Below are 56031 nucleotides of genomic sequence, written 5' to 3' on the forward strand. Positions count from 1 at the left end.
GTGAGATTTGGGTTGTTTCTTCCTTCCTTTCACTCACGTGTTTGCATATTTGCCTTCCTGTTTCCTGTGACATTTAAAAATGGGAAAGCCCCCTTTGTAGCTTGACATTTTGAATTTTAAAGGATTATCCGGAGGACAGGGGAGAGAGACTTATGTCAAAGCCTTGAATGCTGCTTCGCATGGACATATGTGATGATTTGTAAGTGTGAAATAACCACTGCAGATCAAACGCCACAAAGTTAGCGCATTTCCTAAAAAAAGCCCCCAATACACTGCAGTGAAGACTATTCACATCTTGGAGGTGTTGTGTGCTCTGTTCTTAATGTTGTATTTAATTTGCTTTGATTGTATGCTTTCGTTTCAGATTTACTTTGGGTGACATCGAATGGTATTGGGTGACATCGAATGGTATTTCAGCTTGCACAGTAGAACTTTCCCTTCTTCCCCCTTGTAGTCCACCAAGGTGGGGAGAGCCTTTGAAGCAAATTTGGGGGTTGTGTGAGAGGCTTGGGGGAGGGAAGTATTGTCATGTTCATTTGCACAACACTGGATATCATGCATTGCTTTTTACTGTACATTGCCCAGAGATCTTTGTTTTATAGGGTGGCATATAAATGCTGAAAACAATGCGTTTGATGCTTATGCTATAGCAGTGCTCCAAATTAGTTGGCTCTGTTATGGAATTCATATCAGAATTGTAAATCCAGGGCTATAGCAAGGTGCATATCTGTCTTGTAGCGTGTACCTTCTTTTCCAAGATGCTGCAGCTACCTGCTTCCCTCCTTCCTCCTTTCTGTAACAGCTGCTGCAGTTAGTGTCTTTTTCAGTATTATAGGTTTATTATGCTAAATTTGTTTTCTAAACTGATGGAAAACCCAGTTCTTAAGTTGTGATTCTATTGCACATGCAAGGAGGTACATCATATCTTCATATAGTTACCTGTTTTGATAGAGGAAGTTTGTTTTAGGCTTGCTAGCCCACCCACTCTTAGCAATCTCTGTTGAGGATAGGACTGTTAAATTATCAAATCAATTCAGATTATTATTAAATTCACAGACCAATAATAGTTGGTGCAAATAGCCTCAGTGGCCAGAAGTGCCTTTTACCAGCTGTACCTGGTGTGATAGCTATGATCATTCCTGGACCCAGAGAACTTGACCACAGTAGTTCAGGCGACTTCAATATTGTATTACTGTGGAGTTTCTCTTGTGCTTGGCCTGGAAACCGTAGTTAGTGCAAAATGCTGCAGCACAGTTTCTGACAGGAACGGCACCTCTGCTCGCAGATCTGCACTGGTTGCAGATTTGTTACCAGGCCAAGTCCAAGGTATAAAAAGACCTTAACTGCTGCTGTTACTGGTGCCACAAAATACTTGCTCAGCAACTGAAAAATATTCAGTCTTTTAGTGTGGCAGCACCTACACTTTGGAATGCTCAACATCAGGTAGAAACCTTCGCTCTACTCTTTGTTTATGCAGGACTATCCAGACATGTATATGCTGACATACTTTTAATTTTTTTGGGTTAATCTTAATTATTTTAAAATGCTTCATTGTTTCAGCTGTTTATTGATACTTTGGGTATTTCTTATAAAGAGTTTAGAAGTTTTCCTACAACAAAGTGTATATAAATTTTATTTTAAAAAATACACAATGAAAATAATGATCGTCACAGAGGAGCCAAAGAGTTCCTTACCATCTGTTTCCTAATCTGTGTTCAAAGTTTAAAATTGAACTTTTCGTTGGCATAGGAGGGTGATCCCTTAAACAGAAAGATGGCTTTGTAGGTATTCCAGGCTGTGTTCTTAATAAAAGGAAAAGTCAGCTTCTAAGGCCTCCTTTATACAAATTACAATATAAAAGGACATAACCCATGGATTCTACCTTTCTAGTTCCACATTGACATTCATTAGGTGCAATTGTATTAAATCAGCTGGATAGAAAAACAGAGGGTAGACCAGTAAGACAAATAAGCGTAAAGGAAAGAAAGGCACCTACTGATGTCCCAACTTTGAAACTGAATCCAGATTACAAGAAAAAGAAAAGTCTTAAAAGGATCACTACTTACTCAATCACTACCAATAGTATAGAGCAGGGGTCGGCAACCCGCGGCTCCAGAGCCACATGTGGCTCTTTTACACCTTTGCCGCGGCTTCGGGGCAGATACTAGCGAGGGGAAGAGGCGCATTGTGCACCCCGACACTCCCCACTGTGGCGGGCGCTGTACTGGCTGTGACGTCGCATGGGTGCGTGCGTTAGTCACGCACTGTCCCAACGTCACCTTCCCGCCCGCCCGCTACATTGTAAGGGGCATGTACGCTGGTCACTGCATTGAAAGGGGGCATGTACGCTGGTCACTGTTTTGAAGGGGAGTGAAGAACACACACACAAAAAAGGTAACTTGTTAATTTAACGTTTATTTCTATGAGGAGGAGTAATTCTGAGGGGGTCAAACAAAGAAATAATAAAAAAGTGACAAAAAAGTTATTTTTATAATGACGAGTTTTGCGGCTCCCAGTTTTTTTTCTTCGGAAATGGGTCCAAGTGGCTCTTTTTGTCTTAAAGGTTGCAGACCCCTGGTATAGAGAGAGAGAAGTCTGGATTTCAGGGAGGAATTGTTTGCTGCATATTCTTGTTCTGAGTGCTTTGCTATCATACATAAAGAGCAATGTGAGAGACAGTGCTGTTCGACAGTGGAATTTGCTGCCAAGGAGTGTGGTGGAGTCTCCTTCTTTGGAGGTCTTTAAGCAGAGGCTTGACAACCATATGTCAGGAGTGCTCTGATGGTGTTTCCTGCTTGGCAGGGGGTTGAACTCGATGGCCCTTGTGGTCTCTTCCAACTCTGATTCTATGATTCTACTTTAAATTAGAATTAGTTCCCTCTTCGCCTTTCTTTTTTTATTAACTTGACTCCTTTGAGGGGCAAAGCCAAACACAGAAAAACTACTTTCTAAGAACCTGGTTAGAATAAGTATTAATTTGCAGAATTTTGCCACTTTTCTTTGATAATGAGTGTTTTGAAGTGTTGGGTCCTTCCTGTGAAGTCCTTTTGGTTTAGCAATATTGGCAGTTAACATTTCAAAATTATCTTATTTTGCTTTTGGATAAGGAAAACTGGCTGGTTTATCATACTTTACACATTAGTTTTTCGATTAACTATTTTATTTGATCCAAGCATCATAAAATTATATAAAAAACTCTTGAGTATATTCAGATTGTGTTCCATATGGCTGGGGTGAAACTTCTGGATTAAAATTAAAGGAAAGAAGTAGAGAACCACCGGAGCATGATTTCTGTTCTCATCCTGAAGCAAAGTTCTTAACCCGAGGTACTATTTCTGGGTTAGCCGAGTCTGTAACCTGAAGCGTATGTAACCCGAGGTACCACTGTATTTGGATCCACATGTATATCCAATTTACCTTCAGATTCTTTAAAGTGCGAGAAGGCATTCAGGGTACAGAATTGATGGTCCTCCAGATGTTGCTGGACTGTAACTTCCATTATCTCTGACCACTGGCCAAGGGCTGATGAAAGTTGGAGGACAAAAACATACGCAAGACCACAGATTCCTGACCTGTGAAGGAACAGCCCCCCTTACAAGTTAAAGGGTGGCTGGAAGAGGGAAAGTTGGACTATGAACTCAACTGCTCCTTCATGAGACTCTGGGTGGCATCACTAATATGCGTACATGCTTCTGCACTGCTCTGTCGTAAGTGTTCCCCACAATCCTAGAGCTGTGTGTGTGTGTGTGTGTGTGCGCGCGCGCGCCCTTGATCTCTGCCAGGTGGAGGCATCTTTGGGTAGTCAAGGCTTTTCCCCCTGTGCCCCTTTCATCCCTCAGGTATTTGTATGCATATTCACCACTTCACATTTTGGCACCTAGTACGGTGTTTCCCAGGTGGCACTGTGGGTTAAACCACAGAGCCTAGGACTTGCCGATCAGAAGGTTGGCGGTTCGAATCCCCGTGACAGGGTGAGCTCCTGTTGTTCGGTCCCAGCTCCTGCCGACCTAGCAGTTCTAAAGCACGTCAAAGTGCAAGTAGATAAATAGGTACCACTCCGGCGGGAAGGTAAACAGCGTTTCCGTGCGCTGCTCTGGTTCGCCAGAAGCAGCTTAGTCATGCTGGCCACATGACGCAGAAGCTGTACGCCGGCTCCCTCAGCCAATAAAGTGAGATGAGCGCCGCAACCCCAGAGTCGGCCACGACTGGATCCAATGGTCAGGGGTCCCTTTACTTTTACCTTTTACAGTGTTTCCCAAACTTGGGTCGTCATCTGTTTTTGGACTACAACTCCCATCATTCCTAGTTAACAGGAACAGTGGTCAGGGATGATGGGAATTGTAGTCCAAAAAAAACAACGACAGAGACCTAAGTTTGGGAAGCACTGATCTAGTGCATCTGCATGTAGGAGACACCAGTAGAAGGAGGGATTTTAATAGGCTTTCTTGTCATCTGAAGAACAGAAAAGCCTACAGAATAATTATCCCATTTTCTCAGCTACACTTGAGAAGGAATTGGCTAACAGCCAGCCATATTTGCATAAAAAAGCCAAATGTGTTGCCACAAATTCAACTTCTATATCATTGGAGACCAAAGTACCAGATAGTGCAAGCTTAGATTATTAAAATTATTTTTTAACTAAAGGATTGGAAGACAGGAGGTGACTTGATTGCTATGTTTCAAAAGAAGTATCATTGTATTTAACTATAAGAGGAAAAGAAAACCAAACACGTGTATAAAAAAATTACCTTTCTACCATTTTGTGCTAAGTCCTGATTAGAACAAAAATACTTGGGTTGGTCCTTTTTCTTATTCTTCCAATTGTAATACTTGGCAAGTATCATTAAATATAGGGACACATCTGACCCATATAAGCATCTATCCATAACAAATGTGGAGTGTGCCATAATTGGAAAGCCTCCCCGTTCCCTTTGTTGGAAGCTAAAATGTATCTGGATACTTTTACAGAATAGATAAGCTTAGGGCTGAGACTTCAGCTTTTTAGGAGGACATATGACCACCCTCTTGACAAATGGGGCACAAACACAAGATACTGGCTCAGCGCCCAATGCTGAGTCTTTAACCCTTCAGCAGCAGTATTTATGCCAACTGCTTTATTAGCACAGTGTGCCATAGGATTGGCCGAACACTTTAAAAACAATTCCCAATTCCAAAAATCACACAGAAATAAAAAAGGAGCTAAGAACATGCAATTATCTCGTCATGATGAAGGTACATAAACATTTCTGTTCCCATCATTAGCCCATTCTGCATCACTTGTGTTGTTTTGTGCTTGTCTGATGTGTCAAAGTACTGTGATGAGGACCCTTTCTACACTAGCAGTACCTTTGGTCTTTGAACAGCTAAAAATTGGCTGATGGTGCTGCATGTTTTTAAAGCATGATATATATACTGGCGCACAAGGTCCTGGATGTTTTTGGGTCCCAAGTGCTCAGAACCTCCCTCAAGAAGCCCTACCAACCCGACCCTGGTGAGGACCTGCCCTTTGGCAGCCTGGCAAGAAAACGTGCGCGCGACCTCATTTGCCTACGGCCCTACGAGGATGTTCAACGCAACTTAACGAGCCAAGTGCCCGCCGCGGCTTCGGCGGCGCTTGTTCCCAGGCAGGCGCGCGCGCGCGCGCTCATCGGGTAGGAAGGAGCCTGACTGAAGGGGAGCAGGACCTGCCATTTCCAGAGGCGGGCAGGGGGGTCGGGCCGCAGCCGCGGCTCTCCGGCAGGCCCTGCCCACCGTGTGGAGACAGGCCCGCTCTTTCCCCGCCCCCTGCCAGCAAGGGCTCGGTTCCCTTGGTAGCGACCGCAGTAGCGGCGGGAATAACGGGCAGAGCCTGAGGCACCTCCAGGATGTCGCGGCCGCCTCGGCGCGCCGTGCAGCTGGCGCCGAGCTCTCTGGCCCTGGTGTTGCGCCGCCTGCAGCAGCACGAGGAGGAGGGAGAAGCGCCGGCGCCGGCGGCTGCTTCCCCGGGCGAGCCCGAGGCGGAGAGCTGCGGCGACGAGGCGAGCGGCGCGGCCGTCTTCCAGGCGTTCCGGCGCGCCAACGCCGCCTGCTACTGGAACGGCGGGCTGGCTCGCGCCGTGTCGCGGGTGTGGCTGCAGGGCTGGCTGCGGGGCGGCGTGCTCTTGCTGCAGGGCCCCGCCGCCCCGCTGCAGCTCCTCCGCGACGCCTGGCTTCGTAGGGCGCTGCGCCCGCCCAAGGGCTTCCTCATCAGGGCTGTGGGTAAGCGAGCGAGCGAGCGAGCGCGCAAAGCAAGCAGGTTGGCCAAGCCAGGGGCGCAGCTTCACCAGATCACCTGCGCAGCTGGGGCTCCGAAAAGAAGCCAGCGCGCGTGCCCAGCTCCGTCAGATTCTCTCTTGGTTCCTCCCTTTACCTTGCGGGTCCGATCCTGGCTCCGTTCCTTTCTCTGCCGGATTCAACCAGAACCGACTCCTGGACTCTTTATTTGCCAGGTTTTGCTTTAAGCTGATTCTGGGCCCTTCAGGTTTTTTATTTGTTTAAGGATGCTCTGAGTCCTAAAGCACGTGTGATAGTAAGGAAGTGCGTCTTGAGCACATGCTGAGTGTTTTTCTCCAGCTCCAGACTCATGTACAGCTAGTTTTCTCGTCTCAGGGTTTCTGATGCTAGACCAACATACCCAAGCTAAGGAGTTTGGATCTGCCCAGGGCTTGGTTGAGAGACTGCTTATGTTCCAGCTACATGTGGGGTTGTATACCTCACTGCTGTTTAGGTTTTGCTTGTTCAGTAGGCTTCCACTTCTGTGATGGAATGTTCCTCTGGAGCAGATTCTGAGGGTGTGCATGCAGAGAAAAGAGAAGTCCCATTGCAAGAGTGGGACCCCATGCACAGTGTTGGATACGACCCTTATAAAAATGAGTGATAAGCATTAGGGGTTGTTTTAAAAAGCCTGGTAGTGCCTTCTGCATGTGTAATGAACAATTAATGTGTGAAGAGTGAACACAGACCTTATATAACATTTAGGAATGCAACATCAAGGGACGCTGGCTGGAACTGATGAACCTGATACAGCTACCAGGTGGAATTTGCTCTACATGGGGACTATCCCTATGTGATGCACTGTGGAATACTTTCTCTGGTACTAAAAACTCGCTCTCTTGTGTATGTTTGTGGTAGTGTAGACTGAATGGCCCTAATGAGGCACTGCATGTTAACGGTTCACTATGTAAATTATTTTAAAGCAGCCTCCAAGCATACACCTGGGGTCTGCATGCATTCAGAAAAGGTTGCTTCCTTTCTCTCTCTTTCAGCCCCTTCGTTCCATAATTCCAAACTCCTGTCGTTCTGTGTGGTGGGAAGCCCTTGACTACTGTAACTCTGGCAAAGAAATATAGGGCAAGAAGTAAGCTGTTAGAGGACCAAGGTTTTATTAAATAAAGAAACCAGTGGAAAGGAGCACCTGGACTAGGCATTTCTTCTTAGGCTTAAGTGATCTGAAGCAAAAAAAAAAAAAAAAAAAAAAACCCAAACCAAACGAAAATCCTCCAATGTTTCCTGTCAGCTGGGGGTGCCATTTTGACTGTAATCTCTTCATTGCCTAATACCTAATGGGTTCCTTAACTCACAGAAAGAACCTTGCGCTCATGCTATTGTGTGTAGGGAGATGGAGGGTGGGGAGAGGGTAAACAAGGATTTGTCACACACTGTAGGCGCTCCGAAGGTTAATCTGTTCCTTTCTTGCTGTCTCTGTGGAGCTAGGGAGAGCATACTGCTTTTTAATTGAAAAAGAGGAAGGGTCTTTTATTTCAGAGAGAAATATGCTCCTCCGGGGGCACTCATGTGCCCTCTTGATAAACAGCTAACTTCTTTAAAGAAAAGGGGGGGGGGGGGAAAGCATTCAAACAGGATGAAAATATTCTTGTTTTAACCACTGAGATGTTAGCAATCTTTTGCCTCGCCTCAGTAAAAGAATTTTTTTAAGACTTCCTACATAAACTTAGACACTTAAATATTTATATTTGTGTGGTTTCGCTTTGGTGAATATTAATCTCCCTTGGCCCTGCAAAATGGGGAGCTTGTATGAGTTTGGTGACACCTGTGTGCATAGTAAACCCAGTATTGTAGAGAAAACATTACTGTTGCCTTAAATGTAGCAATATTCTGCCATACTCTCTGGTGTGGTACTCTTGGTGCCATATTAAGTAAAGCCAACATATAAAGGAAATGGTTACAAATGCAAGAATTCTATAAACATTGTTGTAAGTTTTCACTTAACAGCTATCTCCTTGATCCTGCAATTGGATCCATATGGGAGACTCTGGTGCCCATACAGAGTCCTGCTGAAGTTAACCGCCAAGTAATACAATTCCTTCAGTGTTAGCTGTTCAGGAATTTCTTGCAAGTGGTCTCATATTCAAGTGCTGAAAATCCATTGAGAAGATGACTGCACAGCATCCTTTGTTTTAAAAAAACTTTCCCAATTAAAGTAGCTGAAAGTTAGTATTTCCAGGTTTCTTGCCTAATTCTACAACTCTGTTTATCTTAAGTTTGTTAATGTAGAATGAATGAGTTTCAAGAACTGTACTGGTGATGCTCTTATGTGACTTCTTATGTCCAGATGAAACAGGATGAGGCAAAAGTGCCTTGATTATTTGAGAGTTATTCTCCTTCTTACTTCCTTGCTTCAGCCTCTGATTACCATCTTAATAAGGCTGAGGTTGATATTGGTAGAATCTCTGGCTAATCATATCTGTAGGGGTTTCCTAATATTGTACTAACATCACAAACATTCTTAAGAAAAATGCCAAATATTAAGTGATTCACATTTATCATTCTATGCAACAAGTATGTAAGAATGGCCAGTTCTTGAGTCAGACTAGAAGGTGGCAAGGTCAGTGGGCAGAATTTAGTTTGTTGTTGAACCCCTATATATAGAATGATGAGGTGAGACAACTTAAAGCACAACAGAGGCACCTATACTTTTCCACTACAAGGCTTCATTTTTAAATGAACAATCTCCTTAAGAGTTACACTGATTTCTTCCCCATGTCACTTGAGAAAGATTTACCTATCTTCTTGCCTGTGTGCTGGAATATTTTCTCTTTTTCTTTATCTGTTACATGCAAGAAACAGCTACCCTTTTACCCTTTGTGGTGTTTGTCATTAGTTGATAGGTATTTTATTGCAAGGGACGCGGGTGGCGCTGTAGGTTAAACCACAGAGCCTAGGACTTACCGATCAGAAGGTCGGCAGTTCGAATCCCCGTGACGGGGTCAGCTCCCGTTGCTTGGTTCCTGCTCCTGCCAACCTAGCAGTTCTAAAGCACGTCAAAGTGCAAGTAGATAAATAGGTACCGCTCCGGCGAGAAGGTAAACAGCGTTTCCGTGCGCTGCTCTGTTCGCCAGAAGCAGCTTCGTCATGCTGGCCACATGACCCGGAAGCTGTACGCCGGCTCCCTCGGCCAATAAAGCAACATGAGCATCGCAGCCCCAGAGTCGGTCACGACTGGACCTAATGGTCAGGGGTCCCTTTACCTTTTATTTTATTGCAACACCAGTATTTTCACACATGCATGTCCATAACAAATTACAGTTGGATTATAGCAGGGGTAGGCAACCTAAGGCCCATGGGCCGGAAGTGGCCCATGGAGGCTGTTTAACCGGCTCACGAGCCACCCCCAAACCGAGCCGCCTGCTCAGCAAGTCCCCGCGCGCTGCGCTAAACCAGCACAATGTGGGGACTCTCTTCCACGGCTCCAGATTTTTGGCATCTTGGCATGCATAGAAGCGATTTCTAGCGCCATGGACATGCGCAGATGTGATTTCTGGCGTCATGCCGCACCGGTCTGGTCCATGGAGGATCTCCGCGGGAGTGATCCGGCCCATGCCCAGTAAGCCTTGCCGACCCCTAGATTACATTACTTTACTGAGGCTTCCCTTAACAAAGCACAGAGAAGGGTGCTTTGGAGTTTGGATTACTGATTATCTTGGATCACTTTTGACATGGTAATGTGGCCGTCCGTAGAGTGGTCTTAGAAAAAGGTAACAGATGTGTTATGCACAGCAGTTAATCATTAAGCAATATCCTAGTTTTATGTCAATTTACAGGCTTGTTTGAGCCTGTGGATCTGAGGTGTATACATATTACAACAAACTACCTCAGCTTATAAAGTGGTAATTATTAACACTCGCACAGCAAAAATTGGAACAATAACTTTCTACAGAAGTGAAAGCTGAGAGCTGTTTATCCAGTGAGAGTCCTTTCAGGGCCCTTCCTGACGATAGTGTGCCCCTCTCCCTGTTTTATTCTTCATAGCCCCATCTTGGTCCAGTGCCAGTGGCACGATAGCCAGCACCTGCGTAATGTACTGGGAGTGTAGCTTTGCACAGAAGGATAATATTTCTACTTCTCCCTCCCTTTTAAAAGGAGAAGATATGAAGTTCTGCACTAGAAAGGCAGAGTGCATAGCTTCCAGAAAGTTAAGGAAAAAGAAACCATAAGGACCTCAAAATTGCAGAGCCCTGCAGTGTTAGAAACTCAGATAGATAAGCTAATTGCCAAATGACACCTTAAACCTGGGTTATTGTTTAGGCACCATTCCCCCAATAATGCTGCTGCTGCTGCTGCTGCTTCTTAAAACATCAAATAAAACAATACAGAATAAAACAAATTCAAGCTTCAAGGAAAATATTTCAGATCCTTCTCTAAGTGACATGTTGCTTTCGCCATGTTTATTTACTACGTAATTTATATAGCTGCCCCATAGCAAGTGTGGTGTAGTGGTTAGAGTACTGGACTAGGACCTGGGAGATCAGGGTTCAAATCCCCACTCAGTCATTAAGCTCTCTGAGTGACCTTGGGCCAATCACAGCCTATTAAGATACCTCACAGAGTCGTTGTAGGGATTAACTGAGAAGTGGGGGTGAGCCATGTACTCTTTGGAGAAAAAGTGGGATATAAATGCTATAAATAAGCTCTTCTGCTAACCTGCTTAAGAAAGCTGGAGTGGCCAGGCATATGGAGATGTCAACCTGGCATCCAGAGATCTCCACATGGTTGCAATTGGACCCGCAGCAGTCGCAAAACGTGCCTGGCTCCTGGTGCCTGGCTTATTTCTAATACTGCTTTGTTTTTTATGTTTTGTGGGCCATGGCGATATCCACAGAGTTCTCCTGTGCAAGCCTCATTATGATGCTCTTGCGGCATTCCTGTCTACAAGAATAGGATTTGTGCAGGACATTCTGCCGCTGTCCAGGCAAGCCAAGCCAAGGTGCTTTCCTCACACTTTTAATTTTACAACAGTTGAAAATATTGTGCTTTCAAAGCTCAGGACTAACATTAGAGCTACATACCAAGCTACACAGGACAGACTCCTTTGGCCCAGTAAGCCATCTCCTACTCTTACATCTGTTCCTTTGTGTTTTCCCACTCCCTGTGATGTCTTTCATTCCTGCCTCATTCCATAAAAACATCCAGTTGCCTGTTGAACACGTTCCTGTGACTTGCCCTTGTGGCTTTTACCTTATAACGTGTTCCATATGTTTGCTGGGCTTTGAGTGAAATGGTTTCAATTTAAACCTGTGGTTCCTTTCACTAACCACCCCCACCCCAAATATATCCTTAAGGGCAAGAACAAGGCCTATGTTATATAGGAGCTTCAGGAACACAATCGTTTGCCGCTGACTTTTGTGCCTCATATTTTGATTGCTGAGCCCAAATAATCCTTCCTTCCTTCCTCGTTTTAGCTATTGCTTGGTATCGTGTTCTAGGTATTCCTGCATATCCTCTGGAGTACTTTGGTTTTAGGTTTCTTCAAAAATCAATGGCCCCTTTCTGTTGCTGACACAGTAATTTAAGAGATATCAGTCCTGTGAGATGGCTTGTGCTTCATTTTCCTATTCTGCTACGCTTTCTTAGTCCTATTCAGAATTAGGACTGGTTCATATGATCACTAACCACACACACAGTTCCTTTGCCTTGCCCAGGACAATTTACTTGTGCCAAACTGAGGGCTCCAGCAGAGCCACAGAACAATGTGCCTAAGCATACTCTGTGTGTGTGTGGTGGAGCTCTCATAAAATATTTGACATGGAACGACAGAAATAGGGGTCCCCACAGAAAAGCAACCAGTAATGTGCTTAGTGGTTAAATAAGCCAGCCGTCTTTTGATACAACCTTAGTGGCACCAGATAACCTTTTTTGAGTTGAGGGGAAAACAGTGAGTTATGTGGCATGGCATCTCTCATTCTCCTTTGTTGGAATGAAAGTACAGCAGTAATTAGGGAGGCCCAAGTGCAACTCTCCACTTGGCCATGAAGCTCACTGGGTGACCACGGGCCATTCATCACCTCTCAGGGTAGCCTTTCTTACAGGGTTGCTATGAGGATAAAATGGTAATGGGGGGGGGGAGGAAACCGTGTGTGCCATTTCCAGCTTCTTGGAGGAGAGGAATATAAATTAAGAAATAAATTAGCCAAAAAAGAGAGAAAGATTGTGCAACACACTGTTTCCTGCAGTACAGGCTTCCCCCCACTTATGTGGGGGTTATGTTCTGGGCCCCTGCATGCATAAGTGAAAATTGTGCAAGTGGGGGAGCATCTTCTAAACATAATTCCTCTAAACATAATTTAAATGCCCTCTCTGCATTTAAATCCAGCTTCCCTTTTTGACAGCAGCCCATTGTGTTGCACTAAACTTTTGAGGGTCCCCCAACTTTCAGTTTGTTTTGGGGGTGCACGAGAACCAAGGTTGGGAGGGGTGCCAGAAGGTACTTTATCCCATAACACTTTAGATCCTAGCCACTATTTGTGGGGAATATTTATATGTTCATGAACCAGTTCTTTGTCCTTCTGTTAAAGGAACTGAGAAAATTTTCACCTGGTTAAGAATTAACCACCTTTTAATTGTCTGGTCTTGAAATTAAACCTTTATCTACAGAGGATAATAATTAAAAGGCAGAAAATTAACAGATGTCAATTAGTGACCCTGTAATTAGTCCTGGGTTTAGGTTATTGATGATAGATGATGTTTGTGGTACGTTATGCTTAACAGTGAAATTGGTGCTATATGCCACAAAGGCTTGTTGTTAGTAAACAACTGTAATGCTGTCTTGGTTTGGTTTCAAAGTTGAGAACAGGTTTAGAAACAGCCCCCTCCCTGGTCCAAGTAGCACTGGCAGTGATTGATTCAATTTCAGTGCCAGTTTTTAAATATTTATCTTTCATAATTTCTGTTTGAAATAGGATTTTGCCAGTGGCCACCTTTTAAATTTTATGGCATTTTCTGCAATAGTTAAAAAACCCCACCATAAAACAAGTAATGGGGGGGGGGTAACGAGGGGGGTTAAGAAAGAAGTAACGTATTTTTTTGCTCTATAAGACTCACTTTTTCCCTCCTAAAAAGTAAGGAGAAATGTGTGTGCGTCTTATGGAGTGAATGCAGGCTGCGCAGCTATCCCAGAAGCCAGAACAGCAAGAGGGATTGCTGCTTTCACTGCGTAGCTATCCCTCTTGCTGTTCTGGCTTCTGAGATTCAGAATATTTTTTTTTATTGTTTTCTGTTTTCCTCTTGCTGTTCTGGCTTCTGAGATTCAGAATATTTTTTTTATTGTTTTCCTCCTCCAAAAACTGGGTGCGTCTTGTGGTCTGGTGCGTCTTATAGAGCGAAAAATACAGTAATTGATAATGAGGGAAAGCGACAGCTTTGGTACTGGGAAATTAAAATGTGTATCATCATTTTGAATATTTGGGCAGCATGTGCAGTCAGGAGCATTACATTGGGATGTTAAAATGCAAGGGAAATGTGTGTTTTGTTAGCAGCACACCTGAGCTTTGCTTAAATGCCGAAATATTCATGAAACTTGTTCTAGCCACTTGTTCTGTGGGACGTGTCGTCCACCAATGCCACATGGGCTTAATGAGGAATGGCAAATGAGCAGACGGTTGTGTGTTTTTCTGCTGCTTGGATTCCTTCCATGACTGCCTGCCTTTCATCCGTGTTTTGAACCCACCTGGCAAACGAGCATAGGTTTGAAAACTCATGGCCCATTAATGCTGGACTTAAGAAGTCCTGTTTTGTTTTGAAAATCATTCATAATCATTTCATGCATTCGTACGTTTTAATGATACTCTTATGAAAAACATCGTCTGAAATCCACAGAATATCCTTGTAATGGATCAAATAGTTGCTGAAACAGTCTTTCAAATACTTTTGCTAATGCTGGTAGCTTCTGCCTCATTAAAAGGCTAGCCAGGGAAGGCCCGCAAGCAGGTCAAAATGAAAACAACCAACCCTGTTTGTTCGCACCATGTGGAACTTAAGAGGTATACTACATCGTAACATACTGTTTAAGCTCCTGAATCGATCTGAGCCTTCTCTTTATGCTGTTGGCAAGAACAACATCCTGTGACAATTAACAGAGCAGAGAGTTTGTTTTAAATCTGTGCTTCTTGGTTTGGAATAAAACAAAACTAACCAGTTTTGGCCACAGAGAGAGGTGGCCAGGGGATGGGGGAATGGGGATGAAAGCCATGGTATTTAAAAAGTAGGTGGGGGTTGGTTGGTTGGAAATTAACTTTGAGATGGAATTGGCATCAGTCATTATTCACCTATTTAAATCCTGAGTTAATCCTATACTCCTGTTAATGGAGGATAAGGTTTTATTTGATCCATTTGACTGGTGAGGCAAGAGAAAGCCAGTCACCTAATAAATCGCCTATCACTGCCAGACAGATCTGTGAATACTCTCATTGCACCTTTTCTCTCTCTCCCTTTTAATTAGCAGATGAGTTAATAAAGGACTAAATGTGTGTTGCAATCTGCAGCACGATGACAAGCCATCATATGTTGATGTAATCTAAAAATGGGGAATTAAGCATAAATACATTCAGGCAAGCAATTGAACAGTGGTCAAGGTAGTTGTTTAACTGAGCAGAGATGCCCAAGTACAGTTATACCTCGGGATGAATACACTTCAGCTTAAATATTTTCGGGTTGCGCTCCGCGGCGACCTGGAAGTAACAAAGCACATTACGTCCGGGTTTCGCTGCTCACGCATGCACAAACGCTCAAAATGATGGCATGCATGGAAGCGGCGAAATGTGGCACGCGCAGATGCCCAGTCGCGTCCTACGCTCGCTTCAGGATGCGAATGGGGCTCTGGAATGGATCCCGTTCGCATCCAGAGGTACCACTGTAATCAATTAAGCTTCGTTCTCATACTTCTTTTATCACAACTTTAATAACCAAAATGATTGCAAAAGCATCCTTATCTAATACATGGTGCTTTATAAGTCATCAAAACCAGTTACATCATGGTACAGTAGAAGGTTTTGGTTATTTTAATTTACTTGGATGATCTGGTGCCATTAAAAAAAAATATTAATTAACAAGCTTTATATACCACTTAATCATGAAAACTAAGCGGTTTACATGAAAATGAAGTCAAACTTAACTTATGTAGCAGCTAACCAAACACTGCAGCAGTGAAGAGAGTAGAGTGGGAAGGAAGCTCATAAGCAGGAATTTTGGGGTTTGCCATTTATCCTAAGCAAATGGACTCTACAAAGTTGAAGTCCAAGGCAGCAGTTAAGCAGTAGAATAAGGGACAGGCAGAGCAGGAAGGAGGGCAAGGTTGCAGTGAATCGATCCAGCAAGTTGCTGCAGGAAAGTCCTAACAGTGATCACCAATGAAATGCCCAAGACCTAAACTGGCCTGGAAGAATTTACAGCTTCATTTAAAACTCCTAGCCAATTGGGAGACTTGGAGCTTCTATTTAATATGATTCCTCATTCGTGAAGCTCTTTGAGTTACAAATTCAAAAGAAGACTTGCTACATTATTAAAATACTAATTAAATGTGGCCCAAATCCAAAGAAAGCTTAATATACAATTGAAATCAGGAGGACCTGTTACTTGCTGCTATTATATGTCCCATTAAGTTCAATGGGACCTCATAGTGTGACTTTCTTTGGATTTGAGTGCAATGCAAAACATTGTGTTAGAAGAACTGGGGCAGTGGAAGAACTAGAGGCAAACGGGCAGAGGTCTTGTGTAGAATGGAGCATTTTTGGAAGAAAGGAGGACATTGTAAAGTTTGTGCTCCATACTAATCTTCAGTCGTAACCCCCACCCCAGGAAGCTGGTCATGTAAGGAATAAATTATTAATTCTGATGTCCAGATATAAATAAATAAATAGAAGCACCACCTCCTCACAAAGATACAATGCACAAAACGCAATTTCACAAAGTTATACAAATGTCTGCAGCCAATCTAAAAACAAGAAAGAGGAAGCTACACATTACAGAGCCGTCCTTTCCCTAAGCTTCAAAGCTTGCCGAAGAGTGTTAGGGTAGGGCAGAAATGCCTCTCCACTGGTGGAAAGGAGCTTTGCCCAGGAGGGCAAGGGACATCTACTACACCCACGAAAAGCTCCTCTGGCATTGCCTGCAGTAGCTAACATGAGGGCCTGAAATGACATTCTGTGGGCTGGAATAAAGGAATCTCTTCATTCCTCCAAGAGGCTTCAGGCCTGGGCTCATCAACTACACCACATTGACGCTGTCATAGTCAATTCTCCCTCACTGCTTTCAGTGGGGTAGACGGCTTTACAAAATATGGATTATCTGGGCCAAAAAAATAAATACACCCCCTCACAACATGTCTTGCTTTGTAATTGGTTGACAATCTACCACTTCACTCCCACCACCACGTATTTATTATATATTTATTTTATTTGCCACTTTCTACCCAAGTCAAGAGTGATTTGCAGCAGTCGAATTAACACAAATACGGTTCATACAAGTACAAAAGTTAAGATCAATAGCGGCACACTAAAAGTGACCATTCACTAAAATCATCCTGCCCTTTTAACAGGGAGTGCTCCACCTTTCAGCTTATAATGTCAAGTTGCCACTGATGGTTCCAGTTACCATCTGGCCGGAGCTTATATTTATCTAAGCATTTATTGTTTTGCAGTGGTCCAAATGACATAATTAGCAAACCGTTCTGTTATGTGACTTGGGAATCTCACCACCACATTGCAAAACTTGTTAGAATTCGCCTTTAATTTCTAATGGCTAGGGCTATATTTATTCCTCACACATACAATCTAGCTGTGGCTCTCTGGTAGTGTCAGCTTGCTTCCTTTTCTTTTTCGAGAAAAGTTGCTTTTCTCATTACCACTCAGTGCATAAGGGAGGTGCTCCGAAAGGATCTCTTAAAATTGGGTAAATGGGTTTTAAATTGGAAAATATGACTCAATTAAAAGTGATGTACCTGGGACAAGAAATCCTAACTTCACTTATGCATTAATAGAGTCTGGACTGGTAGTTCCTGGCCAGGAAAGAGATGTTGGAGTCGTGATAGCTCAGGCTTCCTCAGCTTTGGCCCTCCAGATAGTTTTGGCCTACAACTCCCATGATCCCTAGCTAGGAGGACCAGTGGTCAGGGATGATCGGAATTGTAGTCTCAAAACATCTGGAGGGTTGAGGAAGCCTGTGATAACTGAATGAAAATGACCTATTTATCTTTGTGCTGCTGATGAAAACTGATTTAGGCTGCACACTTACCTGGAAGTAAGCCTTATTTAAAACAATGGTATTTACTCCTGAGAAGACGTGTATACTGTTTGCTGGGCGCAAACACAGCAGCTGCTTTTTGGAGGAGGATAATTTAGTGCAAGGGAAGCGAACAAACAAAAACCTTTATAAATAAATAAATAAATAAATAAATAAATTCACACACACCACCTCTGTGGCTGCTATAAAGTAAAAAAACAAATTGTTGTGAGATGCAGTTCTAGATCTTCCAAGTCTCCTGTAATTTACTCCTAAGCATAATCAGTATTGTGAACTACCAAGTATGTTCAGCTTTAATAACCTTAAAGTTGAGCTCTAGTGTATAGCAGATCTGTTGACCGTAACAGATTTGCGCCGACTCACTCTACATCTGAATCAGAACGTTGAAGGGAAGACAGAAATGTGCTACCTGCCCAGTGAAGGCACCATTAATCCAGCAACACTCAAGTTACAAGGACAGAACAAAACATCTTTTTATGTTGGTGAAGCGTATCTGGAGACTTTTTCTTCCCTATGTTTTGTTATCTGACTCTTGTATTGCAGATGACTTTCCCACATTGAGTTTCGGTATATGCTCTGAAAATGCGTTCTCAGATTTCGCATGTGTAAACAATTATCTGTGTTTGAGTAGACTGGTAAAATCATTTGAGGGTCAATAATACATGAATTTTTGGCAGGTTGCCTAGGCTGGAGTTTGTGAAGTTCTTTTTTAAAAAAGTTACTTTGCTCACTGTAGAAGTTGAGCTGTATTTTTGCAATCAATGGGGCTTGCATTTGCTGTACCTGATGGGTGCCAGGTTCCTTTGTTCTGGGCCAAAACAAATATTTTTGTTAAGCTTTAAATATATTGTTATGAGAAGTGCCATGCCAGGAGGTGTGTTTCATTTCTGCCACCACAGATTGGTAAGCACTATATTCCTGTTGGTAACCAACCAATAATTGCTAGGTGCATGGGTTTCTGGTGCCAGGTCAACATATTTATAGGATTGTTGAAGCAGAGATATGACTTTATGTTCACATTTGTACAGACACCAAACTAGATGTGTGGATACACCAGTGAGTGGAATACTTTCTAAGTAAAGATGGTACTTCTGAAAGCTGATGGCACAGACTTGTGCAAACAGAAGTCCTCCTGCAGTGCTTCTGCTGATGGAACTTGTTAGTGCATCCTGCTCAAAGTCTTTGCAATCCAAAATAGCTATGGATATGAACAGTGACCCCAACTGTTGTGAAGTGTGTGTTTATCCCCTATATGATTCATTTGTGTAGATTAACCTTTATAAACAGATGGATAATCTTGATCTTTCAAGATGCCCTTTCATGATGGGTCCTGCTGTGTTTGTTAAGCTGAAAAATATGAGGGCTTGAGCAATGTGTTAACAACAGCCCGAGAGAAGCATCATTGGGAAGAAATTATGCCACCACACATGCTGATGCTGGTCTACCTTTTGTTTGAAACCTTGGCTTTTCCTGGAAAACTAACTTTGTAATACTGTCAAAGATACAAAATAGCCATTTTAAGGTGTGCTCTGCAAGAAAATGTGAAACCAGCTTTTCCATTTACAGTAACTAGCACCAATGTTATACTATTCACAGTGTTTTTTTTCTTGAATTCCCGTTCCACACAAAGCAAGCTGACACTGATTTATACACCTGCTGGTAGTAGCTTAGCAACGTCATAGAGGAAATTCTTAGGAACTTCTCTAAACACATTCTGTTAAACAGAACCATTGCCAGTTGTAAAACAGAGGTCAAGAAGTGTTTAACAACTTCTTCAAAAGGGACTGTTGTTTATTTTGTTGACTTAAAGAGAAAATAATCCTAAAGAGGCCTTTTCTTGCCCTAGCTGTAACACAAGACAGCTGTTTTGAGTAGGCTACATTTGATTTAAACCTCAATTATATTGCATTACTCATTGAATTGCATAAATGTCTTGGGAAGAGTCCTGTAACACCTTCTAAAATGTTTAAACAGACTGAGTGTTTCACATAGTTCCAAGGAAAACTTAGTGTTTTCACTTCATATGGTATGTATTTGGGAGGAAAACCTGAGAACTTATGTGATAGTCTAAGCATCCGAAGACACATATCTGCCTGCAGCATCTGCTTAACATGCTTCAAGATGTTTGTTTTTGAGCTACTAATTGCTAAAATGGCTTTTATTTCTTTAGAACTATGATCATTTATCCATCATGCTGAAGCTAAAAGAAGCCAACATTTTGAAAGGGCATTAGGGGGAAAAAAAGAAATACTGTATTCCAAAGTAGAAAGGAAGTTCATTTCTTCCCCCCCACACCCCTTTCTATTCCTTTTAGGAGATGTATCTCCAGTGCACATGAATCCCATTTCACAGTCCCAGTTCGTTCCTTTGGCAGAAGTCTTGTGTTGTGCTATATCTGATATGAATGCAGCTCAAATTACCGTTACACAGGAAACCTTACTGGATCAGCTGGGGAAACATTACCCAGGTAATCTGTTAAATCATGGGTTGTTGACACTTCACATAAACATTGGACTCAAGGGGGTTTGCAGCTAGCAGAGTGAAAGAATGCATGCTGTCTGGGACCAGGAAAGCAATTAGAATTCCCTTTGTAAATCAGCAGATGAAAAACAAAACACAGGATCTAAGTGTTCTAACTCACACTGCATTACAAATCCGGGCTGCCAGCTTGCAGTCATCAAAATTCATGGGGGTTGAGGGGAATTAGATATCAGGAGCATAAAGATGGTTGTGTGAAAAGAATGTGGGCAAAGAATATACCAGATGAGCAAACCTACATCCAAAAACTTTTAAGTAGTCTTTAGTGTGTGTATTTTTTTAAAAAAAAGATCCCTCATTAGGCAGCACCCAGGTGCCTAATAATATAATATCCAACTTTCCTTCACACTTGAGCACAGGAATGAGAAGCCTGCGTCCCTCCATACTTTGTTGAATTTCATCTCCTATCAGCTGCAGCCAGCACAGCCAATGGTCAGAGATGGGAGCTGTAGTTTAACAACATCTGGGGGGCCACAGGTTGTGTTCCCCTACCCCAGCTTAGCATGAGTGAGAAACAGAACCCAGGATGAAGCAGTGCAGATATGAGATGGGTTGATTCTCAGCGGCTGAAACCCCTAGAGATGGAGCAGATCCACACACCTCTTTTTTCTTCCCCCTCATCAGAATGAATGGCAGCCATTCTGTGTGGCAAAAGTAGCATGCTGGAGACAGCTGTAAATATCGGCACTGAATGGCCTGGCCCTTGTACACTTTGTGTCTGCAGCGTGGAGAGCATGCAGGAACCTCCACGCAGGAGACTCCTGTGTCAGTCTTCCTTCCATGTATGTCCCACTCATCATAACTGCAGGCAGTTTGCTGATTTACAAATAAATGGATGTTATGAGGCTTCACCATTACAAATCACTCTTTGCTGAACTGGAGCGGTAAACTTGCCTTTTGCTTAGTCTAATTGAGGGAAATGAAGTTGTGGGAGGTGGCTCATATTAAAACAATGAGTTTAGCTACATCTGTGCAGAATGTGCCTTTCCCTCCTGGACTGTGGCAGAAATCAGAACCTGACTGCACTTCCATTTTTGGGCCCAAGCACTTTTCTTGGTTGCAAATATATTGGCAAATTGCCAATTCTGCACTTCACTTTGCTTTGTTGTACTGCCCATACTCTTGAGTCAAAATTCACTACTAATCTGAAGGGAATTGTAGGATGTCAATGCCGAGTAAGCCCCCTTTGCCCTACCAAGCGTGTTTGCTTCTTAACTCTAAAAATGGCTCAGTAATTTGTGTGGTGGGGTTTCACTAGCCATCCTGGGGACTCCAATGAGCCTGTAAGGATTGATGACGGATTTTGTCTGCAGGTCACGCATTTGAAAAACCTTCAGTTTGGAAGCATTCTAAATGAGTATTTTATTGTTCATGTTTTAAAGCAACCCCTTTAGTGTGTATTTGCTGCCCCCTCTTGTCCAACCGGGAGAAGGCATATTGCCTTTAGCATTAAAGGAAGACAATTGTTCCATATAAAAGTCTATGGTGCATCCATATAAATAAGTTAAAGTCAGAAATCAGTTAGCTGTAAGCAATTAAAATCAGAAATCTGTTAGCTGTAAGCAATCCCCCCCCCTTTTCCATTTGGAAAAAGATTGGGGCTGCAGTTGTATGTGCACTTACTGAGGAACAAGTCCCATGAAACACAACAGTAATTTAGTCTGTGAAAGCACACACAGGAGCAGGCTATAACAGTGGTTTACGGCATAAATTTGTTCTGACCCAGAAATGTGGTAAGATAATTTTTTTATTATTATTCACTATGCCACAGAAATGACTAATATTATGCTATCATCCCTTTTATTCTAGGTATTGCAACTCCCACACATGATATTCTATATAGTACACTTGGGATGCTAATTAAAGAACGGAAGATATATCACACTGGGGAAGGATATTTCATAGTGACCCCAAATACATATTTTATCTGTAATAATGCTATGAAAAACAACAAGAGGGTCCTTTTGGAAGATAATTGCCCTCAAGAGCCTTCTGTTACATACCTTGTAAGCGTGGAAGATGCTGCAGAACTTCTACAAAATAATTTCCCTATTGCATCCCATTGCAGATCCTGCCATTGTTTCCCTGGGCAGAGTGCAGTCAATGAGCAACATGTCAGCCCTCAGCCTAATGGGAAAAGTCAAAAAGGGTCTTGTGAATCCAGATTTTCAGTTCAGAATCAGGCCACCAATACACTTGTTGAGAACCGTTCTTGTGGAGCTGCTCACTATATGCAGTCAGGGAAAGAGAAGGAGAAGATTAAGAAGTTTGGTCTTAGCCTTTTCTGGCGCAACACTTCCAAGAAAGAAAAACCAAAAAAAGTGCACACTTCATTTTCCGCCCAGTTTCCTCCTGAAGAATGGCCAGTCAGGGATGAAGATAATTTGGATAATATCCCACGTGATGTTGAACATGAAATTATCAAACGCATTAACCCTGTGCTGACTGTGGACAACTTAACCAAGCACACTGCACTGATGCAGAAAATAGAGGAGCAGAAAAAATATATCAGTAAAGGAACCTCTACAGAAGTGTTGACAATGAAGCACAAACATCTTCCCAAAGGGTTCACTCAGAAAAAACAAAATAAAGCTGCAAAGCATCGCAGGAAACTGCAGTCCAACAAAGAAAAGCACGTTAATAAGTCATCAAGGGAGTTTAAAAGTGATGACCAAATACCAGCTAATAGCAAACTGGAAAACTGTATTGAACATCCATCATATTGTATTACAAATGAAACTATAGTTTGCAATCAGCAGTTGTGTGAGGATGCAAGCAACGTTGAATCTCACTTTATATACAAAAAAGAAGTTACTAATCCATTTAAAGATATTTCTTGTAAAGGGAATAGGTCAGCGAAAGGACATAGGAGTCAGAAAAACTATGATGTAAAGTTTGGAGCTCCAAGATCAGAGAAGAATTTCCCACAGTCCTGGTCTCTGGATTCCTCAAGAACTGTGGACTGTAAAGCTAAGCAGTCAGCCAGCATCAAATGTGACGCTGAAGACGACAAAATGAAACAGTTAAATTACCTACAATGCAAGGTTTTACAAAAAGAAGTCAAATATAGTTGTCTGGAGGAAAGTGCAGCTTGCAAAGGTAATTTGCATAGAAGGGCAACCCCAAAAAGTATGGAGATGCAGGCAGTGTCTAACACTGCATTTGTGGATGAAGCAGTAGTGGAGAAAATGCATCCTCAGAACTCCAGTCAAACTCACCAGTGTGATCAAACTGGCTTGCTGGGTCAAACAGCACACCAACTAACTGATACCCATCTTCCCAGTGAGGGAGATGCTCAACAATTTAAACAATCTGAAAATATTGTTGCTCACAGACAAAATGATAATTTAAAGAGTGAGTGTACCAACATGAACAAATGGCTTGAGTCTGTTAACCCACAAAATGAAAAATTCACTTATGATAAACCAACTCCGTATCAAGAATTGGATGATGGTAACACTTGTAGTTCTCTATATCATGGTGATGAAGAGCAACATGATGTGGATTTGTCCAAGCTGCAATCCAGCCAACTCCCATATAATTATTCAGATACAGGGAAGTGGAACAGCATAGAAGAAGAACAACTGAGCTCAACTGTGTTGGGAAATGGAAGTGTTAATTCTGACTTCTCAAGGTACAGAATTGATACAGATGGGGTTGGTCCCTGTGAGTGTGAAGAAAATGAATTCCTTGGTTTTTCTAGATCTAAGGATAGCTTAAAAGAATATCAGAAGATGAGCCTAGAAGGAGGAAGTTGTGTGTGCCACCAGCTATCTCAGTTTGCCTACAAAAGCAATGAAGAGCGAGAGGATGTTTATGAACATGGGCAGACACCTGATACTGCTGAACCCTGTTTGTTTGATTTCTATGATGTACATGAGGCAGAGACCAGAGTTTGGCAGAAGTCAGTACATGAAGTGGGTGGAAAATTAGCATCCTTGATGCTGCCACCAAAAGGCTGGGAAATTAAGACAAATGATACGAGAAAGCAACAGTTGTTGGATAAAACTGATGCTGCAGTTCTAGATCAGTGTGTCCAGTATGAGCAAAACCACTTGGAAGGGACGGGAAACCACAGCATAACAGGAGACAGCGGGATAGATTCTCCAAGGTAAGAACAACTGTTACAAGTGACTTTCTTAAACACAAAGAATGTTAATGGTATTTCTTGTACACATATGTGAATCGTACTTTAAGGGATTTTTTAACAGGGCTTTCAGCTGTGCACTGGAAAAATGCAGATTGCCTATTGGCATAGATAACTCTCAACTCTGTTCACATGGGCCTTTCAGGATCTTACAAGGCTGGGAAAGCACAGTCCTATAATGAAACATGGCATTTTCCTTGTCCTTGAATGCAAGGAGTCCTCATGAATGCTTGGATAACTTTGCCCACTTAAACAAACTTTAAAATGCAATGCTGTAATTGTCACATGTGTATAAATGGTCAAATCATGTATACCACTACTAAATTCTGAATGGCAAAGGTAGGCCATTATATTCAGTCAATCCTGATGTAAGGGACCTTACTACATGCCCAAGTGTCTGCAGGGATAGCAGGTGGCAGTACAGAGTACTCTTACTGCAGCACAGCAGGTGGAAGAAGTCCTCTTCTCAGTACTGTCACTGTACACTTGCTTCTGTTGCTCAGGAACAGCACCGATAAAGGAAAGCGGAAATCGGGTACTGCAGGAAGGCAAGAAAAGGCCAGGCAAGATATCCCAGTAAGTGGGTCTGGGCAAACTGTTGAGTTAAATGATGTATACTATCCTTCACCAACCTGGTGCCCTCCATATGTTTTTGGCCGTGGCTGATGAGAGTTGTAGTCCAAAACATCAGGAGGGCATCAGGTTGGTGAAGGATGATGTATAAGGAACACTTGCTGGCTGCATCATATTATGACTCCATATTCCTTACCCTTCAATTGAAATAAATACTATAATTTCCATAATATTCTTGAGCTGATTCAAAATAAAAATGACTTTTTTGTACTTGTGTGCCACCCAGTATTTCTTTTAGTAATTTATGTAGAAATAAGTCACTCTGAATGTTTGAATGTGGAAAAATAGGTTTCTTATTTAATTTTCTGTTTTACAAAATAATAATTTTTAGAACACAAAGTCTGGCATCTGCGAATTCTGCCATCTTAGATGGACTGAAGAAAAGACGAAGTTTTCTCATGAACTTGGAAGGCATAGAGAAGACTATACATAATGGAAAGACTCTGACACGAAGCTCCTTGCTTCAGTTGACTCCAGTCATGAACGTTTAATTTTTCTTATCAGGTTTTGATAATTCCTTTGTAAATATGTTAATATATTTACTGTAAATTCTTTGAACTGTCATATACATTAAAGTAGGTAAGATCATTATATTCTCGTAATATGATGTATTAAAACTTTGTAATAAGCATTTTTTCCAGTGACTTTTTCTAATGTTTTATTTCTAGTAATAAATTATATTGCAGAATTGATGATCTCAAGTTGCACTTCATTCCGATTGTCTCCACAAACCATTTAGGATGCCAACTTGTTCCAAGAGTCCCATGACTGTGCTAGATCAGTCCAAGCAATGATCCTAAGGGTATTTACTGATGCACCTCAAACCAGGAATTAGTGCGCACGCACGCATGCACACACCCTTAGCTGTGCAGTGATTCCAGTGAATTTGGTGGTCAGGATAGACGTCCCATCTTCACATAACACAAGTTTATTTCAATTTGCTGCCACAAGGAGATGATGGCCACTGGCTCAGATGCGTTTTAAAGGGAATTAGGCAAATTCACAGGGTACAAATCTAGCTGATTTTAGCCATAACAGTTAACTAGAATATCTGTGTTCAGAGACAGTGTATCTGAATACCAGCTGCTGAGGACATACAATACAGAAGAGAGCTGTTGCCTGATTGGTTACTGTGGGAAGCAGTAGGATGCTGCACTAGATTTGTCTCTTGAGAAATTCTTAAGATTCTTAAGGTATCATTAGAATAAGGTCAACTTAGGAAATACATGATCGTAAAAAAAGAGCCAACTCCAAGGGGCGGAGGGGTCTTCGCCCCCCAAATATAATATTTGAGAGGACCAGGCCCCCTCCAAAGTTGATGGGCATTGCCATTTAAAGTGTGTGTGTGTGTGTGTGTGTGTGTGTGTACGCGCCTCATCCCGTGATTCAATTATGCGGGGCAGGGCTTACCTGGGCCCTCCATATTTTATTCAAGTTGGCCCCCCTGCTCTGGGCATATGCAGAGTGCAAATTCTTCAGCGAAGCGGGGGGGGGCGTTTCCTTACCAAAACCCTACTCATTTTAAAGTTTTGACTTTCGGCTACTTTAAAGCGTGGGAAGTGGGGTGGCGGTGGTGGCTGCAGCACATAATCGAGAAGTGGGGGGAGGGGTGCCAGCCCAGTTTGATTCAGCCAAGTTGCCACATATCTCTCTTCTTTTCACCGCTGGGATTTACTGCTCGGCCTCCGGCAGCAGCGACAGGACTCGGTGCTGAACGGTACGGAAACCTTTCGTCTTCACCCCCGAGGCCGCCCTCTCGCCTGCCACCTAGTGCGGCGGCGAAAGGCAGAGCCAACGCGGAGAAAGACGGCGATGACTCACCGAGGGGGGGAGTGTCCGTTTACCGCGCTTCACCTCAGGGGAGGCGGAGCAGCGGGAGCTGCTAGCCGGGGACAGTCGTACTCGCCGCCTGGGAATGGGCTGCCTCGGCCGCTGCCTCACGCAGCACTGCGCCCGCTCACCGGCCCTGCAGGCTTTGGGCCTCGTCCGCTCCCGGGCTTTGCCCTCCTCCCGCGCCACCAGCGACCGCTCGGCTTCCTCAGCCCCGGGCCTCCCCACGCTTCGCTCCCTCTGTTGGCAGGGCTGGGCCTGGCCAAGAGCCGCCTCCCGCAGCCAAGCGCCGCCTCGCTTCCTCGTCAGCAGCGCCGCCGGGGCGGGGCTCTTTCCTTTTACCCCGGCGTCGGCCTGGAGCAGCCGCTTGTGCCACCACCTCAGCGGAGAAGAGTCCCAGGAAATGCCCGCAGCCCCCCGGCCAGACTACGAGAGCGAGGACGAGATGGAGCCCCGCACCCCGATGGACGCCGAGGCCGCCCTGGAGGGCAGCGGCAAGAAGCGCAAGGTATCCGGGGAGAGGGAGAAGGGGAGAAGGCGCCGCGCCGGGCCGGGCCGGCTGGGCCTCGTGGCCGCAAGTGGAGAGAGGCGAGCCGGGCCCGGGAGGAGGAGGAGCCAAAGGCGGCTTCTCTTCCTCAGCCGCGGCCCTCGGCGGCCGCGTAGTCGAATTCTCGCTTCTCGGAAGCGCAAGGGCGCGTGGGGCGAGCCGCTGCCACGCGGCTGCCTTTAACAACGTGGGCCTCGCCAGTCTTGCTTCGCTCCTCCAACTCCCCCCCCCCCCACGCCGAAATTATTTATTTTTTTAAAAAAAAAACAAGCACTCCTAATCTTATTTATTTATTTTTTTTAAAAGGGGAAGTGCTTCTTCACGCAGCGCATAGTTTGTAACTGCGCGACTCGCGCTCTCAGGAGGCAGTGAGGATGGCCGCCAACTTGGATGGCTTTCTGAGAGGATTATGCAACGGGGAGGATATAGCTATCCATGGCTACTGGGCACGGTGGCCAAGCTCGGCCTCCCCAGTTGGAGGCAGCGGCGTTTCTGAAGGCCGGTTGCTGGAAACCACGGGAGGAGAGAGCGCCCTTGTGCTCCTGCTCTGTTCCCTGGTTTCCCGCGGGTGTTTGCTTGGCCACTATGAGAGCAGGATGCTGGACTAGATGGGCCATTGGCCTGATCCAGCAGGCTCTTTATGCTCTTAGTTACTTGCGTGTAATTCGAAAGATGCATGGTTGAGCTGCATTGCAGTGTAAGCAGTACGTTATTATTATTGTTCATTAAGTTTGTTATTCACTTTATCTTGCCAAACAAGCAAACAAACCCCCCCACATAAATACATTAAAGCCAGGGTGAGGGTTACATAATAGAAAATCCCATCTACTTCTAAAAGGCAACAGAAGTACAGTAAGCCTCACTGAGGTCAGTGGGACTTTACATGAGGATGTAATTGCATAAAAACACAATGAACTTCATAGCTTCAAATAATATAGGGAAAAATGTGTTTTTCCATGCCGGGGAGGGGTAGATATGTCTGCGCATATTAATTTGAGGTTGTTTGTTTATTGTAGAAGGATAAAAAAGATAAATCTAAAAAGCATAAAATGAAAATTAAAGAAACACCAACAGAGGAGAACGAACTGTCTGATACAGAATTGGAACCACCCAAACCAAAGAAAAGTAAGAAAAAGAAAGAAGTTTTTGATGACATTGAAGTCATAATTGCGGAACACAATACAACATCCTCCGCCACTAATGGGGTTGGCAACTCAAAAAAGCAGGGTAATACTGAAGAATCAAATACGGAATGTGAGAGTGACCAAGATCAGGTGAGATGATACCTTCAGACCTTTAATTTTGTATACTTAATTTCAATGGAATTTCAGTGCAGAAGTTGGGAAAGGTAAGTGTACTAACCCATGTACTGAGGCAAGGTTTAGTCATAATTCCTTTTCCAAGCACAATTCAAAGTGTTGATAATTTTTGAGTCCTAACATGGTTTGGGACTTGGATACATGAAGGAATTCCTTTCTGTGTTTCCATGCCCGGGGGCTTAGGTTATCTGTTATCTTTGTGCCATCGCTACCTGAAATGTAGATTGCAATGAGAAAAAGTACCTCCTTGGTGTGACACCCTGTTAATCTTTTTGTCACCAGATGAAGACTTTTTAAACTTCTCCCAGACTATTTAGGTTCCAAGTTTCAACTGTTTCAATTACTTATATCAATTGCTGGTTTTAATTGTGATGTTTCATTTTTTGTTATTGTAAAGACTTTATGGTGGTGTTTTGTTGTGGGTCACCCTGGGAAACAACATTTATTTAAGATACTGCCTGAAGGGAAGTATAGATGAAATAATAGTAATTAAAAGTAGAATGTACCTCATATTTTCATTTCCCAGTCTAGTCCACACATCTGTTTTCCAGCATTGGAAAGTTCTGTCCAAATATTCCATACATTGGAGATGCAAGGGCATTTTATTAACCTTGGGACTTCAAAGTGCACAGACCCAAGGGTTTGGGTAAACAGGCTGAAGGTGTCCATTTTCTGAGTTCAGTTTGAGGATAAGGGGCCTTCTTCTTGTAGATGCTATGGCAAAAAATACTCTAACATTGGGGCGGCTAACTCCTAAATTGACTGAAACTACAGTAAAACACCACAGTAGGAAAAACAGCAGTAACCTCAAGATGAGTAGCACCAGACTCATTTAAAAACAGCTCATCTGATGTTTAAAAGGTTGACAATGAAAAGACATAAGAGTTAGTGTTTGGGTAGCATCGCTAGCAAAAGTCCCACAATTGAGGTGATGCAGTCAAAATGTCTATGGTTGCTTTAGAAGGTGGGGTACCTAGAAGAAAGTCTCTGTAACACAGAACACTGCTGCCAATCCATGTAAATACTGAGATAGATAGACCAGTGGTCTGATTCTCAATGATGTACCGTATTTTTCGCTCTATAAGATGCACCAGACCACAAGATGCACCTAGTTTTTGGAGGAGGAAAACAAGAAAAAAAATATTCTGAATCTCAGAAGCCAGAACAGCAAGAGGGATCGCTGTGCAGTGAAAGCAGCAATCCCTCTTGCTGTTCTGGCTTCTGGGATAGCTGCGCAGCCTGCATTTGCTCCATAAGACGCACACACATTTCCCCTTACTTTTTAGGAGGGAAAAAGTGAGTCTTATAGAGCAAAAAATACGGTAAATAAAGTTTGGAGGCTACCGGACTTTGTATGAGGAACTTAAAATAATTTCTTTTATGAATTGTTACTTGGTTCCTGTTCAAGTATGTAGTGCCGTGTCTGAGCCACATCATCAGTGTTTTTCCCTTGTTTAGCTGTAGTGTTGATAAATTAGGTCTGTTGACAATGCACTTTCAATATAATAGGCTTGCTGTAAGTGTTTTGTACTGAGGTTTCTGTTCTTTTCTTGTTCATCTATACTACAAGTTTATGAGAGCCTTATGTACAGGATATCTTTGTATCTCTTGCCTTCCATTCCTTATTTCCCCCCAAGATGTTTGAATCTGTGAAAACATTTACCAGATATATTAAACACTTGTTTTTGTTTTCCTTTCGGCACATCTAGCACTTTTTGGAATATTTTAAATTGATTTTGTATAACTAATCTTTTGCATTAAAAAAATCCCAACAGGAATTGACTGAAGAGCAAAAGGAAGGAGACTTTTCCAACTTTAATCTCTCTAAAGCAACAATTGACCTTCTCAAAGGTGTGTTCTTTAAATGTTTACAGTCTGAATCAGAACACTCCTCCTCTTCCCCCCCTCCCTGCCCATTTTCATCTTGCTCTCACCAGGACTGGTTATTTGATTATGTCTTAGAACAGTGGCTGAGCAATAGTAGATTAGATTCCATGTAAGTACAGAATGATGCACATTGGAACAATAGTCAAAATTTACAAATACATTCTAATTTGGCTGGAACACCAAGGAGAGAGATCTCAGAATCATAGCTGAAAACAGCTTGGTATACAGTGACAATGAAAAAAAAAAAGCATATTTGATACTGAGAATAGAAAATAAAATGGGAATGAAAATTTCAATATAATAACCAAACTGTTTGTCTGAAATGCCAGTTATAGTAATTCCATGTGTTTTTCTTAAGAAAGAAGTTGACTTAATGCATAAAAACCTTTCACACCTTTTTGCGGTGGCTATGCAGTGGTAAAGCCTCACAAACTCTAGCACAAATAAATGATATATATACAATTGTAATGTCGTTTAATTCTGGAAACCTTAACACACCTGATGAAAATGACAAATCAGACAGCTTCTAAACATTTTAGACCAATTTTTAGATCATAATGATTCTCTCCAAACTACAGCTCCACCTGAGAATTACCAAACTCTTCTAAATTAAGTGATTAGATTACAGTTTTGTAATATTTCTTGTATACTTCTCTGTGTGGTTCTTCCCCACCCTGATCATTGTTGCTTCTTTCTATCTTTTAAGTATTTGAAAATATTTTAAAATTCTGTTTGGAATTCTTTACATGATTAAATTTTTTGTATGAGAATTTATCAGTGTTAATTCTTGAGCATCCAGTGCAAGTTGACTGACTAGATTCAGTTAAGAAAAAAAGAGAACATTTCTTACACGACTCAAAATACATGATATTCATTTCTTAAATTACAAATTTATATAACTTTGAAGAGAGGTTAGACAGATTCATAGGTGGCCATCAGCTACAATAATTAAATGCAGCTTCCATTTTAAAGAGGCAATAAACCCGATTACTAAATAATAAAGATAAACAAAGCAGTCATCACATTTGTGTATAGCAAAAGCATCTGGCTAGGTAACTGCTATTAGACAGAATGCTTGACTAGTAGTACCTTGATCTACATTGGAAATGTAATTAGCAACATATTCAATGAAGCTTCACATCTGTTTCCTCCAATATTTAATTACTCTCATGCTATGAATTAGGTTCTTTTCGTATAAGCAATTGTCAACTGTTGAATAATGATGATTTTACATCTTTCTATATAAAAGCCTTAACTGTATTCTTCCACAGCCCGTGGAGTTACCTACCTGTTTCCAGTTCAAGTAAAGACTTACAAGCATATTTCTGATGGCAAAGATGTAATAGCCCAAGCTCGGACTGGAACTGGGAAAACCTTCTCTTTTGCCATTCCTTTAATTGAAAAACTTCAGGGAGATCCCCAGGAAAGAAAAAGAGGCCGCACACCAAAGGTGAGTGAAACTGATTTATGCTTCTTCCCCCTCCCCTGCTGCAGCCCCCAAATTCCCCCAGATGTGCTCCACAAAGTTGGGAGACCCTCCAGAGAAGATTGGGCAGGTAGGAGGAGGAGATTTTCACCTATGCAACTCTGAATATCTCCCACCGTGTGTATAATAGTGTATGTTCAGGTAAAAATAAACTTGCAAAAATTCTGAAGATTTAAATAAAAGGATATTTCAGCCCATAGTTTTACAACACTCAAATAACACTAACTGCATTTCAACAAAATGTTTAGGTTTTGGTCCTCACTCCAACCAGAGAGTTGGCAATGCAAGTAGCCAGAGACTTCAAAGATGTCACAAGGAAACTCACTGTGGCTTGCTTCTATGGAGGAACAGCATACAATGGACAACGTAAGAAATCACAACAGTGGGTTTTTTTGCAGTAGTAGCACTTTAAAAAAAGAAAGAAAGAAGGTTATCTGTGTGATTGAGGAGAAAACACCATTAAAATGTGAAGAAATAGTGTTACCTTTAGATTAGGCTCTATTACTGCTTGTTACATAAATGTTAGCATTGGTGGTGTGTTATTAGGTGCTAAAGACACATTCACTCTATATCCCTGCTTTTAAAAAGTACTTTTTTAAAAAGCTGAAGTGGTACTGGTCCCCCTTTCAAACAAAATAGAACACAACAGTCTGAAGTACAGTCAAACCTCGGCTCCCAAACACCGAAAATCCAGAAGTAAGTGTTCTGGTTTTCGAACGTCTTTTGGAAGCTGAATGTCCGATGCCAATCAGAAGCTGTGCCTTGGTTTTCGAATGGTTTCGAGAGTCGAACGTGCTGCCGAAACTGATTACGTTCGACAACCAAGGTTTGACTGTACTTCACTGTTTCATTTTTCTTGTGTTCAGAGGTGTGTGGTGAAACCTGAAAGTTACCTATAGGAAATCAGTGTTGCTTAATAGCTAGGAAGGGATATAAAAAACTGAAGAAAATAATTACAGCTCCGTCCTATGTATTTTTACTTAGGTGGAACTGACTTCCACTGTATTCAGTGCAGCTCATTCTAAGGTTAAATAAGCATAGGATGGCTGCCTTAGATTATATCTTAAAGCAAAGGGATTAACGGAAGCACTGCCAAATGTCCAAATGTATATTAAAGTTACACATTTTGGAGAGTAGCATGCATGAAGGTTTGGGGCTCTACCAAAGTAGTTTCTGCAAACTTTAGAACATTGTCGTAGATATGATCATGTGTCACAGGAAACCGTTTTTTAGAAATGTGCTGCAGAGCTGTTTCATCTTCACATGGCATTTCGTCACAATTCGTGAAACTAATTCTTCAGCAATTTAATACATAATCAACATTAACTTTCCTTCTCAGTTGATCTTATGCGTAATGGCATTGACATCCTGGTTGGGACTCCAGGTCGAATTAAAGACCATCTTCAAAATAACAAATTGGACATTTCCAATCTAAAGCATGTTGTCCTGGATGAAGTTGACCAGATGTTGGACATGGGATTTGCGGAACAAGTAGAGGAAATTTTAGCATATGCTTATAAGAAAGGTAACTACTTCATCTGTTCACCTGTCATGTCAAGCCATAGAGCTCTTTTGTATCCGGATCTGTTTGCTCAGCAGACACTGTGCTGTCCACCTTAGTCTCTCACCTGAATTGAAAGTACTGTGGAGGATTAGTCAATCTGTAGTGGAGGATTAAATTTGAAAGCAGTTTAGTCTTACTCTCTTTCAGTGTCAGAGGACTTTAAATATAATTTGAGCCCAGTGCATAATATAGCATATAAATGAAAAAAAATGAGCTATATGTACATTGGGTTAAAATTATTATGATACTTTAGTTTTAGATTTAAAAGGTATTTTTAAATACCCAGTGTCACACATTGCTTCTAAAGGGAATGATGCTCTAAAAAGGTATGGTATGGGGTTGTGTTCTTAATGGCATTTCAATTATTATTTTAATTGGAGCTTATTAAAACTAGAACAGGAAAATGCTCACAAGTAAAGCATGAAACACTGGATATACAAAACATGTGCATTCATTTGGGTTTTTATTTTATACTCTACATCTGCTTCTGTTGAATAGTAATACCTTGAGTGCACATGTTGAGAATTGATCAGGAAGTAAGAGTGCACAAATGTTAATGTAATTTCATCTCTTATTCTGAGTGGCGCTTTTCCTTTATTATGGATATGATGATTATAGATTTTCCTGTATTTTTAATGGTGGAAATTAGTTTAATTGCTTTAACTTTGTATGACACAATATTTGTTTTGTGTTAAAGATTCTGAAGACAATCCTCAGACATTACTCTTTTCTGCAACTTGCCCACATTGGGTTTATGATGTAGCAAAGAAATACATGAAATCTAGATATGAGCAAATTGATCTTATTGGAAAGAAGACTCAAAAGACTGCAATGAATGTAGAAGTAAGTAATTTCTTCTAGTGAAACAAGATTAAATTTGTGTGTACCAAGTGTAATTCTTTTTTTAAAAAAGCAAGCAAACTCACAGTAAAGATAATTGGGTTGGATCCAAAGTTGGTTATACTTTGGTCAAACTGAAATCAATTGCATTTAAATCATAACTTATGGCCCACTCCTAGGCATGTCAACTTAGAAGCAAGTCCTGTTGAATTCACTGGGGCTTACTCCCAGGTAAACAGGGCTAAGATTCCAGCCTAACTTGTACCATTGATTTCAGTGGGAGGAATGTTCAACTAATTTAGCCTTTAGTCATAGCTTCTTTTCTTGCTAACCAGCATTAATTTCATTTTCTGACAGCATTTGGCTATTGAATGTCATTGGTCCCAGAGAGCTGCAGTCATTGGAGACGTTATTCAAGTCTACAGTGGTAGTCATGGACGTACCATCATATTTTGTGAGACCAAAAAAGAAGCAACTGAACTGGCCCTGAATGCCTCAATAAAACAGGTGCAATGACCCTCATTTCTGTAAAGGATTGCTACAAATTCAACTTAGCTTGAACTGTGGGAAAGGATGTCTTGCTTGCTCTTAGGTGCCTTGCTGAAGTGGATGCCATTTTGGCAGTCTCACAGTGCAAGTATCCTGTTTTCTGCATGAATGTATTTGTGCAGCTATGGATATTTTGGACATCACACTTTTCATGAAAAGGGGGAAAAATAGAAAATGAGCATGTCAGAATTCAGGGAAAATATTATTTTGCATCCAAGATCTGTCAGAGCTCATTTAAATTGCTTTTGGGGTGGGAAGGAAACTGATCCTTGTCATTTCTGCCAATAATCTCCCATTAACTCTGTTTTATGTACTTAGGATGCACAGTCTTTACATGGTGATATTCCACAAAAGCAGAGAGAAGTTACACTGAAAGGCTTTCGCAATGGATCATTTGGAGTTCTGGTTGCAACCAATGTAGCTGCCCGAGGTTTAGATATCCCAGAGGTTGATCTGGTAATACAAAGTTCACCACCAAAGGTAAATTACTAGTTCCTAGTGGAAAGGAGAGAACCCCCTTTAATTGTATGTTCATGTTGCAGGCCAGAGGTAGCTTACTTAAAGTGACACACAACATTGGATGCCACATGTAGTGTTTTGTGCAATCTGTCTTTCATTTTGCATAGCTAAACACTCTTGCATGTCAGTAAATGTGAATGTTTGGCTTCTCTGTAGCTTTTTCGTAAGATTAATATAAGCATTTCCCACGACTTTTCATTTGTGAAGGATGTAGAGTCCTATATTCATCGTTCTGGGCGCACAGGTCGAGCTGGCCGAACTGGGATGTGCATCTGTTTCTATCAGCGCAAGGAAGATTATCAGCTGAGACAAGTAGAACAAAAAGCGGTAATTATCTTCTTCCACCATTTTTGTGTCATTTATATGTTGTATATCTAAGCCATTGGCATGTGTCTCCAAGGGTGGCTTTTCACTTGAATAATGTACATACTCTTACTCTTATCTTCAGGGGATTACATTTAAACGCGTGGGTGTTCCTACAGCAACGGACATTATTAAGGCTTCCAGTAAAGATGCTCTCAGGTACTTCATTCTTTGTTTATATTTTGAACTTAATGCAGTGTCGAGCGCATGTCACGAGTTTCCATTAACCATATCTGTCCAAGATCAGATCAGGATATTGACTTAATGAAGACAGATTACAGATTCTGCTTCACAGCCTTCTATTTTAGCTCACAAGAACAGTAGCACTGTTGCACATTTTTGTTTCTTAGCAGCATGATAATCAGCACTTTTGTCAGCTGTGGAGAGTATGTATGTGGGTGTGTACTGATTTGATCTGAATATGTCAGGGAAAACTAAGAAACAAATTACTGGAGGCATACGGGGAAGTTTGGGTAATAATCTAGGGGTTGCATCCAGCTGGTCTTCCCCCTCTCTGTTCTCCATGCTGCTCAAAAAGCTGATGCAGAGGGGTTTTTTGGGGGGGGGGGACTTGCCTGAACAACATGGGGAGGGGGAAATGATTTATCTACCCACTTCTGTTGTAGTCCAGCATATACTGTTGAGTGGAGCTCCTTTAGCCTCTGAATAAACTTTTTGTAGAAGTCAAAGTGGGAAGAGGAGAAGATTATGGAAGTCACCTTCTGTCAGCCATTGGATACAACCCTAGAATTCCAAAGCTGCAATCCTGTACATGTTCTGAAGTAAGCCCAGAAATAGTGGGGTTTGCTCTCCAGTGTGTATTCAGGATTGCAGCCTTGTTTAAGCTTCAGTATCTCCTGTGTTATAAAATGTACACTTCTCATTTCAGCAGTTTACATGACACTGACTAATATTTTGCTCAGATCTTTGGATTCCGTTCCTCCATCTGCCATTGACCACTTCAGACAGGCAGCTGAACGGCTGATAGAGGAAAAGGGGGCAGTGGAAGCTCTGGCTGCCGCACTGGCTCATATTTCTGGAGCTACTGCCATTGAACAGCGTTCTTTGCTCAACTCGGATGCGGTAAATATGGCATGCAGTTGCATAACATTTATATAGTCTAAGATCTATTTTAAGGATAATCCTAGTCAAACTTTCCTGAAAGGACTCTCCATTATTTGGGTGAGAACACAGTGAAACTGCTGCACCCAAAAGGTCACACACACCCCTCCTGACATACTGAATGTACCAATACATTTTCTTTTTGACAAAGGCCTAGCCAGTGTGGTATAATGGGTAGAGTGTAGGACTGGGACCTGGGAGGTTTCAAGTCCCCACTGGGCCATACAGTTCACTCAGTGACGTTGGGTGAGTCACTGCCTTTCAGCCTAGCCTACCTCACAGGGTTGTTGTGGGGATTAAATGGGAGAAGACCACACACGCCACCTTGAACTTGGAGAAAAAGGTGGGATATAAATGCAACAAACTAAGTAAATGAACGAATAATATGTGAGCCATAATTAAGTGATCGTGCATGGGTCCTATAATTCCTTCTTTGGCAGGGGATCTTTTCCTCCCACCACCAAGGATAAAACACACACATTCATAGACATTGAATTTTGTGATGGCAACAATATTAACTACTGTTAAGGTTATCCAGGATTCTCTTTTAACTGGAATTTGAATGCTGCTTATATCTGCACGGGCCCTAATTGTATGACTGGCCTCCCAATGAGGATGTATTAAGGATATTAAATATAGATTGGTTTTATAAAAGCTAAACAGTCTATTTGGAAGTTTCACTGAATTATTGTGGAACCCTTTTTGGACCCTATGTTGTTTTTATTAATAATCAAATTCTTATACCTCACCCTTCATCTGTGGATCTTAGGGCGGTTCACAGCATAGAAATACAAGATAAAAACACAAAACACATAATAAAAACAAGAAACAAAACAATAACCCCAACCCCCTCTCAAAAACACAATATATAGGATGTCAGTCAGCCAAAAGCCTGGTTGAATGGGAATGTTTTCACCTGGAGCCTAAAGTTGTATAATGAAGGTGCCAGGGGAATCTCCTCAGGGAAAGCATTTCAGTATAAAGGCCCTGTCACGCATCACCTCCTACCAGACAGCCCCCGTTGACAACATTAGCAACAAGGCCTCGCCTGATTGTAAGGTCCAAATATGGTTGATACTGGGGAAGGTACTCTATTAGATACTTGGGCCCCAAGCCACTTGGGGCTTTATATAGGTTAGTACTCTACTAACACCTTGAATTTGGCCTGGTAGTTCACTGACAGCCAGTGTGGTGCTTTCAGGATTGGTAGCACATATTCTTATCAGGCTGCACCACTTACAACCTAGCAGCCATTAGTTGTAATGTAAAGACCTTTATTAAAAACTCTTAACAATTAACCGGTTATATCCCTCTGCTGTTACTGTAAATGTCAATTGCTGTTTGCTTTTTTAAAGGGTTTTGTGACCATGATTCTTCAGTGTTCAGTAGAAATGCACACCATTGGCTATGCTTGGCGAGGTCTGAAAGAACAGCTGGGTGAGGACATTGACAGCAAAGTGTCCCGAATGCGCTTTCTTAAGGGGAAGACGGTAAGAAATATTGACCTAGACATTTTGTAGGTATTTGCTAGTTGAGCATTTTATAGTATTTGTTTTTCCTCATCTGTTCTGATAACATGCAAAGCACAGGTTTTGCACTTGAAAACCAAAATGGTATTGGTGAAATAATATGAGGATGAATTTTATAATTAGAGTTAGCGTTGTCGTAGGATAGAACATAATACGTTGGAAATATGCAGAGTTGAATCATCACATTTATGTGGCCGTAAGTCCTAGCTCTCTAACATTGTAAATAGAATATTAATTATGTACTCTTGAATTACTATGAATAAGGATTACAGAGCATGTTGTAACGTTCATAAAATGTTTGGAAGTAAGGGTTATTTGATTTGCTTTATAAGTGACGGAATAAAATACAAGCACTTCTTTGTGTAGACGTCATACTTTTGCAGGAAATTTTTCAAGTACTGTACAGTTATTACTTCTGGTTAATGTTAATGGCTGACAAATCCTTTCATCCTTCTCCATTTGACTTGTGTTTAGTTATTAAAAAAACAGCCATCTGTGTTTTTCCTCATCACACTATAGTAGGCTTTTCTGGTTCTTAAAGCTGGTCTGTAAAATACTTGGCCTTCGCCAGTACCTGAACTATTCACTTAGATGCTGCTCTATAATTTTTTTTGTACAAATCAAATGCCGGCACTTTGTCAGGCACTTACTGTTGCATCTTAATATGTGAACTAATAAGGTTGCCTTCTTCAAAGTGTTGCAGATTTCTTTGTTTAATGCCTGACGATCAGTGTCTCTCTTGTATTCAGGGTGTGTGCTTTGATATTCCTGTGGCTGAATTAAATAAAGTACAGGTGAGAAATTGCTACTTAATGGATTTTAAAGTTTTTTCCACTTTATTATTAATACATAAATGAAGAAATATGACCTGCTATCATTATAAAAACATTAAATTGGAAATGTTGCATTTTAGGAAGGAAAAAATTGGTTTAAGAAATTTAATCAAGGGGTGAAATGGAACCTGATAGTTTCTACTCTTCTTTATCATTACATACTTCTCATCCGATATTCCATTCCATTCAGAGCAACACCATTACATGGTTAAAACATGCATTTTATCAGATTATGTCCAATAACTAGAGGCAGTGTAATTAACTTTTCAATGGCATTTATAACATCCCTGGCCTGGTCTTGCTTGCTAGGGATGATGGGAGTTGTAGTTCAAAAGCAGCTGGAAGCCCAAGTTTGGGAAACTGATCTAAACACTAGTTAAAGTAAGAAACATGGCTTCTTTTTTTACAGAAATGCTCACTTTTGGAAGTTTTGAAACTTTCCTTTAATCAACTTTTGTTGGTCATTGTATGGAAGAAACATAAAAGAGGAAATAACAGGTTACCTTGAGGTGTCAAGAGGCAATATAAAATACTTTTCTTAACTTACTTTGATGCCTGGGGGGGGGGGATCTTCCATGTAGCTCAGAAAACTATCCCTTTATTTTATGTGATGTTTGCAAATACTGGTTTGTAAATTCAGTGCTGATTGTAGAGATAACAAAAAAATTGTTTTTTATTAGCAAACATGGCAAGATACAAGACGCTGGCAACTTTCTGTGGCAACGGAATTGCCCGAGCTTGAAGAATCACGTGACAGTGGCCGAAGTGGTGGCTCGGATTTCAGGAATGGAAGGCGAGGTGGCGGCCCCAACAGGCATGACAGATTCAGAAACAGGGGCCAAAAAAGAAGCCATAGCCGGGCTTTTTGATCATTTGTTAATATGTCATACACAACTGGGACTAAATCACTTGTTTTATCATAAGTAAAGTTGGTTACACTTTCCTATGTGCTTTTTATTGCTTTCTTAGATATGTCTCATTCATACTATTCTGGCGGCATAACTCACTTGTTGGGGTAGGGAAACTGGAGTGAATCGTTCTAGTTTTGAATGTTACTAGGTAATTTTGCAATAAGGACTTGGGTCCAGAGTTTGCTTAATTCCCCCTGAAAAAAATTGCTCTGGGGGGGGGGTGTTAGAGGATCCTCTGGAACAATATGTGGCTCTAGGGGACTGAACAGGGAGTGGGGAATTTGACAAACGTTGCCTCCTTCTCTCCTCTCCCCCATTCCACTAGCTAGATTTCACCACTCGATTAAAAAGCTGTGGACAGAAGGCACCATTGTTGTTTGCAGAATGCAAAGTCTGGATCCAACCCAAGGGCTGCTATGCCATCCCTTTGTGCTAGTTAGTGTGAGTGAATGGTGGTGTAGGATCAGGAGCCAGCTGTACTAAATGCGGTGGTGCTCAACCCCAATCTTCTACATTTTTCTTAAGGCCATAATCATGATCACTTTGCTTGGCTGCTGATAGATGGCACCACAACCTACAGCTTTCTGAGAGCTGTCAGGCCATTGTAGTAGCCTTGGAGGGAGGTGGTAGTGGGTGGTCCAGGCAAGCTTTGGATAAAGTTACAACTAGCCAGGGCAGCTGCTCATCAGCTGTCCTGCTCCGCTGCCCGCTTTACCCACTATGTTGTTTCAGCTTTGGTGGCAGAAGGCAAAGAGGTGGGAAGTGACAAGAGAGCGGTACGGTTGCTAGGGAGCTATCCTATCATGAGTGTTCTTCCACATCTCACCTGAGCCGTTGTCTTCTGCTTGCAGAAGGTCTCAACTCAGTGGTGTGGGAGACTTGGTGAGGCCTAGAGGGATGTGGGAGCTTTGTGGGGAAGAGGTGGGGTTGGTGCGCCTTGGCACTGTTTTGTACCTCTTGACATGGGGTGGGGAGCAGGAGGATAGACTAAAGAACATTGAAGCTATCGGCCTGGAGCAGGCTTGGGAATCTCCGTTTGATATTTCAGATCAAGATGTGTTAGTGGGACAATCACATTTCAGCTATGTGACATTGCAATTATGTCATGTGATGAGCTGGTGGGTTGCCCTGCCCATATGTCAAAGGAGGCCCACAGGTTGGAGCCAAACAGGTTCCCCACTCCTGGTCTAATGGGTAAGTGTGGGGGGTTGGTGAGGGGAAGGGTTGCTGTGGGTGACGGTTGTAGGTGGGTTTGGCAAGCAGCACAAGCTGCAGTGGACACCTAGTGTTGAGAGTGGGAGAGATAGGCTGCAATGCCCACCCCACCCTGCCTCAGAGCCAATCACATTATCACAACCCTGTGAATCTGAAATAGCACTGAAAATGTGACCCAACAGGCCACAAAGGACAGGTTTATATCACTAAACTCCAGAACAAGCTATTAGCTGCACATTTTTTTAAGAAGAATATAATTTATTATTTATACCCTGCTCATTTGGCTGGGTTTCCCCAGCCACTCTGGGTGTGGGTGGTTTTTAATGTTTGGTTTTAGACTGTTGTAACCCATTTTGGGACCTGCTGGTGAAGGGTAGATAATAAAATTACAACAGTACACATTAATAATATGCAACTACTATTATGTACTGCTTTTTTGCCCAAAGCCCTCTAAAAGCATGAAAATGCATCCTACAGAGGAGCATAAAGGGAAGTGCCATTGATCAGTAAATAAAACAACACAAGATTGCAAAATCACAACATTCGAGTGTGAAAAAAATCTTTCCCAAGTTAATTGACCGGTCTGGTAAATATTTTATATTTAAATATTAAACCATGGGGATTCTCCTGGATTCGGTCCCCTCTCCGAGGGTTTTGTGTTCCAAGTTAGGAACCACTGTAAATCTCTGGGCTATGAAAAATCTTTAGATCCGGTATTCAACCAAAGACGACAGAGTGTGGTGACACTCTTAAGGACACTTCAAACAACAGTCGTGGCTCCCCCCCCCCCCCCCCGCAAATTATCCTTCCAAAGCGTTAGCGTGTAGCGTGCCAGGAGTTACTGGGAGACCCCTATTCTCCCTCACGGAGATAACCACAAAACTGCGCTTGAGCCCAATTTCTTCTGCAGTCGCGGTCTTTTCGCGCGCGTGGCCTTTGGCACCCACCGCGGCCTCTGCTCCCTTCTCTCCGTCCCTCGGCCGCCTGTGACGTCACCCGCTCCCCGCGCCTCCATTTTAACTGAGGGAACGAGGTTGACGCGCATGCGGACTACCCTTCGGGAGGGTTCTGGGCGGGCATAAAGCCAACTGATCGGGAGAGAGAGAGCGAGTGGAGGAGGCGAGAGACGAGCGAGGAAAGCGCAGCAGCCCGTTCAGTGGGAAGATGGCGACCCCCGCCGAGTGGGCCTCGCTGTGCGAGAAGTTCCGCAGCGCCGTCAACCTCTCCTACGTGGAGTCCAAGAAAGACCCGGAGACGGAGCCGTACCGCTCCAAGTACAGCGCCCGGGAGCTGCTGGAAGGCATCAAGCAGCAGCTGGGCTCCGAGGAGGCGGAAGGCAGCCCGGGAGGCGCCGGCAGAGGCGCGGCCGGGGCCGACGAGCAGGAGCGGCAGCGCGCCGTGGCGCTGGCCGCCGTGGAGTACGAGCTCGGGGTGAACCACACGGACACGCAGGAGTACTCGGCCGGCGAGGAGCACCTGGTGAAGTGCGCGCAGCTGCTGGAGCCTCACCGCCTCTCCCGGGAGTGCGTCTCCCTCTACATCCAGGCCCAGGTGGGGCAAGGAAGGAAGGGGTCGTCGGTCGCTCCCCCTCCCGCAATAGCTCACCCCAAAAGGGGGCTCAGACCCACAACTGCGATGAGCGGTGGATAAGAAACAGGGTGCATGAACGTGTGCCCCCCCCCCAGCACACGCGCGCCAAACCTCTTTGCGTCGCTCGCGCTTGCGGTGTTTGGGATACTGCAGGTTCCTAAACCACAGAGTGCCGCATACTTGCCGGGGCATTTAAACATCAGCCCGGGCACGTGGCGCAGTGTGTACATTCATCGCCCACCCATCTTAACAGCAAAGGTTTTCTTGGGCCGGGGCAGTCACCGTTTGTCCTGGGAGATGGCATCATTTGGAAGTCAGAAATCAACTGGGGAGAATGAGCTTTCCTGACCTGTGCAATTTTCCTTACGGGAATGGCTGTGTTTTTAGTTTTGTTAGCCTAATCGATTCTGCGGCATCTCTCCTCATTATGAAATCTAGTCGATGCATAATAGGCATCTAAGACGAATAATATGCTGGCTTGGATCCAAAGTCGGATCTAATGGCTAGCGGAAGAGAGCAGGCAACGTTTGCTGGTTCTCTCATCCTCCTTCACCTCTTCCCACACTTCCGGTGTTCCTCCATATTAGAAGGGGGGGGGAGGAAAGGGGAAATCAGCAAAAAATATTCTTTCCTTCTCTCCTTTTCTTTGAACAGAGATTTTTGTCAGTAACTTAACTCACAGGATCTCAAGATCCAAGTTATTTGATTTGGCACTTTGGAACTCTTGTTGAAGTACTGGATGATGCCTCCAAAAGATGTGTGGAATGTTACATAACAAACATTAACTGTCCACACTTTTAAAATCCATCAATGAATGAAGTTGTTTCCTCCCCATTCTTCTCATTGTTTTGCCTTTTTGTAAGGATAACCTTTGAACTGTTACCCATTCTATAGAAGTATTGTTGAAACTGCATATCAGTGTTGTAAATCCAGAAGGCTTTCTGTGTTTTGTTGCTGCTGCAGCCATGTGTCTGTTCTTCTTGTTTTAGTGCAAGGGGATGGCATGTGTCAAATTGGAGAAATGCAGTGCTGCAGTGCAAAGTATTAAGGGAGGGTTGAGCTGATGGTGATGGGAGACCATCCTCTGGAATATAGGTTTGCAAGGCAGTAACACTGTTACTTCAAGAAATGAAAAACAAATTTGCAGTTCATGTGCTTACAGTGATTATTTACTATTGCAGTTTGAGAGCTGAGTAACTCCACTCAAGAGAGTCTGTGGATCAAAATAATTTGTGTGCCAGTAGCAGGCTGTGTGTACACAGCATGTTTAAGGCTTCCCCCCAAAATTCTTCCAACAGTAATTTGTTAAGGGTGCTAGGAATAAGTATAGTATTAGTCTGGTTCTTGTATAGTATGTAAGGGGGTGACCCCTCTTCCCTATTCATTGATGGTGGATTTGTGCCATTCATAGCTTTACAAAAAAATGTTTCAATTTCCCTCTTCTTTTGTAGAATAACCTGGGCATCCTGTGGTCAGAAAGAGATAACATTAAAACAGCTCAGACTTACTTGGAATCTGCAGAGGCTTTATATAATCAGTACATGAAAGAGGTAATGTGTTGTATGAGCATGTCTTATGTTTCTGTAATGTGGTGGCACCTCAAGGCGTAATCAAAGTTCTAATATCAATGAGTTGCAATCATTAAATAATAAACAGGCTTTCTGGATTACCGTATTTTTCGCTCTATAAGACGCACCTAGTTTTTGGAGGAGGAAAACAAGAAAAAAAATATTCTGAATCTCAGAAGCCAGAACAGCAAGAGGGATCACTGTGCAGTGAAAGCAGCAATCCCTCTTGCTGTTCTGGCTTCTGTAAAAGCTGCGCAGTCTGCATTCGCTCCATAAGATGCACACACATTTCCCCTTACTTTTTAGGAGGGAAAAAGTGAGTCTTATAGAGCAAAAATACGGTAATTGTTACTGAGCTTTGCAAGTTGAGAGGCCTGTTTTCTCATATTATAAAATGAGACATTTTGATACAATATATGTGTTGTCAGGAGTTTTGATGCCTGAATTTTGAAAAATAATTGTAGTACTAAGTGAAAAATATATCTACTGTTTAGATAGCTTCAAAATGGTTGGCATTTATGCAGAGTGTTCTGTGCAAACAGCTGACTAGAAAATCAGTGTCAATTCACAATTGCAGCTGTGCTTTCATCCCTCTGTAACCACATAAAGCATCTATAAAACAGCTTAGGGACACTTCCATTATTAGTTATAATAACTGGAAAATTCTAAAAACACTTTGACTTATTGCTGTATGGCTAAAATGCAGTGCAGAGTTAGTTTTCTAAAAAAGAGCTTTTCTGTATTTCAGGAGGACTTCTAACAAGCTAAACTCCTTATGCATAACAAGCAGCCTTCTAAGTTGTTGACTCTGCTGTGCCATAGCATTAGCACAATGGAGCCTTTGTTATACCCTCGGGGGCGCTGTTTATGCACTGCCCTGCCTTTCTGCATTTCCAGTGTTTGTTCATTCTCCGACATTCTTAAAAGTGATGCTGAAAATATTTCACTTGTTTCATATTTACGCACTTGTCTTACTTTGCTGAATTTGCTTTTGACTAGAGATTTGCTTTTGACTAGAGATTTGCTTTTGACAGAAGAGGGGGTGTTAGGGTTTGCAGAACTCACAGGGTTAAGGAGTTCTGCATGACGTCTGTCCATTCTGATTTGGAAGGAGGAAGGAGTTATTCCTCACTGCCAGTCTCTTTGTCTTTGAGAGAGACGGTGGTCGCCATGAGCGCTAGAAGTCCAGGAAATGTCTGAAGTGCCGTTTTGTTATCTAATTGCTGTAATAAAGGACTGAAAAATAAATACACAAGACTGGGTGTGTTTGAATCTTTTACACCGGAAGGGAAATCTTTTACACTGAGAGGGAAACGTGCCGGACCAAGATCGCTGTAAGCAGCTGGGGCTAATTGGGTTCGTAAAGCAATTAGCCACGTCACGCCAATTATTCAACAGATGATGCTTTGGAGAAAGGCCTGAGAAGAACATACCTGCCTTCTTGTTTAATCCAGTGTAGTTCCTCTGTTTCTTAACAACCTACCTGTCACATTTAGAGTATTCTTCCTGGATTGTTGAATCTAGGTACCAGTGGCTCAACTTCCTGTGTGCTGGTTTATGTTCATGCTAAACCTGTCATCTCCCTAGTATCAAAACCCTACCTTGGGAGTTGTGTCCAGTCCCACTTGATCACCCTTGATTTGAAGTTAAATGTCTCACACCCTGTCAACTCATTTCCCTTAGTTGTACTTGGTTGAAAATAAGAATTATTACCTTCTTCCAAATATGATGGGTGACCTTTCCCCCTTGCAAGTGCATTTAAGATAACATTGTGATATTGTATGTCATAGGTTATTTAGAGAGGAAGCTGCTTTTATTTCTTTATGAAACTGTCTCTCCCCTCCCCCATTTTCTCTGTCCCTGATCTAATAAAGCTTCTTAATTCCGAACCTGTTATTTAACCAGATACTTTGACAGTGCTACACATGCAGACATAGGGCAACAAAACGATTGATGAATTGACAGGTTTAATGCTGCAACTCAGTGACAGGGAGATAGATAAAGGTGACTGTAGGCAACTGCCCTGGTCTGAGTTTCACTTGAAAGCACTTACAGTTCACCCTGCCGAAGAGGTGAGGTAGTAGCCGGGTAGTGGTGGCAAAAGAAATCTGGGAGTCCAGACTTGTTCATCACACTTATAACGATGGAAGGGTTTGCAGCTCCAGAAAGACCTAAAGTGAAATGGAGGTAGAGGAACCAGATTTGTATTCAGAACATATTTCCAGAAATTTGTTGGATTTGTTAACTGTACATATGGGTCTTATTTATTGTTATTTGTTATTAAAAAAAATTATCTTGCTTTTCAGCAATTATGCCCTCAAAGTAACTTATTAAAGGTAGAAATTTGGGATATGTGGGGGCCAGTTGCTGCCCTCTCCCTGATTTTGCAAACTCCTCTATCTCTGTTAGCCCCAGCTCTACACCAATTAAAATAGGGCTAACTCAAAATGGCGTCTGCCACTATCCCGCCAGTTCCCAAGCAGAAAAAAGAAGCCGCCTTAGTGATTTGCAAAGAGAATAAAAGCAGCTACAAATTAAGCTTGAGAAATAAATTTATAACAGGGACATGTGACTACTTTGTGCTCTAGAGTTGTTCAAGAGCTTGAACTAATAACTGGATGTCAATATTAAATATGCTGTTCGTTCAGGGATATATTTCTCTTGTGTTGTTTTTACTTCCGTGTGATGTCTTGTATCTAGTTGCAACCACTTTTGTCTTGAGTGCATTGAGTAGCACATAAAGCAAAAATTTCTGAAAGCATATTCTTCCAGAGTTTCTGGTTTGTTCATTGAGGTAAACTTTCTTTTTTTTCTATATTGTTACATTTACTGAAACTCTTGTTTAAATGCATCACATTCTTTCTGTCAGTGCTGCAGAGTTCAGAAGAAGTAACTGTTCAAGAGAATAGAACAGGTTTTTAGAAGAATCTGCAGTTAGAGATGCATGATTACAGGTTCTACAACACAATAGGGAAGAATGGATTTTTAAGAAAGAGATATGTCTTCTGGTTGGCTGTCCTGATACTTAGATGTTTTGTGCAATAAGAACATATTTCTGGATGTATCTTAACTTAATATTCTCTGCAGTACCAAAGTGCAGCCTGTAGAGAGCACAAATCCACTGTATGTATTTATTAAGTTCATATATGTTATATTTTGCAGAATGGGAATCCCCCGCTTGATTCCAGTGAACATTTTATGGATGAAGAAGAGAAACTTACTGACCAAGAAAGATCAAAAAGGTATATGTTGAATTGTAAAGTCAGAGATTGGGAGGGGTGTTTCTGTCTTAAAATTAAATCTAAACCCTCTGTTTCCCCAGATTTGAGAAAGTCTATACTCATACGTTATATTATCTGGCCCAAGTCTACCAGCACCTGGAGATGATTGAGAAGGCTGCACAGTATTGCCATACCACCCTTAAACGGCAGCTTGAATATAGTGGCTACTATCCAGTAGAATGGGCTCTCAATGCAGCTACTTTGTCTCAGTATTATCTCACAAAGGTAGTCACTTCAATGTTTTCTTCAGTGTACCTAATTTGTTAAGGTGCTACCAATGTCAGAGTTGCTATTTGACCAGCTTTCAAAAAGCTATTGTTATATGTGGTATGAGTCTTATTGGCAGGCATTGGGTTGCATCATCTTCCACACTAAGTTACTTGCACTTAAGTTCCCTTTGAAATCCATGGGACTGAAAGTCATGACTAACTTGCCTCATTCTTTTTGTAAGTCAATGTTCTTTCCTAGCTTTGTTGGCATTTACAGATGTCAAACGCACAGCCAAAAACATGAATAACAAAAAGGTCATGTTTCAGGAGAAGTGCATTAGAGAAATTTATTCCTCAAATTTGTTATGAGTGTGTATGTAAGGGTGGGGAGACTCTTTAGAAGACCTTTACCTGTTTGTCCTCAGCTTTCTTACTATACAGCGTTGCCAGATTATATCCCCAGATCCTTCAAAGATCACGCATTTGGGAAAACAATTGGGCAACTGAATTATTTCATTCTTAAATATTAAGAGAAAAATATCTTACTGTGTGCCAGGAACAAACACCACCATGTCTTCTCCTTACAGCAATGTTTCATGGAGTCGAGGCATTGTTTAGCAGCTGCCAGTGTCATCTTTGGCCAAGCTGGACAGGTGCCATCTGCAGAGGACAGTAAGTCATCTCATTTTAATCCTCACTGTAGTGGCTTTGAGTTATATGGCTTAGCAAAAATGTTGAATTCTCTGCTTGCTGTCCGTTTCAGTGCTGCATTGATTTTGTGGGACTGGGGGAAGAGGTTGCAATGTGAGAGGGTGAAGAGGTGCCCTTCAGCAAGGCTACACTTCTCTCTTGGGCTTGTACAGCTTTGAAACTAATGGTGCAGACTTGGGGCATAGTGGTGGTGCCGAGGAAATAGCTTTCAATATTTCAACTTTAGAGAGGGAGAGAAGATGTACAGTTTTCCTCTGTTCATAGAATTGTAGAGTTGAAAGGGACCCCAAGACTCACCTAGTCCAACCTTCTGCAATGCAAGAATCTCAACTAGATCATGCACGACAGATGGCCATCCACCCTGTGCTTAAAAACCTATAAGGAAGCAGAGTCCACCGCCTCTTGTGGGAGTCCCTTCCATTGTCAAAAGCTCTTACTCTCAGAAAGTCCTTCCTGATGTTTAGTCAGAATCTTCTTTCTTGTAACTTGAATCCATTGGTTCCGGTCCTGCCCTCCACAGTAGAAGAAAACAAGCTTGCTCCATCTTCCATGTTACAGTCCTTTAGATATTGAAGATGGCTATCATATCTCTAAATCTCTTCTTTACATGGTTAAACATACCCAATTCCCTCAACTGTTCCTCATAAAAGCCTGGTTTCCAGAACCTTGATCATCTTGGCTGCCTTCCTTCAGATGCTCCAGCTTGTCAATATCCTTCTTAAATTGTGGTGCCCAGATGTGGACACAGTACTCCAGGTGTGATTTGACCAGGGAAGAACAGAGTGGTACTATGACTTCCCTTGAAAGGAACACTAGACTGCTATTGATGCAGCCTAGAATAGCATTAGCTTTTTTTACTGCTGCATCACACTGTTGACTCCTGTTAAGCTTGTTTACTAAGACCCTTAGATCCTTTTCACATGTATTATTGACAGTCCAGGTGTCCCACTTCTTATATTTTTGCAGCTGCCTATAACCTGCTATAAGTTGTATTGGTAGTATACCTCACTGTTTCATTTTTTACTTTTTAGGACAGTTGATGCTAGAAATGCTTAAACTATTTTAACGATGTTATGAAAACTGTGTTCTAAGATGTTCTTTACACCCTGTTTTCCTGAATAGAAATTAAATGTCTCCCTCCATTTCCAGTAGAAGTATATTGAGGCTGTTTGATCCCCGTTACAGTATGGAAAAGCATCAGGATTAGAAAATATTATGGCCAAAAGTTAAACCTTCCTCCTCCTAACCATTTAATAGATTCCAGTAGTATTAGTTACTTGAATTCTGTGTAGTCCTTCAGGTAATTTTAAGTGGCTAACTTATTTCCGCCCCCCCCCCCCCCCCGGAGATGGCTTTTCAAAATCTGTCAACTAGCCTAATGAATATTGTAATATTTTAAATCAGATGAAACAGAACAAGATCAACAAGACCTTCGACAGAGAAGAGCTGAAATTGCAAGGTGTTGGATTAAGTACTGCTTGAACTTGTTGCAGGGAGCCAGGAAATTGCTTGAGGTAATCAAGAAACGGAGTGCAAATAACCTTTTTAACATTTGCAGGAGTAACTAAACACAGCAGTCGCAACAGCTGCTAGTGGTACTGAGACTCAAGGGTATAGTAAATGTAAGTCACAAGTCACAATATTCTGCTTGGGCAGTAGAACACTTAATCTTGTGTTTGCCAGTTTTGTCCATATCACCTTGATTTCATCATGGGCCTTGATGCTTTACTGATAGTATCCAAATGGGTTCAGTAGGAGCTAGATACATTACCTAACCAAGAAAGCAGAGTTTTATTTGTTAAAGCTAGTCTGCCATTGGTGCATACTCTGTGTTTACACAGTTTTACACTTCGACTTCTTCGGTAATTTTCTGCTTGCCTATTATTGTCCTGTCAGAGTGGATATTTAGCAGTTGAGATAGGCAAACAGGCAGGTATTCCCATATGTCCCAGTGGCCGTGAAGATGTCAGCATCTCATCTATTAAAAAATCAGCTGTGTAATTTCCAATGTCTTGTTTGGTTTTCCTTAAATTGTTGTGGTGCTTATATACTGCTTTTTGTCCCAAGTGACCCCAAAGCAATTAAAAAATAAATAAGAAAATATCATTATGAATCACAAAACACCGTCAAGATAACAGTAAAATATTAGCAGCATACATAAGCTGCTGAGATTTTCAATTCGGGAAAGCAGTTCCTACTGTCTGATAACACAGTACAATCATACCTACAGCTGTTACAGCTGTTTCAGGTTATGTGTTTTCAGGTTGCGGACCGTGGGAAACCTGGAAGTACCAGAACGGGTTACTTCCAGGTTTCACTGCTCACGCATGTGGAGAAGCGCCAAATCGCGCCGGCACAGTCATGATGCTTTAGGATGTGAACGCTGCGGATTGTGGATGTGCCTCCATTACGGATTACGTCCACAACCCGAGGTTCCACTGTAGTATTAACAATGGATAGGAAAGGAAAAAGAGAACCCTACAAGATGTCAGATATATTGGGAGTGGTTTAACAAAAATTTCAAGAATGACAACCACTTGCTGTGAAATACTTAAATGAAGTCAAGGAAAATATCTCAGAATTGTGGAGAATTGTTGAAAACTCTTTAAAATGCCTCCTCCACTAAGTTGCTGCTATAAGCTCAGCTTGTGTTTCCATTGAATTATAAAAATAAATAAGAATCATATATGGAAGTACTAAATAATTTCTAAAAATCCAAAACATGTATTTTTCTGTCATGCAAACATAGGAATAACAGAAGTTGCTACTGTGAACGTGATTAATTTATCAAATTGGCGGTATCTAGTTTTTTGACCTCTCATGGCGAAGTATTTCACACTGTGCATTCTTGTTTTAGGACAACATTGGGGAGCTGGATCCAGACAGGCAGTCGGAGCTTAAAGCCCAGCAGAAGAAAGAGGAGGATGAGAAGGAAGAGGACAGGAAGAAGGCTGTTCTGTTTGGAACTAGTGATCTGTGTGACTCTATTTTGGCCATGGAAGAAAAAGTGAGCTGTGTGTTTCCACTAGACTTCAAAGAAGCTAGAGAAGTCTTCTTAGTGGGTCAGAATTATGTCAATGAAGCAAAAGATTTCTTTCAGGTAGATGGGTATGTCACTGACCACATTGAAATTCTTCAGGATCACAGTGCCTTGTTCAAGGTGCTGGCATTCTTTGAAGAAGATTATGAGAGGCGTTGCAAGATGCACAAGCGCAGGATAGATATGCTGGAGCCCATATATGCTGGCTTAAACCCTCAGTATTACCTTCTGCTCAGTAGGCAGCTTCAGTTTGAATTAGCTGACACCTATTACGAGATGATGGATTTAAAAGTGGCCATTGGAAATAAGCTAGAGGAACTTGACTCCCACACAATAAAGAAAATAAATTCTCTTGCTCAGATGGCCATGAAATACTATGAACTCTTTTTGGATTCATTGAGGAACCCTGATAAGATTTTCCCCGAGACCCTAGAGGAGGATGTCCTGCGCCCTGCAATGGTGGCCAAGTTCCATATTGCCCGCCTTTATGGCAAGCTTATTACTTCGGATGGCAAGAAACAGTTGGAGAACATGCAGACTTCGTTGGAATATTACTCGTTTTTGGTAGACTACTGCGAGAAGCACACAGATGCCGTCCAGGCCATTGAAACTGAGCTAGAGCTCAGTAGAGAGATGGTTGGGCTTCTCCCAACAAGAATGGAAAGGCTAAGAGCCAAGCTTTCTACTTTCACTTAAACTCCTTCCTCCTATGGAAATGTGCAATATTAACACAATTGCTGTCCAAAGAGACAGTTTCCCTTATGGCAGTTGCCTTGTAGTCATCCGACATCTGTTGTGTGCTCCCACTGTGACAGGCAGCATAGAACCCGTATAAAATGGAAAACTGTCAAGTGTAGTAATTCTCCCACACTTCAATATTAAGTATACAGTGAATGGTCAACTGGTGCTCTGTATTGCTTGCTCCGTACTGACATGCACACCTTCCTGCCTTATTTTTCTCCTTCCACTACGTGGTCCAGTTTCCAACTGTAGTGCTGCTCTCCAACTGTTTCTTCCAAAAGGGAACTTTTTGAGTACGTTGTATTTACAGCCCAATCCATCCCCACAAAATAGAGACTTAGGTAGGTGGAATTTATTTTCCTCATTAACAGTCCCTGAAAAAAACCTTAACATATCTCTAATTTAATGGCATCATATTTATTTTTGTATATGTTAGCTGTCCTCCTTTTGAATCCTGTTAAATAGGATCAATAAACAAACATGCCTGATTGCACATTCTCTTGCCGTCATTTTGTGTGTGTGCGTTGTGACCTGTTTGGCAGTAGAAACCTGTTCCAGTTTTTCTCCACAAGTTTCAGCCTGAGTCTTAAATACATTCCAGCAATTACCAAACCATAGGCCAGGACTCTTCTTAGTCCCATCCTACAACTGAAGTTCATATTCCCATCTGTAAGGACCAGAGTTGAACATTTAAAGACAAGAAAAGCAAAGATTCTCTGGCAGCTCACATCTATGTTCAATGGCATATTCTCTTATTAATAGTGGTTTTTGAAAGGGAGAGGTGAAAATTAAGAAATGCCCACCATCCTATTCTGACAGTGGCCAGTCAGTTATCTATGGGAAACTAGCATGTAAGACATTAATACAACAGCATTCTTCCGCTTGTGATCCCCAGAAACTGGTATTCAGAGGCATACTGCCTCCAGCAGTGAAGTTAGAATCTAAGCATCATGGCTAGCAGCCACTCCTCCATGAATTTGCCTATGCCTCTTATGTGAAGGAGTACTTTATTTTGTCTTTCCTGAATCTTCCAACATGGAGCTCCATTGGACGCCCATGAATTCTAGTGTTTTGAGAGAGGGAGAAAAATGTTTTCTTACCCACTTTCTCCAAACCATGCATACTTTTAAACACTTCTGTCATGTTCTCCCCCACCCACATACTTGCCATTTTCCAGACTAAAAAGCCCCAAATGTAATCTTTCCTCATTGGAGAATTGCTGCAATCCCTTGATCATTTCTGGTTCTTTCCTGAATATTTTCCAGCTCTACAATGTCTCTTTTGAAGTGTGACCAGAACTGGACATAATATTCCCAGTGTGGTCACACCATAGATTTGTCTAGCGGTGGTTGGTACCAATGGTACATTGGTAGTTACATTTTCAACCTCTTTCCTAATGCTGCCTTACATGGATTTTGCCATTTTCACTGCTGCTGCACATGGGAGTCAACATCTCCATCAAGCTGTCTTCTGCAACCCTAAGGTCTTGTTCCTGGTCAGTCAACAGCAGCTGAGACTCCCATTAGCTTATATATGAAGTTAGGGGTTGGTTGGTTGGTTGGTTTTTGTTTTTGCCCCAGTGTGCATCACTTACACTAAAATACACATGCTATTTTATTATCATTCACCCAGTTTGGAGAACTCCCTTTGGAGATCTTTTCTATCACTTTTTGTTTTAAACATCCAAAGCAATTTGGCCACCTCACTGCTCACCCTGACTTCTAGATAATTAAATAAAAAGCACAGGTTCCACCCAATACTAATCATTTAGGGACTCCACTTTCCCCATCCCCTGCATTAGGATAAAAGTCCCATTTATTCCTGCTCTCTGCTTCCTGTTTCTTAACCGGTCATTGATCCTCAAGAGGGCCTGTCCTCTTACTTCATGACTGTTAAGCTTACTCAGGAGTCTTTGGTGAGGTACTTCATCATCAGCTTTTTGACAATCTTTAAGTACACAATATCTGATGGATCAACTTGTGTCAATGTTTGTTGGCACTCAAGGAACAAGGTTTACTCTTGAAGAAGCCATGCTGGTTCTCCTTCGGTAAGACCTATTCTATACCCTTAGTAATTCTGCCTTTACAGTGCTTTCCTTTAGCCTCCCAACACAGATGCTAAGGTAAGTTGCCTGTAACTTCCTGGATCCCATCTGGGTTCCTGGTTAGGAGCTGAATCCTGGCTTGTTCAGCTATTTGCACAAGAGGAGCAAAGCAGCTGCAAAGGGGCTCCATTCACCTGCATGCAAGTCACCACAAGACAAGAATGAGCAACATGTTTGCTGCAGCTTGGGTTGGATGTTTTTGATTTCGCAGTTCTGCCAGTAACTCATTTTTTGTGTTACTAAATACAGTACCCTTAGGGAAATAGCGGAGGGGGGGAGCAAGGGCTGCCATCTTCAGTGTTCCTTGCATCTTGATGAGGGTGGGAGAGCTATGGGTAGATTTGAAGATCACATTACATTTCCATTCATCTTTCCCTCTTGTACGCAGTACATTAACCATTTAAAAAAATAACTATTCAAGAGAAACACCATAGCAGCAGGATGCTAAAACTGTAAGTTAATTGCAAGCTCACTGTGGGTAAATATTGGTTGTAACAAGGCAGTGAGGTATAATTGGGAAAACTATATATTTGATTTAGCTTGCCTACAAACCCCCTCTCCCCTCTGTGCTCCTGCTGATGCTGCTACAATCTCTGACTGGTGGACTGTGGAATTCTTCAATGATAGGTCAAGTACCATAAGCAGTTACTCTGGAATTAGAAGGGTCTGTTATTTGGTTGGTGCAGTCTGGAATACTTTTTCATGAACTAGGCAAATTTATGTTTTGCCATTTTTAGCTCTTATCAGGAAAGGGGGAAGAGTTGCCAGGCAGCACCCACAGAGCAACCGTTGCTGAGAGCTTACGCCGCCTCCTCTTGCCCTAGTGAGAGACTGATCACATCACAAAGGCCAGCTGGGTTGCTGTGGGCAGCTGCTTAAGGGTCTGGCTATTTGGGACATTCTGTGGAACATCGAGAGAGGTTGCTCTTTGTTCTCTTCTGTTATACAATTGCAAATTGTTTTGAAAGCCACCGAGAGCCCTAAGCATAGGACAAGATATGTAATCGGCAGGGTGCTGCTTTTGTAGATGGTCTGAAGACTGCAGCTTGTTCAGAGTGCTGTGTTCAGGCTAGCGTCAGTGACTAACTGTTTGGAGTGTATTCCTTTATTGCTCAATCTTAGGAAGCTGCCTTATGCCTGGGCACATTATTTGTACATCTAGGCCACTATTGCTTGTTCTGAGTGGCAGCAGTTCAGCTGCACATAATCTAAATTGTCTTGGTCAATGTTGGCACACAAGAACATGGTTTAGTGAATGTAATTACCTCCTCTTCCAACCACAAATTATCCTGTATTAATATTTATTTAATATTTTTGGTGTGGGGAGGGGAAGAGAAGCTACTGTGCTCACTGAGGCCCCATCCCCAAGCAGCGGAGGTCTTATTCAATAACACCTCTGCTATTG

At 42.2% G+C, this 56031-nt stretch overlaps 3 protein-coding genes across 4 annotated transcripts; all 3 read left to right on the forward strand.

Annotated features, from left to right (window-relative positions):
- The first annotated feature begins 5660 nt into the window (after positions 1 to 5660).
- Positions 5661 to 26192, forward strand: STOX1 (storkhead box 1). Of its 2 annotated transcripts, XM_079976252.1 has the most exons (5): positions 6140 to 6237; positions 7284 to 7375; positions 19865 to 20017; positions 21898 to 24199; positions 25200 to 26189. In XM_079976252.1, exons 3-5 carry the CDS (start codon positions 19885 to 19887, stop codon positions 25357 to 25359), a joined length of 2595 nt encoding a protein of 864 aa, XP_079832378.1. In that variant the 5' UTR covers positions 6140 to 6237; positions 7284 to 7375; positions 19865 to 19884; the 3' UTR covers positions 25360 to 26189. The 2 variants fall into 2 exon arrangements, with proteins under 2 accessions (XP_079832377.1, XP_079832378.1); XM_079976251.1 differs by lacking the exon at positions 7284 to 7375 and having other exon boundaries at positions 5661 to 6237; positions 25200 to 26192.
- Positions 26193 to 26768: 576 nt separating this feature from the next.
- LOC307216241 (nucleolar RNA helicase 2-like) lies at positions 26769 to 40199 on the forward strand. Its single transcript, XM_079976273.1, has 15 exons — positions 26769 to 27206; positions 28262 to 28519; positions 30340 to 30415; positions 31723 to 31901; positions 32186 to 32303; positions 33277 to 33462; positions 34199 to 34344; positions 34699 to 34848; positions 35209 to 35370; positions 35617 to 35736; positions 35858 to 35931; positions 36696 to 36855; positions 38250 to 38384; positions 39173 to 39217; positions 39937 to 40199. Exons 1-15 carry the CDS (start codon positions 26784 to 26786, stop codon positions 40123 to 40125), a joined length of 2421 nt encoding a protein of 806 aa, XP_079832399.1. The 5' UTR covers positions 26769 to 26783; the 3' UTR covers positions 40126 to 40199.
- A 2261-nt stretch (positions 40200 to 42460) lies between these two features.
- On the forward strand, positions 42461 to 53015 carry KIFBP (kinesin family binding protein). The gene is made up of 7 exons (XM_079976295.1): positions 42461 to 42933; positions 44424 to 44522; positions 47703 to 47782; positions 47863 to 48046; positions 48618 to 48702; positions 50146 to 50255; positions 51599 to 53015. Exons 1-7 carry the CDS (start codon positions 42547 to 42549, stop codon positions 52475 to 52477), a joined length of 1824 nt encoding a protein of 607 aa, XP_079832421.1. The 5' UTR covers positions 42461 to 42546; the 3' UTR covers positions 52478 to 53015.
- The last annotated feature ends 3016 nt before the right edge of the window (positions 53016 to 56031 follow it).

This window comes from Podarcis cretensis, assembly GCF_951804945.1.
Source record: "Podarcis cretensis genome assembly, chromosome: 5".
Taxonomy (NCBI): Eukaryota; Metazoa; Chordata; class Lepidosauria; order Squamata; family Lacertidae; genus Podarcis; species Podarcis cretensis.

Bases quoted from the DNA above. Each gene is read 5' to 3' on its own strand.
- KIFBP (XM_079976295.1), top strand. From the start codon at position 42,547: ATGGCGACCCCCGCCGAGTGGGCCTCGCTGTGCGAGAAGTTCCGCAGC. The intron at 44,523-47,702 runs GTAATGTGTTGT...TATATTTTGCAG, and splicing joins ATAATCAGTACATGAAAGAG to AATGGGAATCCCCCGCTTGA. The intron at 48,047-48,617 runs GTAGTCACTTCA...TTCTCCTTACAG, and splicing joins CTCAGTATTATCTCACAAAG to CAATGTTTCATGGAGTCGAG.
- STOX1 (XM_079976251.1), top strand. From the start codon at position 5,865: ATGTCGCGGCCGCCTCGGCGCGCCGTGCAGCTGGCGCCGAGCTCTCTG. The intron at 20,018-21,897 runs GTAATCTGTTAA...CTTTTATTCTAG, and splicing joins GCTGGGGAAACATTACCCAG to GTATTGCAACTCCCACACAT. The intron at 24,200-25,199 runs GTAAGAACAACT...AATAATTTTTAG, and splicing joins AGCGGGATAGATTCTCCAAG to AACACAAAGTCTGGCATCTG.
- LOC307216241 (XM_079976273.1), top strand. From the start codon at position 26,784: ATGGGCTGCCTCGGCCGCTGCCTCACGCAGCACTGCGCCCGCTCACCG. The intron at 30,416-31,722 runs GTGTGTTCTTTA...ATTCTTCCACAG, and splicing joins AACAATTGACCTTCTCAAAG to CCCGTGGAGTTACCTACCTG. The intron at 34,345-34,698 runs GTAAGTAATTTC...ATTTTCTGACAG, and splicing joins AGACTGCAATGAATGTAGAA to CATTTGGCTATTGAATGTCA.